Source organism: Platalea leucorodia (genome assembly GCF_965183815.1).
Source record: "Platalea leucorodia genome assembly, contig: HAP1_HAP1_SCAFFOLD_125, whole genome shotgun sequence".
Taxonomy (NCBI): domain Eukaryota; kingdom Metazoa; phylum Chordata; class Aves; order Pelecaniformes; family Threskiornithidae; genus Platalea; species Platalea leucorodia.
The window spans coordinates 85232-146179 of record NW_028121412.1 but is presented as its reverse complement, the minus strand read 5'-3'; the positions used below and the strand labels follow the sequence as shown (position 1 = coordinate 146179).

The 60948-nt window shown below is 49.1% G+C and overlaps 1 protein-coding gene across 1 annotated transcript; it reads left to right on the top strand.

Annotated features, from left to right (window-relative positions):
- Positions 1–618: 618 nt before the first annotated feature.
- Positions 619–23378, top strand: LOC309603552 (E3 ubiquitin-protein ligase RBBP6-like; the record flags this gene model as incomplete). Its single annotated transcript, XM_082338372.1, has 18 exons — positions 619–784; positions 3303–3402; positions 5088–5126; positions 5791–5827; positions 7282–7326; positions 9664–9752; positions 9869–9965; positions 10749–10888; positions 11802–11974; positions 13319–13422; positions 13870–14135; positions 15862–15958; positions 16039–16117; positions 16211–16268; positions 17471–17833; positions 18194–18295; positions 18994–20727; positions 21815–23378. 18 exons carry the CDS (start codon positions 619–621, stop codon positions 23376–23378), a joined length of 5253 nt encoding a protein of 1750 aa, XP_082194498.1.
- Between the last annotated feature and the right edge of the window lie 37570 nt (positions 23379–60948).

Sequence of the window (60948 nt, the reverse complement as noted above, 5' to 3'; positions counted from 1 at the left end):
GCGGGCGGTGACAGGCTGGGGGGACAGCAGGGACACCAGCGGCCACGTGAGGCGCAGGGCGGTGGGTGCGGTGTGCCGTTGTGCGTGCGCCATTATGTGTGCGCGGTGACACGCTGACGGCAGCCCCTGCGGTTGTTGGCCGGGAAACCCCTCGGCGGAACGTTGGGGCAGGGGCACCCGAGTTGCCATAGTGAGCGGTTGGGCCGAGGTGCGCTGCGTGCGGAGAGGGAGCGGAGGCTGAGCCGGGGCCGTGGGGGCCTCTCCCCGTCGTCCACTCGCCCGCTTGGACTGCGAGGAGGAGCGGGCAGGAGCTGCCGCCGCGGCCCAGCTCCATCGCTGAGGGCTGTGGGCAGGGGCGTTGCAGGGGCGAGGGCCGGGGCCTTGCAGCACCGCCGGGATGGAGTCCACCACTCGGCCTCCATCAGCCGAGTCTGCCTGAGGCCAGGGGGCCTGGCCGTGGTGGAGCGCTGTGGCCTCTGAGCGGCCTTGAGCCCAGCCCGTGCTGCTTGCCTGGCCCCCTCCGTGGGCCCTTCCCCGAGCTGCCGCAGGCCCTGTCCTGGCGCGGAGGCTGCGACGCCGTCTGCTGCGGTAGACGTCGTCGCGGAGCAGGCACCGACCATGTCGTGCATCCACTATAAGTTCTTTTCCAAGCTGAACTACGATACAGTCACCTTCAATGGGCTCCACATCTCCCTGTGCGACCTGAAGCGCCAGATCATGGGCCGCGAGAAGCTGAAGGCGGCCAACTGTGACCTGCAGATCTCCAACGCCCAGACCCAAGAAGGTGGGTGGGGGTGGTGGGCACGGGGTGGGACGCGATAACGGGATTCGGCCACAGTCGGTAGCTGTGACTTGTGCTGGGGGCCCGACAGAGCTGTTGTTTTGTCGTCGCTGTCCTGACAGCTACCTTCAGGGCTGTGTTTTAGACACGTTTTTTAGCTTTAGTCCTTTCCGATTAAAAAAAAAAAAAAAAAAAAAATTAACTTTTTAGTCTACATGGTTTGACTTCACCTTTAACAAAATTTCCTCACCAAAATGCATTCAATTAATTGAGGCAAAGGAAAAATAAATGTATGAAAGCCAACTGGCCCCAGGTCCCTTCCCACAACGAGCTCAGCAATGTCCTCTGCTGTATGCAAACACTCTTCCACAAATTCTCTGACTGCTGGCTGAGCCAGTAGGATCCTTCAAGCACCAAATACCAATATGGGCCATGATGAGTGTCCTACACAAATAAAGCCGTTACTTCACCAAGCTATTGTCACTCCTCAGGTGATCCATTTAAATGTGGACTGATTGACTTGGAAGGTGAATTCATTTTTATAGCAGTCTGTCATTAGATGGCTGGAGCTCTCTTCAGCGTGCACTTAACAAGTGGATTGAAAACAAGCACGTACCTGTCTCTCTCCAGATACATGCACGGATAGTCGCTTCAGAAGGCAGATGTCAATGCTTCTCCTCTAACGGTCAATGAATTGTCACAAGACACTAAAAGAGGTCTTATTCCTCTTTCTGCGTCGTACACCCGCTGTGCGTGTTCAAATTGACCGCTGCAGGCTTGCATGATTTGTGAATCAAAGCATTGGTTGCTGTCCTCATATATACAGTCTCTTTCTAGGAGAGGTGCTGCCGCTTGCAATCTTCTGCAGAACCCCCGCAATCCTCAGTTGGGCACAGGCGTAGCAAACCCCTGCCTTTTTGTGGAGCCACTGTTGCTTATCGCGTATCTCTGAAATCGAAATCCGGTGGTTTGTGATCTGGAGCAGGAAGAATATTCTGCACGGCTTCGTTCAGCAGCTCAAAACCTTGAAGCTTGGGGCTTCGAGAAGTGCAGCTGGCATGAGCTCCCCGTTCTTTGTCTGGGCCTCAGTACTGTCGGAGCTCCTGCTCCATCAAAACGTCCCAGGGCAGGCCTTTCTTGACAGGGGGCTGTGCAATGGTTAGATTTTCCTTTTGAGAAGAGCTCTAGGGGTTGGTTTCAGGATATGGGCCTTCTGGAAAAGCTTCTGGTTTTGTCAATGGTAGTCCTTTCTAGGACTAAGACACTGAAAAATGGAGCGTAAATTGTGAAATATTGCTATTTTGTATGTGATCACTGAGCAAAACCACCCTGACAGAGCTTGGCTGGGTATGCAGCATCTTTGGTTTTCAGACCATCGTTCTGATTTAGTCTGTGAAGGTAAGGGCTTTTGATATTGAAAACTGTAGGCAGATTACAGGGAATGGCTGCTGAGAGTGCTTTAACATATTTAGTCATATCCAGCTTGTGGAAGTGCAATATCAAAACCATTCTCATGGAGAGATCTTTGCATTTTAAGCTGTCTCAGTCCAAGTGTCTCAGGCAGGTGGTTTTTTGTTGGGGCCTTGTGTAAAGGTCAGGCGGCTTTCCTCCTCTTCAGCAGACTGACATGGTGTGAGCCAAGGCAGAGCATGGGTAGCTTCAGGCACACGCTGTTTTCGAGAGGCTTTCCGAGGCTGCCTTCCTAAGGAATTTCCTTTGAGTCTCTCTGCTCTGCAAAAAGTGAATGGAAAGTATTCACGTTCCTTTGGTTCGTTCAAACGAGATGAGCAGCTGAAGAGGGGAGATACCGCGTTGGAGCCCATTCTGCCCTGCTTGTGAAAGCAAGCTCAAAAACCGCCCAACATTTCTGTGATCCAAATTCTAGAACTGCCAGCCCCGTTTCCATTTCAGTGTAACGAGCAGCTGAGAAGTGTGGCTGTTGATGGATGAAGCTCCAAGAAACAGGCAGCGAGGGCAGGCTCTCTTCCGTGTTCTGTCCGTCCTGAGCACCAGCAGCGTAGCTGAAGCGTTTTTAGTGAACGGCTACTGAAGCAATGGCGCAGAGTTTCCAGGCTTTAGCGCAGTGCCTGTTTTGCTGCAGGGCAAGCTGGTCAGGCTTCAGAATCTGGTTTATGCAGGTGAGACTTTGCTGCTGTTTGTTTTTCTTCAAAGACCTCCTGGGTTTGGAGCCCAACAGCAGCAAAAGCCACTTCAGCTAGGTCAGGAAAGAACCTCATGCATTAGCAGAGCCTCCTTTAGTGACCCTTGGGACCATTTTGCTGTTGGCATTCCAACTATTTTAAAAAAATGAACAAGATGGTGCTGCTTGTGTTTGATTATCAGACCTGAAGATTTCTTGAACTGTACTGTTAGTGTGTTGAGATGATAAAAGCGCGATGTTACACATCAAATTTTGCTTTGACATCTGTGAGGGGGTTCTCTGAAGTGCTGTGTAATTAGCTATTAATACACATTCTTAGGAAGCGACTAATGTTTTTGTCTGTATTTGTGTTGTTTGCAGAATACACCGATGATAACGCCCTCATTCCTAAGAACTCCTCGGTCATCGTTCGAAGAATCCCTGTTGCAGGAGTTAAAGCTGCCAGCAAACCCTACGTGATGTAAGTATCCGTAAAGCATTGCATTCTTTGTTGGGGGTTTCAGTGTGTTAACTTTTTTATTGCTCTTAGTTTACAGAGGCATTCCGATTGGATCTTTCTTGTGAAAGCTGCTGTTAGTTTTTGTTGTAATGGGGTAAATTTTAATGTATCTGTCCCAAAGCAGACTTACCTTTTCAGACCTGCTGGGCCATGGGGTTCAACCTCCAACAGTGGTAACTTTTAAGATGGTTTCATTGGGTTTGTTCTTGGGGTTGATTCTTCTGAGAGCCAAGTTGTGGATCCTGTTTCCTCTACGTGGAGAGATTCCTTATTATATGTGTTTGCTTTGATGGCTTTTATAGTACAGACAGATAGGCATTGTAGTGTAAACTTGTAATTTGTTCCCATCTCCGAAGAGTCTGCTTCTCGGGGTTTGACTCTTCCTTGCATTTGGGGGAGGGAGGGGGAGGGATATGGCAGCTCTTCTTACCCCCCAAATCTGGGGCTTTTGCACGCTAGCTCTAGAGGACAGACCAAGAGTTGCCGGCTGGCGAACCATGCAAACAAGAAGTTCCATTCAGAAGTGATTCTTAGTAGTTTCCTAAAGACAATGTCCGTTTCAGGCAAGAGAAAAACAACAATATCCTAAAGTATATTGCCTTTTGTGCAAGTACGATGAAGGAATGGTTAATCCTTTCCAAACTTGAAACTCAGTAAGCCGTTTAGCACGGTACCAAATGTTACTAGTTATCCTTCTAAGTCTGTTTTTACCCTAAGGTGATACCGGTGCCCCAGGTTTTAGTTCTGTATTCCTAAGATTCACGGAGGACAGAGAACCGGGCATATTGATTAAAATGACAGCCCTTCAAATGCAATCCCGACTACAGGATTATTGCTGTCATTTATGTATTCATGCAGTCCAGTTCTATATTAGCTCCACTGGCATTGTTTGGAGGGTCCTGTTTGCCAGCCTACTTAAAGATACACCTCTCCACCACAATTAGTTGATATTATTAGCTTGGGGTTCTGCCACGTCTTTCTAATGTTGGTTCTCAGTAAATAAACTGATGAGTTACAGCGTGTCTTGAACCAACAGTACAGGAGCATCCTGGGACCCAGGAAGCCTTTGCAAGCAAAAACCCCTGAATTAATGTGGCTCTGCATGTAAACTTTGGGCGTATTACTGCCGTGGTTGTTACAGTGCTTTCAGGCGCTGCCTGGTAATTCTGGACGCCACAGCGTTGTGCTTATAAACAGGGCCTTGTGTTGGGGGTTAATTTCAACGCGTATGCTTAGCGCCGTCTTGTCAATGCATCCTCCGTTTCGGGTTGGATGGCACCCTCTCCTGGTATTGTAATGCTGCCCTGAAAGGAGAGGAGAGATGCTGCTAGCATCAAAGACCAAATAAATGCCTGCATGTGGGGGTGAGGAAAGAATGGCACTCTCTCTATTTGTACCTAAATTCCACTGCAGCCTTTGAATTGCCTCTGCTCATGGCACACTTTGGAGGATGTATGAATTGTTTGCTAACGCTATCAGCGGTTGCATGTCTGATCCATGATGAGTAGCATGCAGGTACAGATCAATGAGTGTGTGGAATCTCAGCGAGTGTTCAAATGTAATAAATATTTCCTAAACTATTGTAACATTTTCAAGATTATCTTAATGCAAATTCTGGCAATCAAGACCTTTTTCTTTTGTCGCAGGACTCCTAAATCGCACAAAGCCCCAGGAACTGCTTTCAGGTGACCTTTCTATTACTATTTTGAGTCAATATAGCATACGTAACACATTTAATATTTTGGCACTTTCATAGCTAAATATGGCAGATACCTGAGCACAGGGCTTGGGCTTCCACAAAGCAACCCTGTTCTAAAGACTCTGCTGCTGACGGGTTTGGTATTTCTTTGTCCGACGGCTGATTTTTTTAACATAAGTGCACTTGCACTTCAAAGTGTCTAGACTGTCCCTGTTCTTTCTTAGAAACTAAAGTGCTGTATCTGGTGCCTATTTGTAACGCTGGGGGCACCCACATTGGCTAAAGTGACCTTCGTGTTTTGGTGGCTGATTATGGAAGAACACAGACCTGTAGTACAGACTTTGTATTTTTGATATTTCCATAGCAGAGACAAAATACCTGAGGGCTTGCTCTTGCACTGCTGTGTTCTATAGCTGTAAGCCTTAGAGTAATTTGTGACAAAGTAGAAACGTGATTTGGGGATTTTTTTTTAGTTGCACTGCATGTACCAAGGGAGAACAGTTTGTGTATATGAATAAATTTCCACATGTACGAGACTATCGGGACATAATGTTTTGATATTCAGGTTTTATAATCGGTTTTCACTACTTTACGTTGGGTACAAGTGCTTTATTTGAAGTTCTGATCACCTTTATTTCTTCTTCTAGAAGAAGTCGAACTGAGCCAGCGAGTGGCACATCAAGAGCAGTATGTAAAACACAATCTCACACTTTTTTCTACACACTGCCCTTAATTCTAAACAATGCAGCTTTGTAGTAGTTTTCCAAACATTAACTTAATATCTTTTCCAGTACAACATAGCATAGGTTGTAAATACAATGTCTTTGATTGGGCATAGTAAAAACTGAGTAATGCCATTATTTGCACAGCTCTGATGTGAACGTTGGTATTTGTGCCCAGTAATGCGTTGTATTTCGTACTGAGTCTGCTAGAACATGTCCTGAATGACTTTGTGTTGTACAGAGGACGCGTGATCGGTTTTAGATCATGTAGGTTCAGGGTTTGCACAGCTGAACGTGGTGCCGTGTTCTCCATCTGGCTGCCTAGAGCTGGCAAGATGTATGTTTGTACAGCTTGTCGTGTGCTTTTTGTTTCTTTCAGGAATAAAGCACTGGAAAGCTTGCCAATTGTTGTTGAAGAGTAAAGCAGCAAAATTGAAATGAGTTAAGAGTTTTTTAAAAAGCATGCACAAAAGCTTACACTTTGAATATTTCTTCGTTGTCTTGTCTTGTGTTAGCTATCATTCTCCACTTCCACATTTGCGCTCTTGCCCTAATGTTACTACGCCCAAAGCAGGAAAGTGGATCCTTTTTGACTTCGATTACTATTTCAGTAACAGCAAGGATCTCTAGTTGGTGTTTGTCCTTCGAGGCTGCAGAAATGCAGAGAGTCATGGCCGTTGTTTTAGCACCGTCAGGCACAACTGTGGTCCTTCCTGGCTGAATTTTTAGTTTGGCCAAACTCTCGGTCACCTTTATTTCAATAATTTGAGCAGTTGATTTTTGTCTAGACAAAGTGGTGGTTACTTGTATGGCTGATGTGTTGGTGATGGATTGGTGTTCTTATTTGGGTTTGGTGGGGGACGGTGAATATTCTTAAACTGGTGGACAGGAGGGGCAGAGTTCATGTTTCAGGGCATATACGCCTGTGCTTTATTTTGACGGGCAACTGTACTGCGTTCATAAACCCAAACCGTGTGCATTTCTAAATGATGAGACGTTAACTGCTTAATTTACAAACTACACTGAAAAGAAGTCTCCTGTCGTGATGCTTCCTTCTCAAACAAAGTCAAGTATTTTTTTAAGTCCTTTTGAGCTGAAAATTGACAGCTTCCTTACCCTTTCAGCTTTTAAGCAGTTGTGAACATTGGACAGGGGTCCTTCTCTGCGATATTCTGGAGCAGTGAGTTGATCGCAAGCGGGTTTAGTTCTTTTAGTTTCTTCTCATGAACCACATAGGCACTCTTAAGCTGTCATAGGCTTGGACTTTGTTTTGAGCAGATACAGATTGCACTAGGTTAGAAATGCCTCTTTGAGTGACACTCAGAGGACATAGCGCAGGCTCTCAGGCTACAGCAGAGGTTAACTATTGCTGTGTTTTGATTGTAGAACTTGAATCTGTGTTTCATTTTTTGTGAACAGATTGATGACTCTTCTGCATCTATTTCTCTGGGCCAGCTTGCTAAGGTATGTACGTATTCTTGTCAAATACTTTAAAAAAACTGTGTTAGCTTCATATTTTTAACTCCTATACCGTGATCTGTAGCTGGATGACTGTTGTAATGTGAACACAACTTTAATTTAATTCTTAGCAATTTAAAGTTTTTATTTTAACTTTAAAACGTGTGTATATTTTGGTACTATCCTGTAAAGAGGAGTTACCAGTATGGGAACTCAGCCTCAACATAATGTTGCAGTATTACTCATCTGCAAGACACAAAGCAGCAGCACTTCGGAAGCCGTTTACCGTTTTTCCTATGTTTTGTTAATTTTGCGTTGGAAACTAACACACTTTTTACAGAAGAATTTAATTGGCTGTAAGTTATGGCCATTTCAAGGGGGTTTGCAACAGCCAAAATAGAAGCGCTTCTGGAACACGGACAATTGCATGGCTATTTTTGAATTTCTAGTCCTTATAGTTCTAGATGCATTCTGCGGATGCTGCACAATTTCATCAATTGTAGCGTATCTACAGTGGACACCACGATCTAATTTGTTTGAATGCAGACTGTGTAAATTGTGTCAGTGTACCTAACTGTCGAGAGGAACATGCCGATGCGCATGTGTGGCATTTTAGCAGATGTGCCCTTCTGAAACGGTTGTAATGCCCTGTTTTGCTATGGAGCTGCTTGCTGGTTTTGCTCAGCCAGGTGTCACTTTGTCGGGGAAAGCACTAGTGATGGCCCTTTGTGACAGGCGTAGTGCTAGCCAACTGAATTCCTAGTCTGCAAAGTTACAAAGATTAGAGAAGGCAGGGCTTAATGCAGAGGAGCTGGTTCTTTCTTCTGAAAATAAAGGCTGGAGTTCATTGCCGAGAAAGAGAAATCTCTCCCCACGGGTAACTTCTTCCCTCTCTTCCTGCAGAAATTAAATTGTGTACACTGGGGGGAAGGAAACATAAATTTGTTTGGAAGGCAGCCACCAAAAGAAATTGGTCTCCATTGGTGCTGTCTCTGAACGTGTCCTTGGTTCTGTAAACTCCTGTGAAGTTTTACTCTGAAATGTGAAAACCTGTCCAAGTAGGGCACACATTGAAGCTTTTGAGAAAATTTAAGTATTTCAGAAAAATACAGGAACATAGCATAAAGCAGCTCAAAACTGTTACTTGCTCTGACCTCTTCAGTGCAGACTGGCTTAGCATGGAGGCAATGTGTTAGCAGGTTTCTGTTTTATTATTCCTATGTATGAAACGCTATGTTTGAATTTTGGTCTATTCCTAGTAAGGTTTTGTGGGTTTTGGGTGTGTTTTGTAAACCGTTTGGGTTCAAACAAACGAGTCAAGTATCTGTAAAGTTTTCTATAAACATTAATGATTTCATAGATGTCGATCTGCATTATGTGACTGTGGAGAAAAAACTGTGTATATGAAACAACCATTTCAGAGAATGTTGAACCTGGTTGGTTGCTTTTGGGAGTGAATGCATCTAAAAACAAAAGCAGGAGTGGTTGACCTGCATGATCAGTGCCTGAAGGTCCAGATCATTTACAGTCACTCCCTCAGGCCCTGCTTGTATCTGGGCTGGTGTGTAATAAAAACATTGGAACAAACACGACTTAAAAGAAAAATCAGCTACCTTCAGTAATTCTGGATAAGGTTTCTATTACGATTTGTATGTTAAAAGGACACAGTAAACTGGAAAAACCGGCAGGTTTTGCTTGCTGCAGTTAAATCGCTGAATATGAAGAGGGTAGCGGGGGGGAACGTGCAGCTGGGACTGCCTACAGCACATCGTGGTCCACTGACAAGAATCTTTTGTCTTGCTGAGGGATTATAAAAAGCTTGATTCCTTTTAATGCTTCTGTGTCTGAAGCTGAATTTCAGCCAGCAAGACCCACTTCCCCGACTCTTGTGTGTCCTTTTACTGCTGCGAAATGTAAATAATGGTACTTGCCTGCATCTTTTTCAATTAAATGTCCAGGGGCTATCTTCTGCTTCAAATAGTCTGGGGCTTAAAAATCCGTTTAAAAGTGCTGGATAGTATAATTTTTCCTACACAGAGCTTCAGTCCACTTGGAAGCACATTGGATTGGTTACAGGAGTCTTTGTGTGAGGTACAAAGAGAGCCCAAGGTTTGGAGTGCCCAAGAAGGCTCTTTTCAAGTAGGTTCCCAGGCCCATAAACCCCCTGCAGTGGCCTAAGGACTCCCCAGCGCATCTTCAGCACGGCTCTGTTTTCTGTCAGCGGCTGTTTTCATGCAACCTCAGCCCGCGTTGTGCTGCTCTTTGCAGGATCGGGGGAGTGGTGGTGTCTTTGGCCGTGTGGGCTGAAATGTGTTTCTAATGTGTGTATTGCCTGTTGAACAGACTGCCAATCTGGCTGAGGCCAATGCTTCTGAAGAAGATAAAATCAAGGCTATGATGACACAGTCCTGCCATGAGTATCATCCAATCAAGTAAGTGTTGATAACGTCCAATCTGTTCTTTGAAGATGATGGAAAAATCGTAGAGATGTTTGTTTTAACAAGAGAGACGCATGCATAGCTTTTTCTTTTTCCCAAAAACCTTTTAGTTACATGAAGAAACCCTTGGGTCTGCTTCCACCATCATATACCTGCTTCCGTTGTGGACAGCCTGGCCACTATATAAAGAACTGCCCAACAAATGGGGTAAGATTGAGGGGGACTTCTGGTGTTACTTGGGGGTTCATTTTTTTACCTTGGCAGTTACCTAACAACTACATGACTGCTCATCTTTGGAATTGTTTCTCTGGGGGTGAAGCCCTTCAAAATTCAAGGGAAACCTGGAGTTGTAAATGTAAACTTTTATTTTTTCCAGGTCATAGACATTCAATATGTCCATAGATCTTTCTCTGTGAACTTTCATGCATATTTTTAGATATTCCAATATCATTGGAAATGTTTCTGGTTTTAACTCTTTTTAACAACAGTTCACAGTTTTTAGTATTTCGTATAAACCCAAGCTCCTTTCTGTTGACCCCACCCGCTGAATATTTGCCTGTTTTAATGACACAAGCCTCTGGGTGAGTATGCATGCCATTTACCGTTGTATATGCGTGAGGTATGAACTGAACCTTCATATACAGTTCCTCAGTGCCTGGTTCAGAGCACTGAACTGAGCTTGCCCTGGGAATTGCGCTTTGGAGGAGGAGCGGGTTGGTGTCTTTTCTGAGCGGAGGGCAGGCTAAGGGATATTTCACCCTTAAGGAACCTGAAGTTAAGCCCAAGAGTGTCGACGGCGTTCAAAACACTGCTCAAGCCTTGGAACACCCTGGCTATATTCATTTAGGAAAATAAGTATTTTAGTCAAGCAACCCTTCTGTTAAGGAAAAGGAGAGGATTAAAGGCTTTTGCTGCTTAGAATAATCATGGGCATGTCATTTTAAGTGTGGGTCTTAAGATGAGCTATGTTTGCCTTTCTTCTCTTAACAGGGCAAAAATGTTGAGTCTGTTCCCAGAATTAAAAGGAGCACGGGAATTCCACGGAGTTTCCTGATAGAGGTGAAAGATCCCAATACAAAGGGTGCTATGCTAACCAACACTGGGAAGTATGCCATACCAGCTATTAATGCGTAAGTAGGGAATTCATTGGACCGACCCAAAAGCGAATGAGAGAAACTGTGCGTAAATGTCTGAGTGGCCAGGCGACCAAATCGGCCAGCCTCTGTAATTGCAGGGGAGGAAGCATTGTCGTTGTATCTGAACCTTAAAATCTGTGATACTTTCTAAGATTAAAATAGGGTGGCCCTACTGCTCATGGCCCTGGAAGCTGGTTAAACTAGTGCTGTGCTAAGAATCTGTATTTCTGCAAAATATTTCAGTAGTGTTGACAGTGGGAGTTGTTCTCTCTGAAAGCTCGTTTTGCTGCTGGTTTATGTTTCAAAGGCTTCTTGCAAAATGTAACCCATCGCCGTTGGACTGAGATTTCCTCCCCCTCTGACTTTTATCCAAGCTCACGTGTGAAACAGGCTGAAGTTTCCCTGTTGCTCTAAACTCAGAAAATCCAGCAGTGGGCTGACAAGAGGGGCTGTTACGAAATGCACTTGGTAGCACTTCTGCTTTTCTGTCGTGGATCTCCTTTTGTAGAAGCTGGAACATAGACTGCCCTTATTTATAAAATGGAATTACTCGGAGACTCACTTCATCCTGAGCCTGCAATTTACCTTTACCCCCTGGCAAAGGAGAGGTGGGATTCCTTGCACCCAATTTCTAGCTGTCAAAACATTATTGTTGTAGTTGGAGCCAATTTCTTAGTTGATCCAATGAATGGGAGAGTTCTGCAGAAGGAAAATTGTTCCCCCCTCCCTCTTCTGGTCTTGTGGCTATAGAAAAGCAGTTTAAACGAGATGCCTGCGTCTTCGAAGGCTAGTGTGGAGCGAGGAGAATTCCATCTCTTGTCTTCCTTTGATAAAATCCTACGCTTGGAAAAGTTTTCCTTTCCTCGTCTTTCACTTTTTTCTTTTTCCTCCCCTCCCCCCCCTCCAGGGAAGCTTATGCCAGAGGCAAGAAGGAAAAGCCACCCTTTTTACCCGAGGAGCCGTCCTCCCCCTCCTCCTCCCATGATCCCGTTCCAGAGGAGCTGCTGTGTCTCCTTTGTAAAGATACAGTGACTGATGCCGTGGTTATTCCCTGCTGTAGAAACAGTTACTGTGACGAATGTAAGTGTTACTCCCAGGTTTGTTAATCCCAAACATCAAACTGATCTTCTGAAAGCAGACATAGGAGATAATGGCATTACTTTGTCACCAGTTCGATTTAAGACTGAAGTATAGCCTGACTAGGAAAGGACTCTCCTTGTAGAAAGGAAAAAAAAAAGGCAGAAAGCTTTTTCCCCTTTTTATGTATCTCGTTAAATCTCTTTACACGCGTGTCGTGGTTTAACTCCAGCCGGCAACTAAGCACCACCCAGCCGCTCGCTCGCTCCCCCGCAGTGGGATGGGGAGAGAATCGGAAGGGTAAAAGCGAGAAAGCTGGTGGGTTGAGATAAAGACAGTTTAACAGGTGAAGCAAAAGCCGCGCGCACAAGCAAAGCAACACAAGGAATTCATTCCGTCCTTCCCATGGGCAGGGAGGAGTTCAGCCATCCCCAGGACAGCAGGGCTCCATCACGCGTAACCGTTACCTGGGAAGACAAACGCCATCACTCCCAACATCCCCCCCTTCCTTCTTCTTCCCCCAGCTCTATATGCTGCGCATGACGCCATACGGTGTGGGATAGCCCTTGGCTCAGCTGGGGTCAGCTGTCCCGGCTGTGTCTCCTTCACACTTCTTCTGCCCCCCCGGCCTCCTTGCTGGTGGGGCGGTGTGAGAAGCAGAAAAGGCCTTGACTCTGTGTAAGCACTGCTCAGCCATAAGGAAACCATCCCCGTGTTACCAACCCTGTTTCCAGCACAAATCCAAACCATAGCCCCCCACTAGCTACTATGAAGAAAATTAACTCTGTCCCCGCCCAGACCAGCACAATACGGAAGGACGAGTATGAGAAGAGTGCGTAATTGTGCAGGAGATTCCAGAATTAGATAGTGACTGCATTTATTTGTCCACAGCCCTTTCTCTCATACAAAATTATATAGCCAGCTCTGGTGATTTGGTGTGGTCTGCAACAAACGGATAGTCAGGCATTTAATCCGCCTTCTTCTCCACCGGAGGGTTGGTTAAAACCTTCAGAACTCAAACCTCCTAATGTGTTGAAATGTGTTTTCTTCATTAACCTTGAGGTTAGTGACTTCTCACTGTACTAGCCAGCGGAAAGAAGATCAGTCGGAACATCAAGGCACAGCCTCCTCTACATCTTCAGGTGTTGCATGAGTGCAATATCAAACCGTATAGTTATTTGCTGCAGACTGGAAATTTTTTACACTGTTGAACATTGATCGCTCCGTGCTCTCAATTCAAGACCATATTCACCCATTAACCACACACTTGTGTTTAGAATTGATTAGACCCCAAAAATACTCCTTAGTTTGGCTAAAAGCTGTTTTGATGATTCTGATGATTCACAGGTATTAGAACAGCGTTACTGGACTCTGAGGAACACAGATGCCCCACATGTCATCAAACAGACGTTTCTCCTGACGCTTTAGTCGCCAACAAGTCCCTACGCCAGGTAACACGATGACTTTCACGTAAACTGTTGGCAAGGAAAAGTCTATTTTTCAAAAGCTGAAAGGGAAGAAGATATTCATTTACCTCTCCTTAAGCAAGGCTAAATGGAGTAAGGCTCAATTTACTTTTCAAATACGTTATCTGTTGTTACAGAAGCTTACAACTCTTTAGAGACAATCTGGCAAATTCAGGTCACCCTTTTGTTTAACAGGCTTGTCTCACTTTCAAACTCAGTGCTAACGCTGGAGTACTTTAAATACAGCTACTCTGAGTTGCAAGTCATGAATATCAGTGTTCAGTGTGATGTATCCATACATCTGTATGTTGATTCATTTTAGGACTGATAGCATTTACAGGATACACAAGGAGTTTTACTCCGTGCAGGCTTTTCTTCGTCTGTCTACTGAAGTTTCGTATTAACTTTTTGTAAATGCTTTCCTGCCTCTAGGCTGTGAACAACTTCAGAAATGGGACTGGCTACGCAAAAGGGCTCCATAAGCAGGTTCAGCAGCAACAGCAGCAGCAGCCGCCACCGCCACCACCTCCACCACCACTCCTGAGGCAAACAACAGCCCGCAACCTGCAGCCTCTGCTCTGGCCAACAATTTCCAGCCAGCGGGATCCACTCATGAGTCCACTGGCTTGTCTGGCTTCTTCTTCTGTTGCTGCTCTGTCATCGTTGGCCCCTGCTGAAAAGCCAGGTGGACCTTTTTGGTAAGGAAATCTGTAGATCAACACGAATATAAAAGAAGTTAGATTGTTTCTCCTGAGCTTCTCAGCTAGCGATTTCTATAGCATTAGTGACAGTTCCAGAGAACTGTGGCCGTTCTGGGTTTGGGTTTTACTTTGAATGAGGACACTTTAATAATTTGGAAGCGTGCCTCATGCAAGAATTTTCTCCAAAGTATTTTGGTTTGCTTCTCTTACAAGTCATTCAGTACGCGTTGACCCTGAAAGAGGAACTTTTTTCCCCCAGGAGCCCTTTGAGTTTAAGCGGCTAGCAATTCCTAAAGTAAGCATTTGGTTATGTCAGAGCTTCTGGAGTGCATTCATTTCTCTTTAGTACTGAGGAAATAATCGTTTCCTGAAAAGTGAAAAAGCCCAATGAGAGGTAAAACTGACCAGGTGTTTCACATCACTTTTTTCTACAGTATTTCTATCATCAGTATTATAAGTCAGAGTCATTCTCAGTAATGCCGTGTAGTCAGCGCCGCACGCAGATTTGGATAATAAACATTGAAACACTGTAAATTTGAAGTCTTTACAAACATTTACCAACAAAGTCCTAGTTGGCAACCCAGTGAAGCGGTATGAAAATACATGGAAAATCTGTACTGTTGTTGAGGGCTTCTGTCCTTTCGATTTTATGCCTGGAATGCAAAGAGCCACTCTGTCCAGAAGACTGTCAGGCGCAGCTGTACCGTTGACTACAAAGGTCACAAGTCAAAAGAACCTCTAAGGCAGCCACTGAGCCAGCACATAAACGTTTCCCAAGAGAATTTCAGTTCTTGCATCTTCCACAACTGAGAGTCAGTGTCTGGGCTATACGTACTCCAATCCTTTTATGTGCAGCCAGCTTACTAAAATATTTTTCCGGTGAGCCCTGGCAGCCAAGAGGGCAAACTGCATCCTGGGATGCATCAAAGGCAGGGGAAGCAGCCAGTGAAAAGAGGTCATTATCCTGCTGTATTCAGCGTTGCTGCGGCCTCCCCTTGAACACGGTGTGCAGTTCTGGGCCCCACAATTGAAGAAGGAGGTGAAGGTCCTTGAGTGCGTCCAGAGGAGGGCAACAGAGCTGGTGAAAGGGCTGGGAGGAATGTCCTCTGAGGAGCGGCTGAGGACTCTGCCTTTGTCCAGTTTGGAGAAGAGGAGGCAGAGGGGCCACCTCATTGCTCTCTGCAGCTTCCTGCGGAGGGGACGTGGAGAGGGAGGTGCTGATCTCTTCTCGGTGGGATGCAGTGATAGGACACGTGGGAATGGTTCCAAGCTGCACCAGGGGAGGCTTAGACTGGACATGAGGAAGCATTTCTTTACCGAGAGGTTGTTCAAACCCTGGAACGGGCTTCCTGGAGAGGTGGTCGATGCCCCAAGCCTGTCAGTGTTGGAGAGGGATTTGGACAATGCCCTTAGTACCATGCTTTAACTTGGTCAGCCCTGAATTGGTCAGGCAGTCAGAGCAGATGATCGTTGTGGGTCCCTTCCAACTGAAATAGTCTAGTCTATTCTGTTCTATTTCTCCTTAAATGCAACTAGTCCAAACAGACTTCTCGTCAGTGCTTCATTTGGAATCGGCCAACTTCCCATTTGTACATCTGGAGAAGATTATTTTTTCATTTTTTTCCCCATTTACTATAGTCAGCCTTTTCTCACTTGGGACTTTGTATTTCAAGTAGCACTTCAAAACACTGTTTGAATAATAAAAATTTGGGTTTTTTTGTAGTGATGCCGGTACTGTTCTGCCTCCTGCTGCGCTGGTGAGTGCTGCTGGGCTTTCTAAATCTTCCTTTCAGTCAATCGGCAGTTTGGTGGAAGAGAAGGTAAATTTTATTTCAACATATGCAGTGCTGCTTGTATTTTAGCAGAGCTTCTTTTCCAACTGTTTGCATTTATTCACAAGGGCTGTCGGGTTCCTGTAGTAAGACAACCAGCGTTACCAAGTCTTCTGGGCCCCCAAGGACACTCAATACACACAACTGGTAAGCAACTATAACTTGAGAAGTTCTTTTCAAAACTTATCTTCAGATCAACTGAATGGGATTTTTTTCTTTTTCCTCTCTCCACGCCAAAAGGCCATCCCAGGAGAGCCAGCGCAGTTCGCTCAGCAGCTGGCAGACCAGGCTGGGAGCTGTAAGTATGCTACAGAAATTCAATATATTCCTACTTGTAACCTGTTAAACGAGACCATAACACGTAGCTTATACAGTAAATAATAATGTAATAACTTAAAGCTGATTTAGAATGAAATAAGTGTGCACAGATAGTTGTGGAGAATACAAGTGGTAATTCGTTTTTAAATGGCTTCGTTTGAATTGGCTTTAACGAAGGGGATCTATGCTTGCAGTAAGAGTATTTAAAAGAAAACTGCAGCACATGATTGAGAAGAGGACTCTGAAAAATGAACACTGTTTGAAGAAAGCATAATTACATACAAAAATGAAATATCATTAAAGGGTGAGGTGGAAAGCCACCCTTCTGATCACTGGCTGAATAGGGCTGGAGAAATTGATTTCCCCATAGAAATCAGCCTCCAACATTCTTTTTTACCAACTTAGTTGATACTGATTGAGCAAAGCATTGGATAGTCAACACTGTGTTGTGTTATTTTATAAAAATTTTGAATGTCTTCAATTCAGTCCTCTGAAATAGCCAAGCTGCTTTCTCTCAGTTGGAGAGAGAGAGAGGAGTCTGTTTTCTCTATTATTGCAGTGTCAAGTTAGTCCTTCCTTTTGGTACGTATTTGTTATAGATAGATTGTAAGGGGGCATTGTGTTCATACTATGCTAAAGATAAATAAAAACAAACCCCAGGATCCATCCCACAGATTGTCTAAAATCTCAAATTCAGTAAGCCCGAAAATAACAATTTGGGGACAAAACCAGGCCAAACACATCCTCATGAGGCAACAACATAGGAGGCTTATGTGGAAGAAGTTAAAAGAAGTTTGAGAGAAGATGAGTTAGTATTTGTGCAGTGCTTTGAAGATCAGAAGTGTGAAGTATTGACCATATCAAGGAGTGGCAGAGGAGCGGTGGGCACTTGGCACAGGGGAGATGGGAGTGTCTTTCAAGCACGGGCAGCCTCCATCCACAGGCGCAAAGCTGAGTATAAGGAGAGAAGACTGAGGGAACCGCTGGGGCTGGGGATGTGGAAGGCGAGTCTGAGGATCAAGAAATGAGGGCAGTCTCTAATGAACAGACAGCAGGGAGAGAAATGCTTAAGTTGAGAACAAGAAGTGCTCGCCACCGTGCTCCCGCTTCCTTCGCCTTCCTCTTTAAAATTGGGGCAGAGTGTAACAAACAGTGACACATGTTTTTGGGTTTCTTTAGAAGTTCAAATCGAGGACGCCCGCCTAGTGAACGTACCCAAAGGACTCAGGCCCCAGCACTGCCACCATCAATAGCCATCTTTGTGCCTGTGCCTCCACCTCCCTTGCATCCTCCACCACCCCATGCCCTTCCTCTCCCACCGCGGGTACCACCGCCCCAGTTGCCTCCTCAGTTTCCCCCTGGTCAGCCTCCAGCTGCTGGGTGCACTGCCCCCCCTCCAGGATATCCCCCAGCTCCTGCCAACAGGTCGCCAGCTTGGGTACCAACAGCAGGACCAACGGCTCCTTCAAATACCATCCCAACGACACAAGCACCTCCTTTACCTAGGGAGGAGTTTTACAGAGAACAACAGAGACCTAAAGAGGAGTAAGTATTTGGCTCAATGAAGTTGCGTTGGTTTTCATTTTTGTATCTCTTGCGATAGTATATCGGACTGCAGTTACACTAAAGTGCGTCTGACATAAGCAAAGATGACCTAGTGGTTTTTGCAATATTCTTTTTCATTGCAGGTGAAACCATGCAAAAGTAAACCCAGACAAATGTCATTCTAAAGCTTTCCCTGAAACTTCTAGGAATTCTAAACTGGCTTTGCTTAACTAGGATGTTCACCTTTTGCATTTGCGTGCCGTAGACATTTTCTCCTATCGGCCAGGGTTTGTTTCTTGATGTCTTTTTGTAAGAAAGGTCAAACTATCCTTGTAAGAAAGGTCAAACTTCTTTTAACAGGGAGAAGAAAAAGTCCAAATGTGATGAGTTTACAAAGGATTTTGGTAAAGAACCGATGGAATATAAAAAGATTCAAAAGGAGCGTAGGCGTTTGTTTTCCAGGTAACTGCTTTACACGTCCGTAATGGAGAAGCGGGTTGTCTAGAAGAATCAGGAGGAGTTCGCCTCCACCTCTCCATCGTCAGATGGATTGGATGAGTCAAGGGATCAGCAGCGACAGGAGTAAATAGTCCTGGGTGTAAGATTGCAGTACAAGTCTTTTGCATCCTGTACAAATTGCCAAACCAGTAGTGAAGATGAAGAGACTCAGCTGGCATTTTAAAATGGAGCTTTGCCGTCTTCAGGCTAAATCGTGTTTTCTTGGTGTTTGATACTGCACTCTAGCCATTAAGACTTGCACTTTTTGCATCTTACTGCAACAAAAATGATTTGCACTGCAGGTAGTTGTTGAGTAGTGAAAAATGTGTGCGTTCATGTACCAGTAGAGGCCAGTATACCCCGCCTTAGATCAATCAATAGCTATGGTAGTTAATGTCATAGAAGTGGGTGGAAATACGCTTCCCCTTCCTGTATGTTGGTACACTAACAATGCAGCAGCTGTTCTGTCTCCTAAGCAGAAACTTTTACATACGATCAAGTTCTTCAGTTTGCAGTAGCAGTATGTCAGCAGCTGAAAGAAGCTTTGGCATTAGCCTGTGGAGAGGAAAAGAAACCCAAACCAAATGTGGGAGGAAAAAAACTGGGGAGAGCGACTGTTTTGAGTTAACTTCACTTTTTTTGTGTTTTGTGTTTTTTTTAAGGTCCAAGTCTCCCTATAGTGCTTCATCTTACTCGAGAAGTTCATACACCTACTCCAAGTCAAGATCAGGTTCTTCCCGCTCTCGCTCCTACTCTCGATCCTTTAGTCGTTCCCATTCTCGTTCCTGCTCACGATCCCCACGGTATTCAAGAAGAGGCAAAGGGAAGAGTCATAAATATCGTTCTAGGTCAAGGTCACGGGGTTATCACCATTCAAGGCTAAGAAGATACCGTTCACGATCAAGGTCTCCAGTGTTTAGAGGCCACTCTCCCACTACACGGACCGTACCTCGAGGGGAAGGAGGAAGGGAGTATTTTAACAGATACAGAGAAGTTCCTCCACATGATATGAAAGCGTGCTATGGCAGATCTGTTGACTTGAGAGATCCATTTGAAAAGGAAAGATACAGAGAATGGGAAAGGAACTCTAGAGAATGGTACAAAAAGTTTCACAAGAGCTTTGCTGTTGGCCCTCAACCTCCGCCTCCAGTAAACAGGGGCAACTTTTCTCCAGATAGGTTTGGTCCGCCTGGGACCAGACGAGAGAATTTGCCACAGGCTTGGGGACGTAGGGAGGATTATCCTGGTGGGCAGAGCCACAGAAATCGTAATACAGCTGGAAATTACCCTGAAAAACCTTCTGGAAGAGAGAGCCATGACATCCGAGATGCTACAAAATCCAAAGAGAAGGAGGTGGAACATCCACTGGGAGATGGCAAAGGAAATAAAGATAAAAACCCCCAGAAGAGAAGAAAAGGGGATGAGAATGAAGGCTTTCCCAAAGCTGAGTTGTTAGAATGTGCGAGGAAAGCCAAAGAGCCAGTTCCAGCAGCAGATGTTAAAATGGACTCTCTGTTCATGCTCCCAAGAAGAGACGATGCCACCCCTGTGAGAGATGAGCCTATGGAAGCAGATTCTCTTGCTTTCAAACCAGTATCTGCAAAGGTGAAAAAAGAGAAGGAGAAGCCAAAAGCAAAAATTGACAAGACAAAGCGGAAAGCAGAAGTGGCTGTTCTGCCTAAGAACGACAGCATAATAAAACCAGCTAAAGCTTCCCAAGAGGAGGTGGACAGCGATCGTGAAGAATCTCCTCGAATGGAACCTGCTGTGAAAAAAGTGAAGGAAGAGTTGCCAAAGACAGACAGTGTTAAAACCTCTTCCTCTCAAAAGGCTGAGAAGGCTCTTGGTTCCCCACGGAAAGCTCACCCCAAAGTTACAAAAGATCACCCAGAAACCAGAGCAGCCAACGAGGAAACGGCAAAGAAAGACCATCGAAAAGAAACCAAGTCGGAGAAGCCCTCCAACAAAGAGGGCAAGTCAAAAACACCTGCTGAAAAAAGCAACCCCTCTGATGCAAAACCTGAACAAAGAAAACGAAAAGTAGATGAAAAGGTTGCTGAAGAACATGAAGCGACTTCCCTAAAGGCCTCTAAACCAGAAGCTGCTGACTCGAAAAGACCACCAAAGGGGAAGACTGAGCCTGATGGTGAAAAAGGAGAGCAAACTCCAGAAGAGGATAAACCTGCTTTTCTTAACAACCCCGCCAAAAAGATTAAACTTAACCAAGAAACTGGCAAAAAGGTTGTGAGTGGAGAAAATGTGCTACCTGCAGAAGAACCTGGTGAGAAAGCTGAGCCGAACAGCAGCAAAGTTAAGCAAGAAAAAGCAAAGGGAAAAGTAAGAAGCAAAGGAACGGCAGCTGATGGATCTAGTGCAACTCTGGTACATTGCACCAGGTACCTCATCTTTTCTTTTCCTATTCTTTCTTTCCTCCCTCCCCCCTGCAAACAAATGTAAAAGTCTTTATGGTGACTAATGAAAGGAACAGCTAAATCTGTGCTAAATGAGTGAATAATCTGTGATCTTTCCTGCTAAGCTGTACTTGGGTCAGAATCAAATTTTGTGAAAGAAAACAAGCAGTCTGTACTGCCCAGACAGCTCATAAGGTTAATTCATTGATGACGTCTTTCACCCTTACTTCTGGGACTTTTTTCCCCCCTTCTTATTCATTATATGTTGACTCTCTGAGGAGTCCCCTCGAGGTTTTCCTTCAGATCCAGCTTACTGCTAAAGGCAAGGATAACAGACATGTCTCTACCATGCAATATGTTGCCTTTGAAAAATTGCAAGGTGCTGTAATGATCTACTTTTGTCAGTATGAGATGAAACGATACCTTGCAGAAATAGCAGCTTGGTTGCCAATATCTTGTACTGATTTGAGCTTTGAGCACAGTGCCATGTTGACACAGCTACACTGCTTCCAGCTCAGTGCCAACTTCTTTGAAAGAGTGAATCTAGTGTGAAGCTGTTATTACGTACATTTCAGCATCTAAAGAAGCCGGACAGCGCAAACTCAAACCATTTAAGACGTCACTGGAGACTTAAGATAGTGTCTTGATATTCTAAACAGTTTTTAAAACGTACATTTTTTCTGAAGAAGAACACTGGGACATGAGAATAAAACTGTGGTTGTGTATACCTCTCCCTAATTGCTTGCTTAGATGTCGAAACAAGAATGTATAGCTAATTTATCTACCATTGGTAGAAGCAGGACATGAAGGAATTACCAGGTCAGACAGTCCCCAATCTGATAATCTCGTGTCTTTGTTAATTAAATGTAGAGTAGGAAGGTACTAAATTAATTGATTGCTCATAGTCTTAGCTAGTGGACTCATCCTTTCTCTCGTCTGTTCCCTTAATTGAACATCTTTTGAAAAAATACGCAAGATTTAGAATGGAAACACAAGCCGTTTTCTAAACTGTTACGAAAGATGGCGGTGCGTATATCTCACCCACGATTAATGTCAGCTTTTTTCCTCTTAGCACTAGTTCTACTGGAGGAAGCCCCATTAGAAAGACTGAAGAAAAGCCAGACACAAAACAAACTGTCATTAAGACCATGGAGGAGTATAATAATGATATCACAGCCCCTGAGAAAGACATGGTTATTATGATCCAGGTCCCTCAGTCAAAGTGGGAGAAGGATGACTTTGAGTCTGAAGAGGAAGACATTCAATCTACCCAGGTGCCCGCAACCGTAGGAAAACCTGCTAATGTTATACAAAATGCGAGTGCTAAGCCACCAAACCCTGTAAAACAGAGTGAAAAAGAGACGGAGCCTTTGAAGGAAAGACAGAAAACTACAAAAGAGGTGAGTTATGAAAGCTCCCAGCATGACGCAAAAAGTTCAAAAAGTTCGATGTCAAATGAAAAAGGAAAAACCAAAGACCGGGATCATTCTTTGTCAGACAAAGACACCTCTGAGAAGAGAAAGAGCAGTGTTCAGCAAGAAGAAGACCCCTCAGAACATGCAACCGAGCAAGGAGATGGAAAAAGTATTTCCCAATCTTCCAAAGACCGCAGATTTTCAGAGAAGCCTGATACTGGCCATGGATCCGCTGCTAAAGACTTTACTCCTAAGCAAGACAAAAATTCTGACCGTGATGGCAACAGAGATTATTCTAGTTCCAAGCGTAGAGATGAAAAGAGTGAATTAGCAAGGGGAAGAGAGTCCCCTTCTCAAAACAGAGAATCTACGTCAGTCCAGGAGAGTAAGCCGAGAGACGAACGAGCAGAGCTGTCCGAAAAGTGCACTGGAGACGCCAACAGGAGCAGCTGCAGCCCTCCGCCTGAGCGGCAGCAGTCTGATCACAAAGCTGCTCACGATTCCAAGCGCACATTGGAGGAACCCAAACCTCTAGATATAAACGCAGGAGAAGAGAAAGAGAAGCACGTACCAGAAGTAAAGAGCAATGAAGAGAAAGAGCCAGGTGGTAATAAGGCACCTTGGAGAGAGGAATCGCCAGATGTAAAACATGAGAAAGAGAACGTGACTGGACAAAACAATAAAAGTGTTGCCCAGCCTAAGCCTCAGGTAAGCAGCTCCTCGCCGCTCTCTTCTGATCGAACGCGAGACACTGATGAGGCTGCATTTGTACCAGACTGCAATGAAAGTGAGAGTAAGGTATCTGCAAAAGGTGAGGAAGCGGCAGGGAAAACTCATGACGACCCAAAGGAAAAGGCTGTTGATAAGGTGAAAGAGGATACAGCAGCACCTGCTGCAGGTGACCGGCCTGAAGCAAGGCGAAGTCAAAGGCAAAGCAGTCCCAGTGTTAGGCGCAGCCGTAGCCAAAGCCCTTCTGAGAGTCAGACTGGAGGCCACAGGAGCAGTGCCAGCTCAGGAGAGAGGCAAGACAGCAAGAAAAAGAACAAGAAAAAAAAGAAGAAGAAGGACAAGAAGCAGAAGAAACAGAAGCAGCAGAAGAAACACATTGGAAATGAAATGGAATTGGAAAAGAGCCACAAACACAAGCACAAGAAGAACAAATGGAAGAAGAGCAAAGACAAGGAGCAAGATGACCAAAAAGTGAAATCTGTCCCTACATAGAATGACAGATAATGAAAAAAGACTTAATTCCCAAGTCATCTGTATTAAACTTTGTTGAAATGTGAACGAGTTCAAGCATTGCAAATGATGACATGAAAGACCCTGTGTTGCGCTTAAAAAATTGCCGCTGGATTGTTTGATTTTTACATCGGAGCTTTAAAAAGCGAACATTTTGTACAGAATTGTGAGTTTTGACCACGCAACATGAAAGGCGTTGCTGGGGCCTCTTATTTTTAACCACCGTTAATTAGTCTGGCTGGAGTTTTCTGTCCTGAAAATTTTCACAGTTGAATTTTCTTTTAATTGCCTGGCAGAAGCAGCTGGTATCTGTTATAAAATATCAGCAGAATGATTTGCAGAATACATTGCAGCCTTGTTATGTCACTTCTTGATTACAATAAAACGTTTTCAGTAAACTACCCGGTGTGATGAGCTTTTCAGTGATAGCTGAACATCAGCAGAGCAAAGCCTAGTGACAGAAAAAAGCCGCCAGTAAAAGCTTGCTGGTAGCTGACATGTATGAAAAATAACGTCCACAGGTTTAATTTTGCAAAGAGCGGTAGGACTTTCAGTCTTCTGAACGGATGCCATGTGGGGAGGCGCTGCCGAGAGGAAAGCCAGCAAAGGGGAAAAGAATTGGAAGGTATTTACATATTTGTATGCAAAACACTTTCCTTCCAAGAGGAAAACCCCAGCCAAGTTTTCTGAAATGCAACCAGAAACGGAGAGCTAAACCAGCCAAGACTGAATTAACCGAATGAACCACTCAAGGGTGCCTTCAAGTTAGGGGTCCAGCTTCGAGCTGGGTGTCCAGCTCCAACCCACCCCTGACCCCGAGGTGTCACCAAGAGTCTGCAGACCTCAAGGAGAGCAATGGGGCTGGACCAGGCTGTGAAGCCTGGGCTGCTCCGATCCTGGCAAGGGGATCGATGCGGCCTGCAGCCCAGGCAAATCCTGCCCGTCCGTGATGGGTGTGCTCAGCCCCTTGACCAGACTGCCCGTGGTTTGGGGCAGGCTCTGGAAGAGGGAAGGGCCTGAGCCATGGCCAGGCTGTGAACTCCTCTCGTTTCAATCTGATCATCGAGTCCAACCATTAACCTGTCACTGCCAAGTCCACCACTAAACCATGCCCTCGAGCACCACGTCTACCCGTCTTTTAAATACCTCCAGGGGTGGGGACTCAACCACTTTTACCAACGACAGATCTTTGGTAAGTGACTGATATCGTGCATAACCTTGTAGTACGGTAACTTTGATTTTGTCTTGGTAACTTTAATTGCAGGCTGAATTGATGCTAATCAAACATTACATAAACTTGGCATGTACAATCCTTTAGACACAAACTGTTGACCAAGTCTGAGACTAGGTTTGGACCCATCTGCACCTAGTCTCCTCTCTGAGGAAGGAGTTTAGAAAGCAAGGGGGTCCACTCTGAACCTCGTGACTCTACAGGAGGGTCCTCCTTACCCTTTTGTGTCCCCGGTCTCTCTGTGAATCAGTCTAACTCGAGTGTAACTCAGTTTTCCTTTGTAGGATTCTTCCATGCAGTAATTAAGAGTGAACCTCGCCATCGAACTTTGTTAAGTCAAAGTTTTACAACATCATATGAAAACCACTTTTGCTATTACCTTTGGTGCAGAAATGCAGGATGAGATGCCTCAGTTGACTCAGCTGAATCCCTTCCCTCAGCAGGGGTAAAGGAGATCCCTGCCTGTCCCTGCCTGGGTATCCTGTGTAATAATAACACCAAAAAAGGTGACATTTAGATGTAACACTGACTCTGAGAGGAGAAATTACACTTCTGGAAAGAAGTGTTTCTCCCCAGCCGAGGGATGGAACATCAGTGGTTGCTTCAGCCTGTTTCACAGCAGGTTCCTCTGGAGCCCCAGGGACACCTGGAGGGAGCCCAGAGGGGCAGAGAAAGTGCTGCCTTGGGCTGGGCCTCTGCTGCTGAGCTGGGCCGGGCTCCTGGGATGGAGGGAGCTGCTGGCAAGTGGGCAGCACTGCAGAGAGACAGCTCTGCGCAGGAGCAGCTCCTCTGCAAAGGGCAGCAGGGCTGAGGGCACTGCCTGCAGGCACTGAGGACAGACAAGAGGAGTGAGAGGTTAAAGGCAGTCTGGGGTGAGAGGACAAGTGAGAGCTCGCTAAGGGAGAAATCTTCACAGCCTTTGACATGGTAAGTGTTAGGCTGCAGGGCAATGCCGATGAGCTCCTGGAAGTGTCTCCTAGATCTGGCACATGCCACAGCTGACAGGACCTGTCGGGGTGGCTCTCCTGGCTTTTCTGGTGTGGAGGAGGAGGACGTGCTCCAGAGCAGGGACTGCCTGCTGCACCATCAGAGGGACAGGGCATGATGGCTCCCTCCTCCCAGGGATGGCTGCAGGGGTGCCAAGCTGGGTGTGCATGCAGCGGTGTCCTGGGCTCCGAGCAGGGTCCCTGCACGCCAGGGGGTTGTGTGCCATGACAAGGACTCTGCTGCCTGCCAGGGTCAGCACTCAGCCTGCCTGGGGATCTCCCCATGGTGCTGTGGGGAGAAGCTGTGGGTGGAAGGAGTGACCCCTGGCAGGGCAGAGCAGGGTCCTTCTGCTCTCAAGAGGGTGCTGTGTGGCTCAGAGGCTCCTCACAGGTCCAGAACACCCCCAGGGCATTTCCAAGGGGATGTTTCAAGAGGAAGGTGCAAGCAGGGGCTACCTGGAAAGGAAGGTGCTTCCCTTAGTCTTCAATTTCATGCTGTGGGGGTGTACAGGGAAAAGGAGCTGCCACTTTTGAGAAGCAGCTGGGATTCTTGACCCGTTACATGGCATGATCAGAAGGTCTGCTAGGAACCTCATAAACTGCCTTCACCTACCCCTCAGCCTACAGGCAGCACCACCATCACCTTTGCTGGCAACATCACGGTTTGTCTGACCTGCTCTTTATCACCTGCAACCAGGGAGATGTGCCTAGACAGTGCCCTCCCACGAGGAGTTTTGTGTGAGGCAGAACCGAGCACACAAATGCTGGGATGGGGTCTCTCAGAATTTGCTGTGAGGAAAACAATGTGGGGCAGGGAAGCAGGTGGAAAAGGTCCGGGAAGCAGAGGGGTGGGCAGGGAAGAAGAACAAACTAAAAATGGCAATTTCAGGGGAAGGAGAATTGGGAAAACTCCCTCTCACCCCTTCCAGCGCAGACACCTTCCTCTGAGCAAGCCCCCTTGCATCCTCTCTGACCCAGCAAAGTCTCTGCCCTCGTGGCTGTGGGGCACAAGGCATCGGCCACCCCCTCTGCAGCCAGAGCTCCAGCAGAGGAGAGGTGCCTCTCTCCAGCCACGCACCCATTTCCCTCTGCAGAGCACAGGGGCTGAGAGGTGCTAAGGCTATGGAAATGGTGTCGAGCAGCTCTATGTGGGCAGGTGAAAGATGCCCAGTGTGTCCTTGCCTAGAAGGGAAGTGTGGAGGCCACCCTCAGAAAAAGAGGGAGAAGTTTAGAAGTCTGAGCTTCTCAGATGCCTACCTCAGGGAAGTGGGGCCTCTTGTGTTTTGTGTCTGTTTTGCATTTGGGTGTTTTGTTTTCATTCTTTTCTCCTATGTGCAGATCTTCAGGGCTGTGCTAATGCTCCCCTCTGAGCAGGGATGCCACAAAGCCTTTTCCACGTGCCTCCCTGTTTATCATCACTGCCATGTTTGCCTACCTGAAGCCCCTCTCCATCTCCTCTCCATCCCTGAATCTAGTGGTGGCAGTCCTGTACTCTGTGGTGCCTCCAGCAGTGAACCCCCTCATCTACAGCCTGAGGAACCAGGAGCTCAAGGAGTCCGTTAGGAAAGTGATTTCATGGCTGTTTTTCAATAGCGAGAAACTTCCCAACACTCCCCACACATGAATCCCAGGCTGTCTTGTTCCAGGCCTGTACTTTGTGTTGTTTTTTTTTTAATTATCGTGAGCATGATTAGCATGATCTCGTCAGAGCTGACTCTCTCATATCATCTCTGTAATAAAATCCGATTTCTCTGGTCCACTGCCTGAAAGCTGGGCTCTTCTTCCAAAGCTGGCGAATGGTACATACCCAAGGCTGTCCTGCACGTGAACTGGTCGATGGTGTCTTTACAGAGGGCAGTCTGGACCTGGACAGGTTTGGGCTCATATTTGAAATCCAACTACATGGGGGAACCACCAAGCCCTTCCCAGGCTCACACATGCCCAGCGCCTGGCAGACCCCAGAGCAGAGCTGTCTGTGAACCTCTGTGTGGGACACAGTCGAGCCTGGGTAGGGGCTGGGTGCTGGGGAGGGCTGCCAAAGCAGGAGGGGGACAGGGAGATGGGGCATTGAGGTCTGTTGTGCAGACCACACCAGGGAAATGCTTCCCCACCCTGAATGCACCTTGCCCTGTGTGGTGCCTGCACAGTTGGGCTGTGCGGCTGCACGTGGGGCAGTGGGGCTGGTGCAAGGATGGGAATGCAAACAGGAGACATGATGCTCCTTGAAGCTCCTGCACTGCTAGGACATAAAAATGACTGCCAACCCACAGCCAGGCAGGGCTGTTGCCTCGGTCACTGCGATGACTCTGGGAACCCAGGAGACAACAAGGGTGGGAGGTCTGGGGTGGACACTTCCAGCGCCAGCTCTGCCAGCAGCCCCTCTGAAGACAGAGCAGCTCCCCACAGCCGCGACAGGACTCGCTGCTGCTCATGGGCTCAGGGGTGTCTTGGAGGCTGCAGCCACTGGCACCACCTGTCAGGAGCCCCAAGGCACACGGTGAGTGTTGGTTCCCTGCGCTGCAGCTCGCCGTGCCTCCCCTCCTGTGCCACTGTCCTCTCTCAAGAGCACCACCAGCTGCATTACTGCCTGCCTGGGTGTGAAGGGGACCTGCTGGAGGTCTTCTCTGCTGACCCCCATGTCCCATGGCTCTGTCCCAGCAATAGCTCACAATCACGACCACGGTCCTTCTGCAGTTCCATCTCTCTGCTTGGAGCTGGACACCACAGCCTGCCTGCATGGTCCCAAAGGGTCCCAGTGAGGCTGAGCTTAGACAGGAGGTTGTGACTGTCCTTGGTCTGGGTAGTTGTGATGATCTGGGTGGGCACCATGAAGGGAAAGAAGGGACAAGGGACAAGAAGGACAAGAAGCAGGAGGGGAAATTTCAGATTAAGACAAAGAAAGAAAAGAAAAAAAAATCTATCTCTCCACCTATGTATCAGTCTATCTCAGCCCAGGATACTGGTGGCCGCCTTTGCTGCAGGGGCACATGGAGGGCTCCTGTTCAGCTTGTTGTCCACCGGAAAACCAGGGTCCTTCTCTGAAAAGCTGATTTCTAGCCGGTTGGCCCTCAGCATGTCCTGGTGGACAGTGTTTTCCCTGCCTGGGCATTTCCCTTTGTTGAAGTTTCATGAGGTTCCTCTCTACCCATTCCTCCAGCCTGCTGATGTCCCTCAGAATGTGTCGCAAATGGATAACCTAGAACACATAAGGAATCACCATCCACGGTGTCAGCAAAAGTGGTTTTAATATGATGTTGTAAAAGTGCGACTTAAGAAAGTTTGATGGCAAGGTTCACTCTATAAATCACCGTGTGGAAGAATCATACAAAGGGATATTGAGTTTCCCTTTCATAAAAGTGAGTACAGGGGGTGAGCAATGACAGAAAATCCAAGTACATGTTTCCTCCAGTATGCTAACGTACCCATAAGTTGTTGCAATTCTTTACTAGACTGGGGTATCTGCAATTTTTCTGCAATCCACCAAGTACCTAAAAATTTTACTTCTCTCCTTGGACCCTGACATTTTTCAAGGGGAATGTCAACTTCTGCTTTATCTAGTGCTTGCCACACTGCTGCTGCCACTTCCCCCACTTTTTCAGGGAAAGTTCCTTCAGTCAGAATATCATCTATATAGTGGTACAGTTTCACATCTTGAGGGAGTGAGGCTGTTTGTAACAGTTCAGCAAGTGCAGCATGAGCAATTGTGGGTGAATGTCTATACCCCTGTGGGAGTCTGTTAAAGGTTTATTGCATACCTTCCCCAGTAAAAGCAAATTTTTCTTTATCTCCCTCCTGCAAGGGGACCATAAAGAACATATCTTTCACATCTAGCACTGCCATCCATGGGTGTGCAGCTGCTTGTAGCGTGGCTGTTAAAGTTGCAGTATTAGGTACTGCAGCCGTTAGCAGAGCTGTGTTAGCATTTAGGCACCGATAATCAATTGTCAGGCGCCATCCCCATTCGGACTGGCCAGACTGGTGAATTGTATGGGTTCTGGAAATAATGTGCCATTTTTCTAAGTCTGCTATTACTTCAGAAATCCGGTTTTGTGCCACAGCAGCAATCGGGTGTAGCAGTACATTAGTAACCTACGCATCAGGGAGTGCAGGGGCAGCGTGGAGTACACACACTGTAGTCTCCCCATTTTTATCAGGGTTAGGGTTAATATTTGAACCGAAGGACCACACGCTGCCATCCCGCAGGCGCCAGGTTCGGCCATTCAAAACATCGAAACCCAAAATATTTTCATTGTGATCTTTGATTGCAAAGTGAGTAGGTAGCATGCGCTTCTCGCCTGGGAGCCTTAAATTCACTTTCACGGTTTGGCAAATAGGACTTGCTCCGTTACCTCCAGTAATTTTATCTCTTTGCCATCCAGGTTGTACACCCAGCATCTCGGCATCCGGTTGTGTTAACATTGAAATTTGTGCTCCTGTATCTATTAGAAATTTCACCAGTCGTCATCGAGGACCAACTGGAATCAAAATATATGGCCCATTATTATTATTTATCCATTGAAAGGATTCCACTTGCCAGACAGGAGGCCCAGTTGCTGTCCTGGCATTACCTGGTTTTTGACCTCATGTTTTGCTGTTCATCCCTAAGGGGGAGGAAAGGGTTATCGCTCTGTCTTGGAGCGTGCAATGGCGCCGGAGTACTCAGAGGACGCTCTTTCATTTCACCATCATCACATTTCTGAAATGCTTGAATTAGACTCAGGATAAAATATAGAAAAGTGCGACTTAAAAAAGTGTGATGGCAAGGTTCGCTCCATTAATTACTGCATGGAAGAACCATACAAAGGGAAATTGAGTTACACGCGAGTTAAACTGATTCACAGAGAGACCAGAGATGCAAAGAGTCAGGAAGACCCTCCCAATGAGTCACAAGGTTGAGAGTAGACCCCCTTCCTTTCTAAACTCCCGATGGAGCCCAGGTGCGGCTAGGTGCAATCTTAGTCTCAGACTTGCACAACGGTTTACGTCTAAGGGAAACAAACCAGACCCTGCTCTGCTGGTCCTTCACGTCTCTCCCAGGAGGCCTGGCTGTGCGAGGAGACGTTCTTGGGTGCCAAGGACTGAATTCTCCCATGAGCGTCCATGACACTGCTGTGTGCCCCAGACCTGCACACTCACACACTTGAGCTGCTCACAAGGGTTTTCCTCTCCTGGGCACTTCTCTGGGCATGTTCTCTAGAGCCACTTTGAAAGAAGACCTAAGCCTTCAGGCACTGCCCTGAGAAGATCCTTTCTCACAGAATCATAGAATCATAGAATCGTTAAGGTTGGAAAGGAACACTGAGATCCTTGAGTCCAACATCTTAACCTAACTGCCTGGTCCGCCTCTAAACCATGTCCCTAGGCACCATATCCATATCCACACATTTTCTGAATATTTCGAGGGATTGTGATTGTACCATTTCCCTGGGCAGTCTGTTCCAATGCCTACCCACTCTGTCCGTGAAGACGTTTTTACTAATAGCTAATCTAAAATGCTGTTATGGAGGCCAGCTCTGTCACAGAGGTGCCCATTGCCCCTCCCTGCCTGCGGGCACAGGACTGCCGCACCACAGGACTGTGACCAAGCTGCCAGAGCACTCCGACCATGCACCAACACAAGGGCTAAGAAGGAGAGTGTGGAAGTGGAAAGAGAGCAGCTTGGAAAAGACCAAGAACTGGTACTCCCTGGCAGTGCTGCTGTGCCAGGGCTGTTTTTCCTCTCCACCTCTGCACCAAGGTACTCCACCTGCAGCTTTACAAAGGTCTGAGGAGAAGGATCTTAGAAAACAAGTCGCTGCAGGGTCGTTTATTTTGTTTAAAGACACAGAGAGCATGGTTCCTCATTTACACAGTCCGTGGATCACAAAAACCAGGTGGATATTGAAACAGAAGCACGAGGAAGAAAGGCACTTTTTTGTGGACAGCATTATTACAACTAAGAAAAGCTAAAAACAAAGTACCAAAGAAAGTCTCAGCCTGTAAGGAGTTCCATTATGAGTGCAATGAGATTTGCAGAAGAAGATGGGCAGTTTCTTGCAGTTTAACAGCATCCCATCACAAGTTTCTTCACGGAACGCTTCAGCTCCCTGTTCCTCATGCTGTAGATGATGGGGTTGACTGCTGGAGGAAACACTGAGTACAGAAATGATACCACCAGATCTAGAACTGGGGAGGAGATGGAGGGGGGCTTGAGGGAGGCAAACATACCAGTGCTGAGGAAAAGGGAGACCACGGCCAGGTGAGGGAGGCACGTGGAAAAGGCTTTGTGCCGTCCCTGCTCAGAGGGGATCCTCAGCACGGCCCTGAAGATCTGCACATAGGACACCACAAGGAAAACAAAACACCCAAAGGCTAAACAAGCAGTAAACACAAGGACCTCAATTTCCCTGAGGTAGGCATCTGAGCAGGAGAGCTTGAGGATCTGGGGGATTTAGAGAAGAACTGGTCCAGGACATTGCCTTGGCAGAGGGGTAGGGAAAATGTATTGGCAGTGTGCAGCACAGCATTGAGAAACCCACTGCCCGAGGCTGGTGCTGCCATGTGGACACAAGCTCTGCTGCCCAGGAGGGTCCCGTAGTGCAGGGGTTTGCAGATGGCCACGTAGCGGTCGTAGGCCATCACAGTGAGAAGAAAATACTCCACTGTGATGAAGAAGAGAAAGAAAAAGAGCTGTGCAGCACATCCCAAGTAGGAGATGGCCTTGGTGTCACACGGGACATTGGCCATGGCCTTGGGGAGAGTGGTGGAGATGGAGGCCAGGTCGAGGAGGGAGAGGTTGAGGAGGAAGAAGTACATGGGGGTTTGGAGGCGGTGGTCGCAGGCTACGGCAGTGATGATGAGGCCGTTGCCCAGGAGGGCAGCCAGGTAGATGGCCAGGAAGAGCCAGAAGTGCAAGAGCTGCAGCTCCCACGTGTCTGCGAATGCCAGGGGGAGGAACTCAGTCATGGAGCTGCCATTGGACATCTGCTGCTTCTGGGCATGGAAACTGCCAAAGGAGATAAAACTGAAACATTCAGAGAAGCTTCTCTTAGCCAAATTTGATTCATTCACTGTGAACTATCTAAAGGTCTTTCCCGGGGGACTGTTATGCAGCTCGGAGGCTTCAGCTCTGGTTTGTGCTGGCTGAGTGTGCTGTGCAGAGCCGTGCCCTCTCCCGAGGGGGTCCTGAAGGGTCAGCCCTGCTTTCCAGCAATGACTCATGGAGGCAGCAACAGCCCAGTGTGTTTGGAGGGAGGCTTCCTGGGGAGGAGTTCCTTGTGCTGCACTGGAGCGGAGGGCAAAAAGCCCAGAAGGACGCTTTCTTCCCCACAGGTTGCTCTGGAAAAGACACTGGACTGTCCTGGGAGCAGAGGAGTCCTGTTCCAGGTGCAGAGTTCAAAACACCTCTCCTTTCCAGCACAGCTCTGCAGAGTATGAGGAAGGGGACAGGGCAAGGATGCTGATTGGCATGGGCAGATCGGGTGCTCTCAGACATCTCCAAGGTCCTACAGGAGAGCTGTGCCCTTCTGGAGGGATGCTGACAGCCCCGCAGGACTCCGTGTCCAGCAGAATCTGGTGTCTTAAGGTGAGGTCTGCTAAGGGAAGCAGTGTCTCATTGCCCAAGCACTGAGTGCAGTGTCTCGAGCCTGGAAAATGAAGAGAGTCCTTGGGCACTTTGGTCCCATGGAAACACCTCCAGGGCAACGCCCTCCAGGGCAACGCCCTCCAGGTCAGGGCCAGAGCAGGCACTCCACACCCCCACCCCTTGCCCCACACCACCACCGTTACTGCCAGGGACCCCAGGAGCAGGAAGAAGAGCAGCACAAGCAGGTGGAGGAACAAAGCAGAACTCTGTGACTCTCCTCCTAAGGGAAGCAAGGAGAGGAGAGGCGGCCGGGCACTCAGGAAAGCCTTCTCCTTACCCAGCAGAGCACAGCACCTCCCAGTCAGCAAAAGCCCAGGGCAGTCGCTCTCAGCCCCTTTGCCCTGCAGAGGGAAGCGGCCACGTGTCAGGAGAGATGCCCCTCTGCTGTGCCAGAGCTCTGGCTGCAGAGGAGGCAACTCCTGCCCTGGACCACACAGCCTTGAGGGCAGAGGCTGTGCTGGGTGGGAGACGGGAGCAGGGGTCTTGCACAGAGGAAGGTGTCTGCATTGGAGGGGATGACAGGGAGCTTCCCAGCTTCTCCCTCCCATGCCATTTGGGGTTGGAGGTTCCTAGAGCTCTCGGCCCATGTCTCTGCTGCCGGGAGCTGTTTCTCTGCCCTCCAGTTTTTCCCTGTCAGGGATCACAGACCCCATCACCCACTCCTGTCTGCTCAGCTCTGACCTGAAGAAACCTCCCAGTTCCAGGCACTCTCTAGAGGTACTCCCCGTTTGCAGGCAGGAAGGAGCAGGTCAGAGAAACCCTGCTGAGGCCAGCAAAGGAGATGCTGGTGCTCTCTGGAGGTAGAGGAGTGGATGCAAGCAGTTGCCTTGGCTCCTACCAGACCTACTGATCTCTCAGGGTGGCAGCTCAGGACTCTCAGGCTCCCTCTCCAAAGGCAGCAGCGCCTTTTCCCCTTTTCCTGAAACAGCAGGAAACTGAAAGTACAGCCTCAGGAAAGCTCTTTAGCTGTAAGGTATCCCCTGCCTTGCTCTTCCTCTGCAAAAGTCCCCTCTGAAATGCCCTGGGCAGCTCTGGCTGCACACCCTGCCTTCACCCCTTCCCCCTGGTCTAACATGAGCCCCTGGGCTGGGAGGCCTCCTGACAGACCCTGCAGGCTGGAGCCTATGAACGCTTTCGGAGACCCTTCCCGCAACGGCAGCTGCATTGCCCTGCACCAAGAGACTTACCGTGTCAAGGGCTGCAAAGGTTTCTTCCCTTGCAGCTCTCCTCTCTCCTCCCACTCCAGGCTGCCTTTAATCTCGCTCTGCCCTACTCCTTTGCCCAGAGCCCTGCCGCGCTTGGCAGAGGAGTTGCTCCTTGGCAGAGCTGTCTCTCTGCCCTGCTGCCTGCTTACCAGGAGCTCCCTCCACCCCAGGAGCCTGTCTCAGCCCCGGAGGAGGGGACCTGCCCAAGACGTCACTTTCTCTGCCCCCCGCCCCACTCTGTGCTCCCTCCAGGTGTCCCTGGGGCCCTCCAGGAACCTGCTTGGGAAGAGACTGAAGGAATCACCGATGTTGCCTGTCTCACCTCTGCAGAGATGTTTCTTTGCAGCAGTCCCTTTCTCCTCTCAGAGACACAGTCACCCTTCCTTGGCCCATCATGAGACATGCCTCACCTCTGTTTCCTCGTGCCCTTGGGGCCAGCACCAGCCATGGCGCTGATGCAGAGCCTGAACCCCCTCTCTGCCCTCCAGGAGCTGCTGTGCTCTTCAGAGGGGCTGGGGCTGTGGGGTGAGTGCCCAGAGCTCTGCAGCACCCTGTGGTGGGCACTGCCATGGGGCCAGCCCAAACTGGGCTGATCTGCTGGGATTGGGAGAGGGCAGGGGAGGTGGGGAGAGATGGGGAGGGGCTGGGCTGGGAAGTGCCTGGGAGAGGAAAGCACCAGTGTAGAGCTAAGCTGTGTGAGTGCGCAGGGCGGGGGCACCCATTAGGGTGCTCACAGTGCAGAGTCAGGTGTCATGGTGAAGGAAGCAAGGCACCAAAGGTGCAGAAGAGAGTGGTCAGTCTGTGCCATGTTCCCTGGACATCCTGAGGAAGCTTTCCTGGGAAAACTGTCCCAGATCAGTCCCGCATGGTGGTCATTTCCATCTCTGTTTGTATATCCCAGCTCTGAGAAGGGACCTTTGCTGCATGGTAAACTCTGTCCTCCTCCAGGGCACGGTGATACCCAATTCCACTGCCATTATTAACAGAAAGGGAATCAGTTTCCTACTGACATTTACTGCACACAAGCCCCATAGCTCTTGTCACAGCTGGCCTCTCTCAGCCAAGCCTGTTCTCAGTCAGCTCCACCTTTAACAGGTGCTCGTGGCCTTGTCTCAACAAATACTGAATATCTCCATTGAGTGACTTCCCATCAGGTGGCCTGGATTGTTGCTCCAGTGTTTCGCTCTGAATGATTTTTCAAGAATCCAGCTCTCTCAGCCTCTCCTTGTCCATAATGTGCTCCAGGTCCCAGCCACCCTTCTGGCCTCTGCAGGACTTGCTCCAGTCTGTCAAAGTCTTTCTTGTACTAGGAAGCTGCATACTGGACTCAGCAGTCCTGATGTGGTGGTCCTGTAGTGGGTTAGCCTTGGCCAGCAGCCAGACACCCACCCAGCTGCTCACTCACTCCCCTGCCTCAACAGGACAAGGGGAGAAAATAAGATGGAATAACTCATGGGTCAAGATAAAGTAAAGGAGATCAGTTACCAAATACCATCATGGGTAAAGACCCGTTGACTTGGGGAAGATCAAATTCATTTGTTGCCAATTATAAAAAGATTCAGACTGTGAGAAGCAATGACAGAAATATTAAAGATCATTCCCCTCACACTTTCTCCCAGGCTCAAATTACTCCATTGTTCCCAGTTCTTCTACCTACCTCAACACCACCAGGAGCAGGGGGGATGGTGAAGAGGGGGTTAACAGTCACTACAGAACATCTCTGCTGCTCCTTCCTCCTCACACTTCTCCCATGCTCCAGCTTGGGTCCTCTCCATGGGATCCCACTGTTTTTGTTGTCGAGGCTAGGTGTTGTTCCTTTCTCTCTCTCTTACTTTTCTCCTTCATACTCACAGAATCATGAAAAATGCTGAGATTGGAAGGGACCTCTGGAAATCATCTGGTCAACCCCCTCAGCTGAGGCAGGTTCAGCTAGAGCAGGTTGCTGAGCACCTTGTCTGGCTGGGTTTGGAATATCTCCATGGATGGAGACTCCACAACCTCTCTGGGAAACCTATTACAGTGTTTGACCACCCTCACAGTCAAAAAGTGCTTTCTTGGGTTCAGATGGCATTTCATGTGTTTTTAGCTGTGTCCATTGCCCCTTGTCTTGTCACTGGGAACTACTGAGAAGAGCTTGGCTCCCTGTTCTTCATGCCCTCCCATCAGGTGTTTATGCACATTAACAAGATCCCTCCGAGCCTTTTCTTCTCCAGACTGAACAGTTGCACATCTCTCAGAATTTCCTCCTATGAAAGATGCTGCAGTCCCTTAAAACAGCTTTATGGCCTTTGCTGGACTTGCTTTCGTAGGTCAACAACTTTATTGTAGTGAGGAGCCCAGCAGTGGACACAGCACTCCCGATGGGGCCTCACCAATACTGAGTGGAGGGCAAGGGTCACCTCTCTCCATCTGCCAGCAATGCTTTTCCTAATGCAGCCCAGGAAGCTGGTGGCCTTTGCCGTAAGGGTGCAATTCAGATCCTACACAGCTGCTTCTCCTCTGGGATGCCAAGGTCCTTCTCTGCAGAGCTGCTTTCTGTCCAGTCGGCCCTCAGCATGATGTCCACAGTGTGGTTTGATCACAGGCTGCCCTCCCACAGTGACTTTCTCAGCAGCACCTTGTCCTTCTTGCAGATCAGCTCCATCTCTGGCACAGGCCCCACGGTGCTGCAGAGTCACCTGGGACAGCAAAGCCCTCTCCTGCCAGGCCTGCACAGCCCAGGCCTCTTTCTCGCTGCCCTTGGGGACTGCAGCTTTTGCTCTCCGTGGGGGAACCTCATCCATCATTATGGCACCACCTGCCACCCACTCCAGCATGCCTCTGCTGGGAAGCAAAGCCTTTCCACATACGGGGTCCCATCTCTGGGGACCAGGTTTCCATGTGACAAGTCTGCCCTGGGCCCTGGTGCCACATCTGAGGTGCTGCAGCCCAAATGGGCACCAAAGCCCACAGCCTGGGGCACAGAGAACAGGAGCCCCGTGTGCCATCACAGAGCTGTGACATCAGTGGAATAAGAGCTGAGGTGGGGAAGGACAACTCCCATGGCTTTTGTAGTGGATGGAGATACAGCATCTTCAGGAGAGACCTACAGGGATGATAAGAAGTGGAAGATGCCCTGTGTGATTTCAAGGTAGCTAAGATAAATGGAGGTTCTCTATGGGACAGGCAACAGGTTAGACGGCAGCTTGTGTGTGGGTCAGCTTCTAACTGAGCCACCCAGTCTTCTGCTAACCTGGACCTGATACTCCCAAAAGAGGAAGGGCTTATCAGGAATGTGAAGAGCAGTGCCAGCCTTGGCTGTAGTGATGAAGAAAAGGTTGTCTCCCACATCCCCAGGGACATGGGGAAGGAGAGGAGCAGAGAGCAGACCTTGCATATCAGAGAGTGAGAAGTTGCTCTGTTGAGGGCACTGGCAGGTGGGATCCCATGGGATCCCATGTCAGGGCCCTGAGAGCATCCATAGGCCTTCATGGCCATGACCAGCCTCACCTGGGGCCACCACCTGCATCTCTGTCCATGGGCCCAGGAGACCATTGAATCCAGGCCTGAGTTTCAGCCCCAGCTGGATCTATGCTGGAGGTGTACGGGTCTCCAGCTACAGCCATAGACACAGCCTTGCCTGTCCATGGACCTTACTGATACAGAATTGCAGACTGACTTCCCAGTTTGATTCTTTATGGGGTGTGCAATGGAATGACACCATGGCCCTCCAAGTGCCAGATGCCAGCTGATTCACAGAGGCCTAAGGGCCTTTCTGCTGCCTTTCCTCCTGTCGTTTGGTCAGGTTTTGGGAGGAGAGAAAGGCAAAGCAGGTGAGATTTCTGGGTGCCAGTGATTCAACAGAGCCTGCACAAGTTAGATGATCTAATGGCTATGCTAGTTCAAAACTGTTGTCTTCACCTCCTTTCTCAGAGGCCTTAAATCTTCAGCAGGAATTTGGAAGCTCTGAGATCCCTCCATCTCCCTCTCCTTTAGCAACGTAGTTGATAGTACCCATGTCAGAGGCTTTCAATTCTGTTTCCAGCCTAAAGCACCCCAAGGTCTGGAGATATGCCAGGACACTTGCCTAAGGAACCCTCTCCTCTGGACAAGAAGGTGGATGTTCCCAGGAATCTCAGGAGGCATGGCATACCCATAGCTGTGTTCAGGGAGCTGGTCAAACACATCGTCTCCATTTCTGTAATGGTGGCCTAGATGCCTGCTTCATGTCTAAACTCTCTCTCTGGATGCTGACATTTACTGAGGAACTTGGTCTGACCTCAGAGCTGGCCCTGCTTGGAGCTGGGCATTGGACTACAGATCACCTGAGCGCCCTTCCACCCTGAATTGTCCTGTGAGCATATGATATAGAGACCCTCACCTCCACCTTAAGCTTTTCTCCTGGGGCACATGGTCAAGGCCCAGGCTCCTGGAAGAGTTGGTGGGAAAGAGACTGCAGGGCAACTCTAGTCCAGCCTCCAGGCTGGCTGTGACTTTGTGGAGCAAAGGAGAGTTCCAAAGGTGGAGATCACAGAAACGCTCATCCTAGTCCATTTTATTTTTTCTATTTTCCTGCCAAGAGGCAGTTTGTGGCCGTTGCCTCTTTCACTGGCTACTGCAAAAAGAGAGCTTGGATCTATCACCTCTCCAGGTAGGTTTAGCCTCTTACTAGGTTGCCCCATGCCTCCACTTCAGCAGGCTAGAGAGGCCCAGCTCCCTCAGACTCTCCTCACACCTCCTGCTTTAGGCTCCTCACTCCATCTTGGCAGACCTCCTCTGGACCCCCTCCAGTCTCTCCACTTTCCTTTTGAAATGTAAAGCCCATGGGCTCCTATGGCAGCCATGATGACTCGCAGGCCCTTCTCCTCAGGGCACTCCTTAGCTGGTATGGTCACTGCCCATGCTGCTGCACGGAGTTGTTCTCCAGCTTTTCCTTCCAAACCTTCAGGTTTCTGTCGGCCAGATCCCCAGATGTGTTGAGATCCCTCTGGACTGAACCTCCAGTAGTCAAGCACTGAAAGTACATGTGCTGATGTCCATCCTGAGTCATGGTGCCTTTAACAAGACCATAACTTAAGCAGCTGCAGGACACTACTGATAAGAAAAGAGTACTAGTGTAATGGAGTTGCTAATCAAGGTAGAAAGCATTGTGATAACCATCTCAGAAACAGCAAAGGTGGGTACAAAGTGAGGAAAGGCAGCGCCAGTGGGGAAATGGTGAAAAGGGGTTGACTTTTTGCAGGGGAGGGGCTAAGGCTGGTTCAAGAGTAGCACTTGAGACGTGGGAAATTAATGAAAAGGAAATGAATGGTGAAGCAAAGGAACTGACCAGGGCTGTTTGGGGATACCTGTCAAGTAGCCCTGCATCTGAGCCACACAGCCTGGAGCAGGACAAGAAAGCTACAGCTGCTCTGACTGTACTGACATGTGACTTTCTTCCATGGTCACAGGAAACCTGAGAGCTTTCCTTACCGTCACCACTGCCTTACTGAAGTAGGATTTACCGTTGGTAAGTCCATGCTGACTGCTTTTGGGCACCCTCATCTCTTTTAGGTGCCCAGAGAAGTCACCCAAGAGGACTCTAATTGATGGCAGACTCCTCACCACAGTGAGCTTGTACAGCCTGGGGTTCCTAGGGTCGCACCTTGGGCCCCTTTCAAAGATGGGTGCAACATTGCCTTGTCCTCACTCACAAGAGACCTCTGCCCATCCCAAGTCAAAAGGGAGATTCAAAAGGAATATCGCTCTTCCCCTGTAACTTCATTACCACCATTTTGCCTGTTACACACTCTGTTCAGTGTCTCTAATCTTTCATATATTTGCACCTGTCCTGATACAATGGCCATTTCTGAAGTCACCTTTGCAGATGCAGACTGCCTAGGCATAGGCCCTTGCCATTTTTCTTCAGTTTTCTCCTCCCCTTGTTCTTTATTCATTCAGATACCTCTCACCTATGCAGCTGCTTTGAGCTTCAGGGAGTAAAAGCTTACTTCTCTTTCAACAGTCTAATTGTCTCCTTAGCCAGCTCTTTAATTGTGTTTATGTCTATCTTTTTGTATCTACCTACATACCTTATGCTGCTGCTTTGAGCTTCAGGGAGTAAATTTGGCCTGTCTTTCAGTAGTCTAATTGTCTCTTTAGCCAACTTTTTAGTTATATCTCTTTTTGTATCTACCTATCTAAAACATTTCTCATAAGATTATCCCTGGTAGAAAGGCAACCTCATTAGAGGTAACTTGAACTGAGCATATGGTTGCAGAGTGTGTTTTATTGTTTATGAAACCTAATCATGCTTTTCTTTTCTTTGCTTGCAAATAGGAAAAATTCTTCTGTGCCTGTGTGCAGCCAGTTCTCTAAGGAGAGCAGGTGGGAGATGGTGCAAAGGACCTGCAGCATCCAGCTGCAGACTTCAGGGCAGAAGTCTGATGTAAGGAACAGTGATGCAAGTCCCAGGTGGCCAATGTCAGAAATGGTGAGGTTTGGGAGGGAAGGAGCAAGGCTGTCCATACAGTGTCAGACCTCAAGGAACTGATTCTGCTACCTGTCCAAACCTCCTGAGGAGACACTCAGGATCATTATCACCTGGAGAATGCTGCTATAACCTCTTCTCTAAACTAAAAGGTAATACAGTATTCCTTTTAAAAGAAAAAATAATTCTTATTAGGTGCACTTCGAAATCTTCCTCCTTAACTACACTATGAAACAGCTCCGATTAGCGATACAAGTCTTGAAGACTTGAAGAAAAATATAGAAAGATAAATAGCTCGTTAGAGCATTTGGGGCTCATTCCATGAACCTCAGATACTGAGAGAAGACTGAACAAACTGCTCAAGAAGTCAAAGTCAGAAACTAAACCCAAAGTACCTTGAAGTATTAATGGGCCCCACTGAGGACCATTACTGACAAAGCCTTCCCACGGACTTGTTAGAGCAGATAATTGGAGGCCATGATTGCAGGTAGGCAAAGGCACTGTGCAGGTGCCTGTAACGCTGAGCAAACCCTTTGGTTTGTTTTATGAAGCAGAAAGGCCAAACCCTGACCCCCAGGCCCTGGGAAGGCAGATCCCAAGACCCTCAAGTTAAAGTTCCATCTCACCAGCCTTCATGGCAGAGGCAACTGCTATAGGCAAGACGACAAAGACCGCAGTCCTGTTGGGCCTTTCAGCCTTGCTAGAGCCCTTGGCCATCTCTGCTGCAGGCTGTCCTACACTGTCCCATGCCTGCAACTCTTTCCCTTCAGGCTGCTGACATCCATCTTGCTTTCCCACCTACCTCTCACCCTGATATTTCTATACCTTCACTGATGGCTCTTTCACAGGCCATTCCTTGAAACACAAAGCCATGGGCTGATCCAGACTCCCTCTAGGTATCCTCTTGTACCACAAGGTTATACTTTGAGTGAGATTTCTTTTCTCTCACATCCAGTCTGAACCTTCCAAGCTGCTCTTTGTGGAGGTTTCCTTCTCTTCCCACTACCAAGCAAAAGCTCCATCATCTCTGAAAACATCCTTCCAGCAGTTACAGGCTACTACTGTAGTGCCCTGAGCCTCCACTTCACCAGGCTAAAAAAGCCCAGGTCCCTCAGCCTCTCCACACAGGCCCCAAACCCCATCCTGTCAGATCTCCTCTAGAACCCCTCCAGTTCCTCCCCATTCCTCCAGACCGGGGAGCCCCACACCCAGACACACTAGTCCAGTTGTGGCCACACCAGTGCTGAGTGAAGGGGGATGATAACTCCCTTCTCTGGGTGCCCATGCTCCAACTAATGCAGCCCTCTATGCAGCTGGCTTTCTTCATGGTGAGCAGGTACCACTGCCTCCTATGGCATTCCTCTTAGTGCCCAGGCCCTTCTTCTCAGGGTCACTCCAGAGCTGTTCATGTCCCAGCCTGCCCTCATGTTTGGGCTTATTCTAACCCCCCAAAAAAAACACGCACAACTTCTCCTTGTAAAACTTCTGAGGTTTCTGTTGCCGTATTCCAGAGTTTCTCAAGGTGCCTCTGGAGTGAAGCTCTGTTGGCACAGCTGTTAATGTGTACGTACAGATGGCCCACCAGCTTAGTGGTGCCTCTGACAAGATAACAGCATGAGGAATTGCAGGACACCACAGCTAATAGAAGGAGGTACTAGTTTAATGGAATTGCTGACCAAGGCAGGAATTCCCATGATGACAAGCTCAGAATCACCAAGCGAGGGTACACAGGAAGCCAAAGTAGGGCCAGGGAGGAAAAGGTAAAGAGAGATGTGCTGTTTGCATGGGAGGGTACTGGGATAGTCAAGGGGAAGAAATTGTGAGTGGGAAAAGAGGGGAAAAGGAAAGAAAAGTTGAAGCACAGGAAATAAGCAGGGTCTTTGAGGGGTACCTGCCAAGCAGCCCCGCATCTGGGCAATAGTGCCTGGAGTGGGACAAGAAAGCCACAGATCATCTGACCAAGCCTCTTTATTGCTGACTTCAATGGTCACTGGGAACCTGAGTGCTTTCCCTCCCATCATAAAGGAAAGACCTGTTGTGGATGGAACCACAGAATCATTCCTGCTGGAAGGGACCTCAAGAGATCTCTAGGCCAACCTCCTGCTCTCAGCAGGGTCAGCGATGGGCTCAGAGCAGGTTGCTCAGGAGCTTATTCATTTGGGGCTTGAAAAGCTGCAAGGATGGAGATGACACAAGCTCTCTGGGAAATCTGCTTCAGTGCTTGAGTGTCTTGATGGGGAGAAGGATTTTCCTCCCTTGTTTCAGCTGATGCTCATTGGCCCTCATCCTCCCATCATGCACAACAGTGAAGAGCCTGGCTCCATTTTCTTGCTGGTACCCAAGAAGATGTGGGAAGGCTGTTATTAGGTCTCCCCAAAGCTTTCTCTTCTCTTCTGGCTTTGCACCTTTGCAGCAAAGGCTGACAGTGGCATCCTGGGCTGTGTTGGGAAGAGCACTGCCAAAGTGTTGGTGGAGGTGATCCTTCCTCTCTACTCAGCACTGCTACAATTTGTCTTGCTGACTTCCCTCAGGGTTTTCTACCCTACCACCTCACTCGCACTGCAGCCAAAGCTGCCCTCCACATCTTCCACCAGACCTGCCTCATCTTTTTGTGAAAAACAAGTCCAGGAGAGCATCCCCCCATGTTGGGTCAGGGATCACCTTCCCTCTAAGGAAGGCCTTCTAGCAGAGGTCCATGGTCTTCAAAATCCCCAGTGGCTACCAGGGCCTAAAATTGTGTCCCTTCCCCCAGCTGCCTAGAAGACACCTCGTCCTCTTCCCAGCCTTCCTCAGGAAGTTCAGGGATCCTGACCAGAAGACCACTGTACATCATGGAGTTGGTAATCCATGTAATGGCATGTAAAGGACCGATAGAAAAATGTGGTTTTGTCTCGACATTGCCGCTGTAGCGCCATCCAGCGTCGTGCTTCGAAAAGACCATCTTCTCCCCAGTTTTGAGAATAAACAACCTCGTGCGCCTGCGCAGGGACTAAAGGCGCGAAAAGAGCCGAGGCAGGGACAAAAGGCGTGAAAAGAGCAGAGGCGGGGGCAGCACGTCCGTGGCGAACTGCACGTACACATTTGTGATCTGCGCATGCGTGGGAGCCCCTATATAAGGAGCACACACGCCCCGCGGCGGGGGCGGCGGCGGCACGCGCGAGACCACTCCTTCCATTCCTGCACCCTCAAGGCTCCCCCCCCGCTTCGGTCCCCGACGAAGCCTGAGGCCACCGAACACCCTGTGGAAGATCACCGGACTCAAAGTGGTGGTGATAAACTCCTCCTTCTCTTTCTCTCTCTCTCTCCCCTATTCTTTTCCTCTCCTCCCTTGCCCTCCCTCCTCCCTCCGTTCTCTTCTCCCCTCAAATAAAAGTGAAAGGTTGTACGACATCTGACTGATTCCAGCGTCTTAATCTCGTCCTTGGGATCGTATCGAAACCTCCCCCGACATTGGATCGGGACATTTAATTGGCGTCACGGACAGGATCCCTTGAGACGAGAGTGTCATACAACCTTACAGTGTGCTGAGCAAGTGTGCGTGAACGAGACGTACGAGCAAGTACAAAGCGAGTGCGGAGTTCCGATCCGCGGTTCTGCTCTCCCACGAGGGAAGCAGCCAGAGACGAATGAAGCGCAAGGAAGGAGTGGGTGTTGAGAGCTTTGCACTGAAACGCGCGTAGCAGTTTGTGATTTGAGCTCCTGAGGGCGTATAGGGGAGACTTGAATTTTATAGTGTGACCCCCTCAGGATGATATCCCCTTTGTAGGCTCTGCTCTGTCTCATACTAGTTTATGGTCTGGCCTCCTGGGGGAGTATAGGGGAAGTTTGGATTGTACGGTGTGACCCCCTCAGGACGGTATCCCCTTTGTAGGCTCGTCTTTGTCTTGTAGTAGTGTGCGGATTGGCCTCCTGGGAGCGTACAGGGGAAACTTGTTTTTTCTAAGGTTTGACCCTCCCGGGACGAACTCCCCTTTGTAGGATATGGCCGCCCAAAAGGCAGGCGATTTTTGTGAAGAGACAGAGAAATTATATGAGTTTTTAGAAACTTACCGCTCTCGCCCCTCGCCCCCGGGACGAGATTGGGCACGGGACCACTGGTTCCAACTGCAAAGTGTTATGGACCGAATAGTGGTTTTGCATAAAGAAGCTAGAGCGAAGAAGGGAAAAGGGAAGGCTATTGTTTGTGCTGTGTTAGGAGCGTGTCTGGCAGCGGCGGTGGAGGACAAGAAACGAGCGCCCTGCCAATCGGAGGCTGTGGCCGCTTCGTTGCAAGCGGCGATAGCGCCGCTGCGAGAGCAACTACTAGAGACCAAACGGGCGCTAGAGGAGGAGAAGCGCCAAAATATGATTTTGAAGGAGGAGCTGAGGGTTCAGCTCCTGAGGGAGGCAGACACCCTCACTGAGGCGGAGGTAATGCTGGAGGAGAAAGGGGTACGCCAAATCTACCCCCAGAAAGATTTAAAGCGATTAAGGGAGACTGTGGATAACCCCCCCCATATGTGCCCGCTGGTAAAGACGGAATACATATATGAGGACGATAGCGACAACCGTCCCCAAGTTGTAACCAAAGAAATCCCTTTTACCGCCACCGAACTGGCTAAACTCTGAAAGGATTTTGCTAGGAAAGCAAGGGATTCCGAAACCGAATATGTGTGGAGGATATCCCTGTCGGGGGGGGATGGGATCATGCTATCGGAAAAAGAAGCAGAGGGGTATTGGGGCCCCGGCGTCTTCCTCACCACGGGCGATCGCCGGGCCCCATGGTCTCTGACCCAGAGGGCAGCATATTGGGTGGGGGGGCTGAACCCATTAGAAAGGGGGGATCCCCTAGCTATAACTGGTTCAGTTGAGCAACTACTAGAAAACGTACAAAAGGCAGCATGCCTGCAAATGATGTATGACCGGGAACTTAAACCAAATTTAAGCTCTCCAATGTTGTTACCGGTAGACCCCGAGCGGCTGACACCACTAATAAGAGGGCTCCCCGACTCGTTAAAACCTATCGGGATCCAATTACAGGGGAGAATCCAAAATGTGCCTCGCGAAGAGCGAATTGCAGCTGCCCTGGAGGGAACAGTAACCCCCGAACAGCAGCAGCGGGGGAGGAAGGTGTAGACCTGGGGGGAGATAGGTCTGGAATTAATAAACTACAGGAGGAAATATGGGCCAGTAGACAGGACTTACCAAAAGGTAGAAACTAGGGCCGTGCAGGCAGCGAGGCCAGCAAATAAATTGCTGGCTTTTTCGGGGGGAAGCCCCGACCTAACACAAAGGGAGAAACCCCCATTCCGACAAGGATTGTGGCAAATGGGACTGCAAAAGGGGGTGCCCCGAGACTTGATGGATGGGCTCCCCACCAAAAAGTTGAAGCTCTTGGCGCGGAGGTGGTCCGGGCAAGGACCCCCTCCCAAACCGAACCCACCTTCTGCGCCAGCATTGGACAGGGAGGAAGTGTTTAAGAAGGATGAAAAGAGTGGTGGGAAACTAAAACCTCCGCCCCCTCAGGGTGAGGAGGGAGGCAGAGGGCGCATGTTTATCAGACAACTCACCTGCAACAATAAGGGGACCTCCTCATTACCGTCGCAGTAGGGCCGAGGAAGAGGCCCATGACCTTTTTAATTGATACGGGGACCCAAATTACAGCAATAAAACAAAGCGAGGCAGAACGGTGCGGCATTTCAACTCCTTCTAAGCACCTGATAGTATTAAACGCCCTAGGGAAAACCCAATCTGTGCCCATGACCCCGGTAACCTTATGGCTACCAGGAGATGAGAGTCCGGTGAACACCATGGCGGCCGTAGGACCTTTTCAAATGAACCTCCTGGGGATAGATGTTTTAAAAGGGAAACAGTGGCGGGACACCCAGGGGAACTCGTGGTCCTTCGGTGTCCCCCAGGTCAGAAGATTAGCCAGGAGCCCTAGTGCAGAGGTGCGCCTGCTGCAAGCAGCGCCTCCCCTTCCTCCTTCCCGGTTGACGAATGTGAAACCCTACCCGCTACCCTTGGGAGCAAGGGAAGGCATCATCCCCATACTAGAGGACCTGAAACGGCAAGGAGTTGTAGTTCCCATACAATCCCCTTTTAACTCTCCTGTGTGGCCTGTTAGAAAACCCAATGGTAAATGGAGATTAACCGTAGATTACTGGCGCCTCAATAGCAATACCGGCCCTTTAACAGCTGCCGTGCCAAATATTGCCAAATTAATTGCAACCATTCAGGAGCAAGCCCATCCAGTGATGGCAACCATTGATGTAAAAGACATGTTTTTTATGGTCCCGCTGCAGCCTGGGGACCAGGAGCGCTTTGCCTTCACATGGGAGGGACAGCAATATACGTTCACTCGACTGCCCCAAGGATATAAACACTCCCCTACGTTGGCCCACCATGCACTGGCACAAGAACTTGAAACTATCCCCATACAAGCAGGAGTCAAAATTTATCAATATATAGATGATGTGCTCATAGGAGGGACGAAGGTAGAGTCCGAGGATCTTCCGCAGGGTGTTCGGTGGCCTCAGGCTTTGTCGGGGACCAAAGCGGGGGAGGGAGCCTCGAGGGTGCAGGAACGGAAGGAGTGGTCTCGCGCGTGCCGCCGCCGCCCCCGCCGAGGGGCACGTGTGCTCCTTATATAGGGGCTCCCACGCATGCGCAGATCACAAATGTGTACGTGCAGTTCGCCACGGACGTGCTGCCCCCGCCTCTGCTCTTTTCGCGCCTTTAGTCCCTGCGCAGGCGCATGAGGTTGTTTATTCTCAAAACTGGGGAGAAGATGGTCTTTTCGAAGCACGACGCTGGACGGCGCTACAGCGGCAATGTCGAGACAAAACCGCATTTTTCTATCGGTCCTTTACACCACCCCGTGGCTCGACATTGCAGCTTGGTGGCATAAGACAGAGAGAGAAAGAGAAAACAAAGGAGAAAGAAAGAAAACGCAGAGTTGAAAGGGTTGGGAATAAGGGTGGAGGAAAGTTGTGGGAAGGAAAAAGGGAATAACATTGTCTCAGGTGAAGGAATGTCTTAACACAGATTAACTGAGGTATTGCTCAATGCAAGCTCATTCTTGAACGACTTTAACAATTCTTCAACTTTGAAGGGTAAACATTAGAAATAGGGTTGACAATAACTGGCAACAGTAAACATTAGAAATAGGGTTAACAGTAACTGGCAATACGCAGTTTCTTCCTTTAGAAGGAATTGGGGATGGGTTTAAATGATGGGTACTGAGGTTGGTTGTGGCTGATGGATGGTATAGATTTTCGTTACACCATCAGGTGGGGTGTTAGGAACAAATCGCATATTTGACACAACGTGTCGAATTAATTGAATAAAACATGGAATTATACAGGGTAGGAACAGTAAGGTGGCAGTTGCACATAGCAAATACAATATTAATTGTTTGACCCACGGTGCCCCTGGTAACCAGGACCACAAATTGCCGTTCCAACCACTCCAGGTTTGAACAGGGACATGGGCTATTTTCCTGATGTCTTGGGTCAGTTGGAGAACCACTTCTCCCACATCATCTATTTCTAGGCAGCAGTTAGAGATATTTAATTTTCCACACACTCCTCCCTCCTCAGCCAATAAATAATCTAAAACCATGTGGTGTTGAAGGATTGCCGTGCGCATTTGTTGAGATTGTCGAGTTAATAGGTCTATGGCATCAGCGGTTTTGTTGGTGATAATTTCTAGGGCCGCTTGTAGTCTGATTATTCGGTTTAGATTATAGATTGGTTCTCTTGCCCCTGCAATGGGCTCGTTCGGATTCCAGGTTGCTGGTCCATAATGTTCAATTATTCGCTCAGGGGGCCATTCGTCATTCCCCCATTTTTGTGTCCCACCTAAATTTACCTTGGTAGATCGCCTCTTACGGGCAATACTTCTATCCCCGAGGTTATCATACACCTTTACACCTAATTGGGGTCCACCAGTTTCTGGCAGGAGGAAGAATAGGGGCCTTATGATCCCTATATAACAAACTCCCGACCACCCCGCGGGTAAGAATTTGTATGCCATGTTTCCACAAATCCAATAATGCCCTTTTTTGGCTTTATTTCCCTGAGCAAATGGCCCATCTTTCCCTGGTGGAAACTGAAAATAAGTTGTGTCTTTGTCACCCAGAGGGCTGAAAAAGGTGGTTGCCCCATCCCTTATTCGGCCGGTACAATACCAAGCCCCATAAGTACTGAACATTCAATATTTATTTTTTGCAAAGAAAACTAAACAATTACATTTTCTAAGCAAGTACAAGATTTCGTGTTACTTGGCTATTAAGTTTTCCCATATACAAGACTATTTAATGATGAAAATAGAGGAAGATCAAAAAAAGTAAGAATTATATATGTAGTAAATCATGGGTTGAAATCCTTGAGATGTCTAACATAAATAGGTATCATTGGAAAGTTATTGGGTATTTTTTCTTAAATAAGCACACACACATATATGTGCTTAAACATGCACCAGACAATTAGATGTCTTTGTACTATTGCATAAAGACTGTAGTGCACTGAAATATCTAACATTTAGCCTGTTTGCCATAAATATTAAATCTTGATTTATTCATAGAGCTGCAATGAAGTACAAACATGTATGCACACATATGTACCACCAGTTATAAAACTGATATACACAGTGGAATATTCTAATGGGTTAGTGTCCCTGAGTTAAAATGATCCAAAGTAGCAGGTGCATCGTGGTCATATCACCGCCCTTAAAAAACAAATAGGAACAAACTCGCTCCTTGGGTTAGAAGGAGGGAATAATCCATTTGGTGTGGATTTTGTAGGTTCTCCCACTGGTATCTTTCGCTTTCCATGTATATTTGTTTAGCGGGGGTATCTAATATGAGAGGCACATCTCCCACGGTGGGAAGCTTGACCAGAACCATCTGGCTGGGGGAGTAAGATAATGCACCAGGGCAATTGGGGTTTCAAGAGACATGTACCACGGTTGGCACCTGTGGACAAAATGCCGCAATTTTCAGACACCTGTTTGTACCCCAGTGACTACTGACATTGGCCACTGCCTCCCCCACCCGCTCGGCCCATGCCGGTTGGTGGGGTTTAGTAGATCTCCCTTATTATTACAGGTGAGTTGTCTGATAAACATGCGCCCTCTGCCTCCCTCCTCACCCTGAGGGGGCGGAGGTTTTAGTTTCCCACCACTCTTTTCATCCTTCTTAAACACTTCCTCCCTGTCCAATGCTGGCGCAGAAGGTGGGTTCGGTTTGGGAGGGGGTCCTTGCCCGGACCACCTCCGCGCCAAGAGCTTCAACTTTTTGGTGGGGAGCCCATCCATCAAGTCTCGGGGCACCCCCTTTTGCAGTCCCATTTGCCACAATCCTTGTCGGAATGGGGGTTTCTCCCTTTGTGTTAGGTCGGGGCTTCCCCCCGAAAAAGCCAGCAATTTATTTGCTGGCCTCGCTGCCTGCACGGCCCTAGTTTCTACCTTTTGGTAAGTCCTGTCTACTGGCCCATATTTCCTCCTGTAGTTTATTAATTCCAGACCTATCTCCCCCCAGGTCTACACCTTCCTCCCCCGCTGCTGCTGTTCGGGGGTTACTGTTCCCTCCAGGGCAGCTGCAATTCGCTCTTCGCGAGGCACATTTTGGATTCTCCCCTGTAATTGGATCCCGATAGGTTTTAACGAGTCGGGGAGCCCTCTTATTAGTGGTGTCAGCCGCTCGGGGTCTACCGGTAACAACATTGGAGAGCTTAAATTTGGTTTAAGTTCCCGGTCATACATCATTTGCAGGCATGCTGCCTTTTGTACGTTTTCTAGTAGTTGCTCAACTGAACCAGTTATAGCTAGGGGATCCCCCCTTTCTAATGGGTTCAGCCCCCCCACCCAATATGCTGCCCTCTGGGTCAGAGACCATGGGGCCCGGCGATCGCCCGTGGTGAGGAAGACGCCGGGGCCCCAATACCCCTCTGCTTCTTTTTCCGATAGCATGATCCCATCCCCCCCCGACAGGGATATCCTCCACACATATTCGGTTTCGGAATCCCTTGCTTTCCTAGCAAAATCCTTTCAGAGTTTAGCCAGTTCGGTGGCGGTAAAAGGGATTTCTTTGGTTACAACTTGGGGACGGTTGTCGCTATCGTCCTCATATATGTATTCCGTCTTTACCAGCGGGCACATATGGGGGGGGTTATCCACAGTCTCCCTTAATCGCTTTAAATCTTTCTGGGGGTAGATTTGGCGTACCCCTTTCTCCTCCAGCATTACCTCCGCCTCAGTGAGGGTGTCTGCCTCCCTCAGGAGCTGAACCCTCAGCTCCTCCTTCAAAATCATATTTTGGCGCTTCTCCTCCTCTAGCGCCCGTTTGGTCTCTAGTAGTTGCTCTCGCAGCGGCGCTATCGCCGCTTGCAACGAAGCGGCCACAGCCTCCGATTGGCAGGGCGCTCGTTTCTTGTCCTCCACCGCCGCTGCCAGACACGCTCCTAACACAGCACAAACAATAGCCTTCCCTTTTCCCTTCTTCGCTCTAGCTTCTTTATGCAAAACCACTATTCGGTCCATAACACTTTGCAGTTGGAACCAGTGGTCCCGTGCCCAATCTCGTCCCGGGGGCGAGGGGCGAGAGCGGTAAGTTTCTAAAAACTCATATAATTTCTCTGTCTCTTCACAAAAATCGCCTGCCTTTTGGGCGGCCATATCCTACAAAGGGGAGTTCGTCCCGGGAGGGTCAAACCTTAGAAAAAACAAGTTTCCCCTGTACGCTCCCAGGAGGCCAATCCGCACACTACTACAAGACAAAGACGAGCCTACAAAGGGGATACCGTCCTGAGGGGGTCACACCGTACAATCCAAACTTCCCCTATACTCCCCCAGGAGGCCAGACCATAAACTAGTATGAGACAGAGCAGAGCCTACAAAGGGGATATCATCCTGAGGGGGTCACACTATAAAATTCAAGTCTCCCCTATACAGCCTCAGGAGCTCAAATCACAAACTATGGGACAGAGGAGAGCCTACAAAGGGGATATCGTCCTGAGGGGGTCACACTATAAGATTCAAGTCTCCCCTATACGCCCTCAGGAGCTCAAATCACAAACTACTACACGTGTTTCAGTGCAAAGCTCTCAACACCCACTCCTTCCTTGCGCTTCGTTCGTCTCCGGCTGCTTCCCTCGCAGGAGAGCAGAACCGTGGATTGGAACTCCACACTCGCTTCATACTTATTTGTACGTCTCGTTCACGCACACTCGCTGAGCACACCGTAAGGTTGTATGACACTCTCGTCTCAAGGGATCCTGTCCGTGACGCCAATTAGATGTCCCGATCCAATGTCGGGGAAGGTTTCGATACGATCCAAAGGACAAGATTAAGACGCTGGAATCAGTCAGATGTCGTACAACCTTTCACTTTTATTTGAGGGGAGAAGAGAATGGAGGGAGGAGGGAGGGCAAGGGAGGAGAGGAAAAGAATAGGGGAGAGAGAGAGAGAAAGAGAAGGAGGAGTTTATCACCACCACTTCGAGTCCGGTGATCTTCCGCAGGGTGTTCGATGGCCTCAGGCTTCGTCGGGGACCGAAGTGGGGGGGCAGCCTTGAGGGTGCAGGAATGGAAGGAGTGGTCTCGCGCGTGCCGCCGCCACCCCCGCCGCGGGGCGTGTGTGCTCCTTATATAGGGGCTCCCACACATGCGCGGATCACAAATGTGTACGTGCAGTTCACCACGGACGTGCTGCCCCCACCTCGGCTCTCCTTGCACCTTTTTGTCCCTGCCTCGGCTCTTTTCGCGCCTTCAGTCCCTGCGCAGGCACACGAGGTTGTTTATTCTCAAAACTGGGGAGAAGATGGTCTTTTCGAAGCACGACGCTGGATGGCGCTACAGCGGCAATGTCGAGACAAAACCTCATTTGGTACCGGTTCTCTACAGTGTGATAGGAAAAAGTGGTACTAGTGAGGTGAGAGGAGCAGGTGGAGAAGACCTTCTGTCTGCCCACGCTGGGTGGGAGAGCTGCTCCAGGTTGGCAGCTCTGATGCACACACAGGATGCCCGTGTGAACAGGAAGGGGAGGACTGGCTCTAAAAAGCAGGTTATGAAAGCAAACAGCATGAATGTCACGGTGGCACTGCAGGAGAGCTCCAGTGAAATCACAGAAGAGGTGGTCCACTCCACTGGGACCACAGACCTGTATCTGGGACAAGAATGAAATGATTCCTGTAGATGGCATAAATACCCCGAGCCAAGTTGCAGCTGCCTGCTCGAGACAGACCTTCCAGTTCAGGAGTCTTGCAGAGAGAAGCCAGTGGCACAGAGCCCAGTACTGATTGTAGGATGTGGTCACCAGCAGGAAACACTCAGTACGTGCAAAAGGTGCCAAAAATAGCAAGAACACTGCTGTGAGCAGAGGTCATACCTACATGGAGAAACATTTGTTTCTTTATTAATTGCTTAAAGAAATTGTGAAGGAAGTCCAGAGTAGTGAAACAGGAAGGTGCCTCTGAGTGCATTCGTACTCTCTAGATGGGCTCTGTGCCTTCTGAAAGGTGAGAAATGCCGCCTTCCAAAGGGCAGAGTCGCTCGTGCTTGCAGAACCCCTTCTGACTGCACGGTTGAGATGCTCCACAGGTGTGCTTCTTTTGTACTGTGCATTTGAAGGCACAAGCCAGCAAGCCAAGGAAGAGTGATAGAGCAGACAGAGGCATTTGCAATGAGCCTTTCCAAGGCAGGTGAGAGAAATCTCATGGGGACAGTGGGGGCTGTTCCTGGAGCCACACACAGAAGTGTCAGGGCTCTGACGTGTCCATATTCGAGCTTGACTCATGCACTCTGCATGCTCACAGGGGTGTTCAGACATGAGTCCTTCCCTTGCACACGCAGAGGCAGTGCATTGCAGTGGTCACAGTGTCTTTCTGGCCTCCTGTTGCCACTCCCGGAGGCTGGCAGGCACCTCAGCCCTGCGGTGTGTTGCGCGGCTCTGCACTCATCTGAGAAGCCCCACAGCATGAGGAACGGACACAGGGACCTTGGTTCAAGGAAGGACATCCCAGTGCTGCATTCAGGTGGTTTCCCAGGGAATGTTACTCCCAACGTGAAGCGACCTCAAGACACTGGCTGTGCCACAGGCCTTCGCAGCACCCCCAGGAACAGATGATTGTGTTTGTGCTCACTCGGGTTCATCTCACCACATGCATACGATGTGTATGCTTGGGTCTCCTCTTTACAATGCAAACATGGACTTCTGAACGAGTCATTTGGTGTCCCTCCATAGAGGGATAAAGGACCTCTTGGAGGTGGGGGGAGAGGCCAGTGCTGGAAGCGGTGGTTTTTATTGCCAGGGCTGTGATGATTGTCCTGGGGCAGCTTCCCTGGGGTGTCCAGCGCACATGGGAATAGATCAGACCCTGCTCTGCTGCTTCTTCATGTCTCTCCCAGGAGCCCAGCAGTGCGAGGACACTGCTGTTTGCCCCCACCCCGCACACTCAGACATTTTAGCTGTTCACTGGTGTTTTCTCTCCTGGGCATTTTCCTGGGCATGTTCTTGAGAGACACTTGGAAAGAAGTCCGAAGCTTCAGGCACTGCCCTGAGGAGATCACCCTGTATGATGGAAATGCTGTTATGGAGGCCAGCTCTGTCACAGAGGTGCCCATTGCCTGTCCCTGCCTGCAGTCACAGGACGGCCACCCAGCAGGACTGTGAGCAAGCTACACGAGCACTCAGGCCTTACACCAACACAAGAGCTAAGAAGAAGAGCGCTGCAGTGGAAAGTGAGCAGCTCTGGGAAGACCAAGCGCTGGTGCTCCCTAGCAGTGCTGCTGTGCCGGGACTCTTTTTGCCTCCACCTCTGCACAAAGGCACTGCCCCTGCAGCTCCAGAGAAGTCTTGGAGGCAGGATCTCAGACTAACAAGTCACTGGAAGGTCCTTTGTTTTCTTTAAACAAACAGAGAGCACGGCTCCTCATGTACACAGTCTGTGGGTCACACAGAATCTGGACAGATATACATAATTAGAAATAACAAAAATCATGACATTTCTTTGTGGACAAGATTATCAAATGTAAAACAAAGCAAAAAAAAAAAAAACAAAACTCAAAACCAAAACCGAAAAAAATTACAGAAGGCAGACTGGGCCTGTAACGAGTTACATTATGAGTGACTTGCAGAAGAAGACAAACAGTTTAATGCTTTTGAAAATAATCCAGTCATCCGTTTCCACACTGCATCCTTGAGGTCCTGGTTCCTCATGCTGTAGATGAGGGGATTCACTGCTGGAGGCATCACCGCGTACAGAACTGACACCACCACATCTAGGAATGGGGAGAAGGTGGCACAGGGCTTCAGGTAGGCAAACAAGGCAGTGCTGACAAACAGGGAGACCATGGCCAGGTGAGGCAGGCACGTGGAAAAGGCTTTGTGCCGTCCCTGCTCAGTCGGGATCCTCAGCACGGCCCTGAAGATCTGCACATAGGACACCACAAGGAAAACAAAACACCCAAATGTTAAACAGGCACTAACCACAAGAAGCCCCACTTCCCTGAGGTAGGCATCTGAGCAGGAGAGCTTGAGGATCTGGGGGATTTAGAGAAGAACTGGTCCAGGACATTGCCTTGGCAGAGGGGTAGGGAAAATGTATTGGCAGTGTGCAGCACAGCACTGAGAAACCCAGTGCCCCAGGCAGCTGCTGCCATGTGGACACAAGCTCTGCTACCGAGGAGGGTCCCGTAGTGCAGGGGTTTGCAGATGGCCACGTAGCGGTCGTAGGCCATGATGGTTAGGAGAGAATATTCTGCTGTAACACAGAAAAAGAAAAAAAAGAGCTGTGCAGCACATCCCAAGTAGGAGATGGCCTTGGTGTCCCACAGGGAACTGGCCATGTATTTGGGAGAGTGGTGGAGATGGAGGCCAGGTCGAGGAGGGAGAGGTTGAGGAGGAGGAAGTACACGGGGGTGTGGAGGCGGTGGTTGCAGGCTACGGCAGTGATGATGAGGCCGTTGCCCAGGAGGGCAGCCAGATAGATGGCCAGGAAGAGGCAGAAGGTCAGGAGCTGCAGCTCTCGCATGTCTGTGAATGCCAGGAGGAGGAACTGGGTGATGGAGCTGCCATTGGACATTTGCTTCCTCTGGGCACTGGGACCTGTCCAAGGAGGAAAAGGCAGTGACAAGTTAGGGTAGACATCTCACAGCAAAACTTATTCCAGTTCTCATGGAAAACTCCCAAATTGCCTCTCCCCTTTCAGAAAACCTTTGGCTGGTCCCTTTTGTCAACTCTGGTGGGTGCTGGCTGAGGATGCCCCACGTTGCAGGGGGCTCTGCTGTGGGCTCTGGAGGAGTCAGTTTTGCCCTACAACAAGAGATAAATAGGAGCTGGGAATGATTTTAATCCACTCGTGGTCTTAAAGAGCTTTTCAGCATTGTCACTCCCAATTCACTGAACTGCAGAGAAGAGCTGTGGGGATTTTGTTTTGGTTATCTGCTTCTAGTTGCCCCATCACAGTGAGTGGTGTTTTTAAGGTGGAAATCGTTGGCATTTCTGCTTGTCTCCAAGAGAAACCTTGTGGGTTCTGTGAAGCCAAAGGTCTATCCCTTCATGCAGAGTGAGGACAGCCAGTCTGTCCATCAGCCTGGTCTCAGCTGCCCTAGGCTGTCAATTCTTTGAGCTGGAGGACGATTGTACCCAGATGTTCCCCTGAGAAGAAACTGGACAATGGTGAGAGCAGGTGAATCCAGCTCCCAAGTGCAGGTCTCCAAACTCCTCATACTGTCTCATCCTACCTGAGGAATCTCTCAGCTCTCCCCTTGCAGCCAGGGCCACAGAGGGCTCATTACAGCTGCTTGCATACAGCCTTCCAGCAGCACTTCTATGGCCTTAGTACTGAGGGGCTGCCAGGTAACACAGAGATGGAATGGGAGAGCTGTGCAGTTCTGGAAGGCAGCCTGCAGCCCAGCAGGACCCCCCCGGGAAATAATTGAATGTCCTAAGGATCCTATGACCTGAATGGAGAGTTGGCTCACTCAGCCCTGCAACCAGCATTGCCCGGAGCCCCCACCTTAGCTGGGAACAGCGGCAACATGAAGAGGAGAGGAAAAATGGAGAAATTCCCCAATCCTCCTGTTCATGGAGGCAGTCCAGGGACAAACAGATGGATACTCGGGAGTTTCATCAGGGGTCCATCTGCCAAAGAGGTAACTCATGCCGTGGACCACATGGACTTCACGGTGAAGGCTCTGCTGGGTGGCAGAGGAGGTCAGGGGCTTGCTCCGGGGAAGGCATCTGCAGTGCAGGTGATGGCACGGAGGTGTATTAATCCCCCCCTCCCACGGCATTTCTGGCAGCAGCTCCCTCTCACTCCCTGCCCGTATCTGCTGCCTGGAGCTGTCCCTGCCAGCAGATGTTTCTCTGTCCCCACATCTCCTCCCTTTTGGTGCTCACAGACCCCATCCTGCCCACTGCATGCTCAGCTCTGCCCTGCAGACCCCTCCTGGCAGCAGGGCACTGCCCAGGGGCATCTCTGTGTGCGCAGAGGCTCAGGAGCAGCTCAGAGAAGTCTTCATGAGAACTGGAGTCTTTGCGCCTTCACCAGAGCAGAGAAATAAATTCCCATCTCCCACTGCCCCCCAACCAACAAAGAGTGGAAAACTCAAAGCACAGACTCCTTCCCTTTCAAGTAAATGCTGCCTCGATGTCCTTCTTCAAAAGGACCCTCTGCAAATGCCCTGGGGTGATCGGGAGCTGTGAGCAGCTCTGACCTATGCAGCACCCTCTCCACTGCAGAAGGACCCTGCCCTGCCAGCTATCACACCTTCCACCCACAGCTTCTCCCCACAGCGCCATGGGCAGCTCCCTGGGCAGGCTGAATGCTGACCCTGGCAGGTGACAGAGTCCCTGCCCCAGCACACAGCCCCTGGGGTGCAGGGACCCCGCTCTGAAGGACGGCCCTGGGCACCCCTGGCTGCACACCCACCTTCCCACCCTTGCAGACATCCCTGGGAGAAGGGAGCTTTCATGCCCTGTCCCTCTGACGGTGCTGCAGGGAAGCCCTTCTCTGGAGAATGTCCTTCTCTACAATAAAGAAACCCTGAGCACCATCCTGCCAGATCCTAGCTGCAGCAGGATGTGCCAGCTCTAGAAGACCCCTCCAGGACACTTGTGTATCACCCTAAAACCAGAGACTTACTGTGTCAAGGACTCTGTAGATTTCTCCACCAGTGAACTCTCAGCATTCTCCCACTACACAGTGCCTGTAACATCTCTCACACTTCTCTCTGCTCCCCTTGCACTTGCAGGCAGTGCCCCCAGAACTGCTGCGCTTTGCAGAGGAGCTGCTCCTGGGCAGAGCTGTCTCTCTGCAGGGCTGCCCGCTTGCCAGCAGCTCCCTCCATCCCAAGAGCCCGGTCCAGCTCAGCAGCAGAGGCCCAGCCCAAGGCAGCACTTTCTCTGCCCCTCTGGGCTCCCTCCAGGTGTCCCTGGGGCTCCAGGGGAACCTGCTGTGAAACCAATTGAAGGAATCACTGATGTTCCCTCCCTCAGCTGGGGAGAGAGGCTTACTCCCAGCAGTGTAATTTCTCTTACCAGAGACAAAGTTAGGTCCTATAATCACGTTTTCTTGTCCCATCATTAGGCAGGACACCCAGACAGCGACAGGGAGGGATCTCTTTTACCCCTGCTGAGGGAAGGGATTCAGCAGAGTCAACTGAGGCATCTCATCCTGGGTCTGTGGTCCTGGGGCTGGAAGGGGTCTCAGCTCCCTCCCTTGCAGACCACAACCCCCAGGAGCTGGGATCCCTCTTGCATAGTTCAGGTGTGCGCAAAACGGGCACCTGCATGTGAGCTTCTTGTCTCAGCTCCCATGCTAATTACTGGAGATGGAGACCAGGAGTGAGCTGTTCAGATACAAACACCTGGTGACATTTGAGGTTCAGGAGGTGGTCCAGGATATGTGCAGGTAACTGCAAGCTCTAATGGAGCAATGCAGAGAGACAGGGCAGCATCTGGGGGACACTTCTTAGAGGCTGGTGGGAAATTAAATGTGCCAGGTGGAATGACAGCAGATCCCCACATGTAGGACAACTGAACCTGTAGATATTCCTTATGTCCTGGGCAGCCTACAGAAGTCTTCAGCTGACCAAATGGAGCCATGTGCCATAGGGAGAGCTAAGTCTCCCTGTTCTCCATCAGCTGTATTTTCTACATGTCCTTCAAGTAGAATGGCAGTTTTGTCAAGTGCATCCCTTGCACTCTAATTGTCTGACCTAATTGAGGGCAGCTGAATCTTAATTTAATAGCCAAATACAGGCCTGTAGTGCTATGTGAGATGCCAGGATGCTCCAGCCCAACTGCATGCAGCTGACATGGACAGCACAGGGCCTGTACAGGAACCCCCTCCCCATTCAGACTCATTGTGTGACAGGCACCACCCAGGGCATCTCAGACAGATTCCGTGCCTTTGGGCCCATGACTGAATCCCACCACTGCACTGACGTGAGGTCTGTCCCTTCTCTCTCCAGCAGATGCTGGGCAGTGCATGAATACCAAGCACATCACACCAGGGTCCCCACTCGTGTGCATTCCCTCTCAATCTCTGCTGGTTCTTCTCTCCATCATCACAGCATGTCCACACCCAAGGGCACTCTCAACATCATCTCTTCCTTCCTGTGATTCACCTTAACCACAAGCTCTCAGAGGCTGCAGAGACACCACAGACAGCAAACCTCTCTCCTGCTCAGACTGCACAGCCCAGCTCTCTTTCTCTTTGGCCTTGGAGAGAGCAGGGTTTGCCACCTTTGTGGGCACCTCATTTCTTCTTTACATTGCCATCTGCTCTCCACTCCGGCATGTCTCTGCTCTGAAGCAAAGCCTTTGCACACTTGAGGTCTTGGGCACTTGGTAGCAGGTTTCCCTCTTGCAAGTCTGCTCTCAGCCCAAAGGTGCCACAGCTGAGGTGCTGCAGCCCAGCCATGCACCCATGCCCTCAGCCTGGGGCACAGGCAGGAGGAGCTGGAGCTCTGCATGCAATCTCTTCATCCCACTTGGAGGGAATAACAGCTGAGGTGTGTTGGGACAGCTGATATGATTGGGGTGCTGTGATGGGTGGGTAGAGGATCATCAGGAGAGACAGGCCAGAAGGATGAGGAGGGAGGTGTCCCCAGTGTGAAGGAGCTGCTTAGATGTGTGAAGCTCCTCTATGGGATGAACAAACTGGGTGAGCCCTTGTGGGTGAGGGTCAGAGGAGACTGGTAAGGGTGACATTGTGGTGGGAGACAAAGAACTCATTGAGGTCTTCCTGTGGACTTTCATTACCCTGACATTCACTGGAAGAAGACCACAACAGCATGCAAACAGTCCTGGAGGCTTCTGGAGGGGTTTGGGACACAGCTTGGGACACAGGTCTTCATAGCGCAGCTGCTAGATTGGCCAAAAATGGTGACACTCACCTGCATCTGTTAGTCTCACAGAAGGCAGAGCTGGCCATGGATGTGAAAACCAGTGTCAGCCTTGGCTGTCGTGACCATGAAACAGTGGGGTGTCACCTCCCAAGGGGAAGGAGAACAGAAGAGTGCAGATGCTAGCCCTCAGATCAGCAGACTTTGGCCTAGTCTTGCGACTTTAAGCGGGGGGTCCCCTAAGAGCGGCACAGAAGAGCAGCAGAGCTCAGTACAGCTGGTCTGCAAGGACAGTGTCTTTCAAGTCCAAGAGTGTGCAGACCAAGAGTCAGGAAAACAAGCAGAGATCTCAGGAGAGAAGCGTGGGGAACCAGCAGACTCATGGGGGAAGCTCCATAGGAAAAAGGCAGCATACACGAGGTGGATGCAAGGATTGAAACAAAGGAGGAAATCAGAAATATGGTTGGTTTTAGGAAAGCCAGAGCTCCTGTAGAGTTGACACTTGCAAGGGAGTTCAAGGGCACAATGTTAGTACTTCAGGCACAGTTAAAGAAGAAATGAAGATAACGTGTGGCCACTGCTGAATTTAGTTAGGTAGGTGTAGATAGGTGCGAGGCACTCTTGGCCTTTGTCTTCACCAGCAAGGTGAAGGTTAGAGCCTGTGCAATGACAGTGAGACATGGGCAAAGAGGAGCCACTTCACTGGAGGGCCACTAAGATGGCAATC